The 66,703-nt window shown below is 35.7% G+C and overlaps 15 protein-coding genes across 22 annotated transcripts; 4 read left to right on the forward strand and 11 right to left on the reverse strand.

The window, feature by feature from the left end:
- On the forward strand, window positions 1,150–1,810 carry LOC109131285. The gene is made up of 2 exons (XM_019242021.1): window positions 1,150–1,343; window positions 1,465–1,810. Exons 1-2 carry the CDS (start codon window positions 1,167–1,169, stop codon window positions 1,630–1,632), a joined length of 345 nt encoding a protein of 114 aa, XP_019097566.1. The 5' UTR covers window positions 1,150–1,166; the 3' UTR covers window positions 1,633–1,810.
- Window positions 8,081–13,065, forward strand: LOC104778139 (protein NRT1/ PTR FAMILY 1.2). Of its 2 annotated transcripts, XM_019243943.1 has the most exons (5): window positions 8,081–8,363; window positions 8,466–8,683; window positions 10,190–10,335; window positions 10,996–11,409; window positions 11,833–13,054. In XM_019243943.1, exons 1-5 carry the CDS (start codon window positions 8,264–8,266, stop codon window positions 12,779–12,781), a joined length of 1,827 nt encoding a protein of 608 aa, XP_019099488.1. In that variant the 5' UTR covers window positions 8,081–8,263; the 3' UTR covers window positions 12,782–13,054. The 2 variants fall into 2 exon arrangements, with proteins under 2 accessions (XP_019099488.1, XP_010500813.1); XM_010502511.2 differs by lacking the exon at window positions 10,190–10,335 and having other exon boundaries at window positions 10,850–11,409; window positions 11,833–13,065.
- LOC104778140 lies at window positions 13,918–15,710 on the reverse strand. Its single transcript, XM_010502512.1, has 3 exons — window positions 15,521–15,710; window positions 15,121–15,258; window positions 13,918–14,274 (listed from the first exon to the last, which is right to left on the reverse strand). The coding sequence occupies exons 1-3, from the start codon at window positions 15,680–15,682 to the stop codon at window positions 14,089–14,091; spliced, it is 486 nt and encodes a 161-aa protein (XP_010500814.1). The 5' UTR covers window positions 15,683–15,710; the 3' UTR covers window positions 13,918–14,088.
- On the reverse strand, window positions 22,537–25,468 carry LOC104779321. The gene is made up of 4 exons (XM_010503677.1): window positions 24,803–25,468; window positions 24,554–24,673; window positions 23,747–24,472; window positions 22,537–23,649 (listed from the first exon to the last, which is right to left on the reverse strand). Exons 1-4 carry the CDS (start codon window positions 25,466–25,468, stop codon window positions 22,537–22,539), a joined length of 2,625 nt encoding a protein of 874 aa, XP_010501979.1.
- On the reverse strand, window positions 25,767–28,544 carry LOC104778142. The gene is made up of 2 exons (XM_010502514.2): window positions 28,482–28,544; window positions 25,767–28,206 (listed from the first exon to the last, which is right to left on the reverse strand). Exon 2 carries the CDS (start codon window positions 27,074–27,076, stop codon window positions 25,979–25,981), a length of 1,098 nt encoding a protein of 365 aa, XP_010500816.1. The 5' UTR covers window positions 27,077–28,206; window positions 28,482–28,544; the 3' UTR covers window positions 25,767–25,978.
- On the reverse strand, window positions 28,390–30,816 carry LOC104778141 (tobamovirus multiplication protein 3-like). Its single transcript, XM_010502513.2, has 11 exons — window positions 30,532–30,816; window positions 30,359–30,449; window positions 30,206–30,258; window positions 29,902–29,994; window positions 29,757–29,828; window positions 29,599–29,671; window positions 29,443–29,488; window positions 29,130–29,193; window positions 28,968–29,021; window positions 28,763–28,840; window positions 28,390–28,658 (listed from the first exon to the last, which is right to left on the reverse strand). The coding sequence occupies exons 1-11, from the start codon at window positions 30,643–30,645 to the stop codon at window positions 28,590–28,592; spliced, it is 807 nt and encodes a 268-aa protein (XP_010500815.1). The 5' UTR covers window positions 30,646–30,816; the 3' UTR covers window positions 28,390–28,589.
- Window positions 31,726–32,715, reverse strand: LOC104778143 (protein PLANT CADMIUM RESISTANCE 8). Its single transcript, XM_010502515.2, has 4 exons — window positions 32,485–32,715; window positions 32,308–32,379; window positions 32,003–32,215; window positions 31,726–31,919 (listed from the first exon to the last, which is right to left on the reverse strand). Exons 1-4 carry the CDS (start codon window positions 32,681–32,683, stop codon window positions 31,837–31,839), a joined length of 567 nt encoding a protein of 188 aa, XP_010500817.1. The 5' UTR covers window positions 32,684–32,715; the 3' UTR covers window positions 31,726–31,836.
- Window positions 37,166–38,260, reverse strand: LOC104778144 (protein CURVATURE THYLAKOID 1C, chloroplastic-like). Its single transcript, XM_010502517.1, has 5 exons — window positions 37,954–38,260; window positions 37,762–37,848; window positions 37,608–37,670; window positions 37,472–37,509; window positions 37,166–37,389 (listed from the first exon to the last, which is right to left on the reverse strand). Exons 1-5 carry the CDS (start codon window positions 38,179–38,181, stop codon window positions 37,335–37,337), a joined length of 471 nt encoding a protein of 156 aa, XP_010500819.1. The 5' UTR covers window positions 38,182–38,260; the 3' UTR covers window positions 37,166–37,334.
- Window positions 38,439–39,276, forward strand: LOC104778146 (photosystem I reaction center subunit VI-2, chloroplastic-like). Its single transcript, XM_010502519.2, has 3 exons — window positions 38,439–38,614; window positions 38,709–38,835; window positions 38,933–39,276. Exons 1-3 carry the CDS (start codon window positions 38,484–38,486, stop codon window positions 39,110–39,112), a joined length of 438 nt encoding a protein of 145 aa, XP_010500821.1. The 5' UTR covers window positions 38,439–38,483; the 3' UTR covers window positions 39,113–39,276.
- Window positions 39,374–41,637, reverse strand: LOC104778145 (rop guanine nucleotide exchange factor 11). The gene is made up of 6 exons (XM_019243944.1): window positions 41,179–41,637; window positions 40,956–41,072; window positions 40,634–40,863; window positions 40,287–40,550; window positions 39,869–40,189; window positions 39,374–39,774 (listed from the first exon to the last, which is right to left on the reverse strand). Exons 1-6 carry the CDS (start codon window positions 41,480–41,482, stop codon window positions 39,382–39,384), a joined length of 1,629 nt encoding a protein of 542 aa, XP_019099489.1. The 5' UTR covers window positions 41,483–41,637; the 3' UTR covers window positions 39,374–39,381.
- On the reverse strand, window positions 42,196–43,243 carry LOC109131287 (dynein light chain LC6, flagellar outer arm-like). 3 transcript variants are annotated; one of them, XM_019242024.1, is made up of 3 exons: window positions 42,985–43,243; window positions 42,637–42,866; window positions 42,196–42,538 (listed from the first exon to the last, which is right to left on the reverse strand). In XM_019242024.1, exons 2-3 carry the CDS (start codon window positions 42,772–42,774, stop codon window positions 42,392–42,394), a joined length of 285 nt encoding a protein of 94 aa, XP_019097569.1. In that variant the 5' UTR covers window positions 42,775–42,866; window positions 42,985–43,243; the 3' UTR covers window positions 42,196–42,391. The 3 variants fall into 3 exon arrangements, with proteins under 3 accessions (XP_019097569.1, XP_019097571.1, XP_019097570.1); XM_019242026.1 differs by having other exon boundaries at window positions 42,637–42,904; XM_019242025.1 differs by having other exon boundaries at window positions 42,637–42,909.
- LOC104778150 (protein disulfide isomerase-like 1-5) lies at window positions 44,877–47,848 on the forward strand. The gene is made up of 12 exons (XM_010502525.1): window positions 44,877–45,532; window positions 45,631–45,760; window positions 45,849–46,014; window positions 46,115–46,233; window positions 46,343–46,423; window positions 46,510–46,599; window positions 46,703–46,774; window positions 46,871–46,939; window positions 47,042–47,122; window positions 47,219–47,353; window positions 47,423–47,479; window positions 47,597–47,848. The coding sequence occupies exons 1-12, from the start codon at window positions 45,003–45,005 to the stop codon at window positions 47,693–47,695; spliced, it is 1,629 nt and encodes a 542-aa protein (XP_010500827.1). The 5' UTR covers window positions 44,877–45,002; the 3' UTR covers window positions 47,696–47,848.
- LOC104778149 (ras-related protein RABG3d) lies at window positions 47,723–49,354 on the reverse strand. The gene is made up of 7 exons (XM_010502523.2): window positions 49,195–49,354; window positions 49,064–49,090; window positions 48,856–48,955; window positions 48,500–48,646; window positions 48,329–48,409; window positions 48,089–48,234; window positions 47,723–47,992 (listed from the first exon to the last, which is right to left on the reverse strand). The coding sequence occupies exons 1-7, from the start codon at window positions 49,245–49,247 to the stop codon at window positions 47,926–47,928; spliced, it is 621 nt and encodes a 206-aa protein (XP_010500825.1). The 5' UTR covers window positions 49,248–49,354; the 3' UTR covers window positions 47,723–47,925.
- LOC104778147 (proline-rich receptor-like protein kinase PERK15) lies at window positions 49,788–56,192 on the reverse strand. Of its 5 annotated transcripts, XR_002037574.1 has the most exons (9): window positions 55,769–56,192; window positions 55,320–55,667; window positions 55,159–55,245; window positions 55,004–55,074; window positions 54,843–54,919; window positions 54,593–54,743; window positions 54,360–54,521; window positions 53,836–54,259; window positions 53,586–53,603 (listed from the first exon to the last, which is right to left on the reverse strand). XR_002037574.1 is itself a non-coding variant. In XM_019243946.1 (8 exons), exons 1-8 carry the CDS (start codon window positions 55,944–55,946, stop codon window positions 50,062–50,064), a joined length of 1,371 nt encoding a protein of 456 aa, XP_019099491.1. In that variant the 5' UTR covers window positions 55,947–56,192; the 3' UTR covers window positions 49,788–50,061. The 5 variants fall into 5 exon arrangements, 4 of the variants coding, with proteins under 4 accessions (XP_019099491.1, XP_010500823.1, XP_010500824.1 ...); XM_019243946.1 differs by lacking the exons at window positions 53,586–53,603; window positions 53,836–54,259 and adding an exon at window positions 49,788–50,358; XM_010502521.2 differs by lacking the exons at window positions 53,586–53,603; window positions 53,836–54,259; window positions 54,360–54,521; ... (4 more) ...; window positions 55,320–55,667; window positions 55,769–56,192 and adding exons at window positions 49,895–50,358; window positions 50,428–50,589; window positions 50,670–50,820; ... (3 more) ...; window positions 51,392–51,748; window positions 51,838–52,332.
- Window positions 57,919–58,967, reverse strand: LOC104778151 (60S ribosomal protein L37-3; the record flags this gene model as incomplete). Its single annotated transcript, XM_010502526.2, is given in 4 exon segments — window positions 57,919–58,170; window positions 58,285–58,386; window positions 58,690–58,825; window positions 58,935–58,967. Coding segments are annotated over 4 exon segments (282 nt in total). The 3' UTR covers window positions 57,919–58,129.

Raw genomic sequence — 66,703 nt, forward strand, 5'->3', positions numbered from 1 at the left:
TGAATTTTGTAGATACTCTCTTCCTGATTCTCTAGATCTCTTGGTTTTGTTAGAAAGTGTTTGATTTCTTCTAAATTGATTGGATTTGTTATATATTGTTCGATTTCAAGGTTTCAATTGTATAGATATTGATTCTCTAGATTAATTTTCATATATTATTTCTCTTTGCTAATTACAGATGCGCCCACCAATCAACATTGGTGGCCGTTCGTATGGACAATCATCGAGTTCTCAAGCTGCTGGTTTTCAAAGAACTTTGCCTCCTAGAATTTTGAATCCCCAAGCTCCAATCGTTGAACCAGTTGAGCAGATGGAAGAAAATTTACCGGTGCAACGTGATGTTCGAGTGCTTGATCCGGCTCGAAGAAATGGAGCTAAATGGTATTGTTCTTCCTTTTTTTTTTTTTTTCAGACACCGTTTAATGTTACAAAGTAAGGTGTGAATTAATTAATACACATGCAACAGGTTCAAAAACAACACCGAAGTATCAACTCGTGTTAGGAAAATCATTGAAGGGAATTTCAAAGGAGCGTGGTATAGCTGGAGAAAAGTGCCGCAATACTATAGAGATGCTTGGTTTTCAACATTTAATGTTTGATTTAGTTATGTATAAACTATTTTCAGAAATAAGTTTATATTCAATACATGTCTAATAATATATATATACATAGACAAGGTTTCAGTGGGATCCCACGATTGAGCATCTAGTTAAAGCCAACTTTGATGCACTTGCTGCTACTCGTCTCAAAGGAATGGTTAGTCTTGCAAAGCCCAAAGGAAAACAACCTGAGTGGATTCTGTCTGACGATTGGAAAAATATGGTAGATTACTGGAAGACTCCAAAAGCCAAAGAAAAAAGCGAGAAAGNAAGCTCCAATCGTTGAACCAGTTGAGCAGATGGAAGAAAATTTACCGGTGCAACGTGATGTTCGAGTGCTTGATCCGGCTCGAAGAAATGGAGCTAAATGGTATTGTTCTTCCTTTTTTTTTTTTTTTCAGACACCGTTTAATGTTACAAAGTAAGGTGTGAATTAATTAATACACATGCAACAGGTTCAAAAACAACACCGAAGNTCTTTTGTTTAAATTTTTGATAATTTTTTAACTTTCGTTTGTGTTTTGTTCACAGGAAGCAAATAATGAAGACTCTTCCTTCATTGCTGTGATGAGAAAGACACACCAAAAATCCGATGGGTTATATGTTGATGAGAGAGAGCGACTAATTGCTGAAGCGTATGATGAACATCTTCTAGAACGCTTGGCACAAATGGAGTCCTCTAATGGAGAGGTTTTGACAATGGATTCTCTGACCATCGAGGAGAAAAATGACATCTATGTTAAGGTATCTTATTTACAGAATGTATATTTTTCTTTCACTTGAATCTTTTTTTGTTTTCTTGGAGCTTTGAGAAAGTTGTGTGTGAATGATTTCTTATTAGCATACTTTGTGTTTTCTTTTGTAGATTGCTGGTATATCGAAACAAGGTCGTGTATTTGGACTTGGATCACTCCAAAGTGGGGTTTCTATGTCTTTAGATGGTTCGGCTGTGCCCCCTCAAGCTACTGAAGAAGTAGGAACACTAACGCTACTGAGTTCAAGAGCTGGAAATGGAATTGCAAAAGAGTCGTGAAGATAGTGTGGTTATTCAAAAACGACTCGATTCTGTGGAGCAAATGATTCAATCTTTTGCAGGTCCCAGTGGATCAAATGCAGCAGCTCCATCTACTCCACAAACTTCCATGGGTGTTGGTTCGTTTGCTCATGCTACGTAGTTTGGTTTTACTTTGTTTGCTAATGCTATTTGCTTATTTGCTTCCGTTTATGTTGTTAAGTTTATTAGCTTTTGTTTGCTGAAGTTTAGACCATCACATTTGTTTCTTTTTTATAACAATTTCGTTTTGGATGTTGATTTGGTAATTTAATCATTTTTATTATTTATCAAATTATTTTAGTCATTATTATATATATTAAATATTCATGCCAATTTTAGTGGATAAATATATGATGAAAATATAATAAGAATAGAGACAAATTTTAGATACAAAATATGACGTAATAGCTTACAAACTTCAAGCAATATAATAGTCACACAATATTTCGTTTTGGAGACGATGTTTAGTCAATAATTGTGACGATTAAGTAACAGTTTTTTAGTCATTGTTTATGGCGTTTTAATGACTATAGTTATGTTGTAAAAAGTGACATATTTGAGAGATTATGATAGTTACAAAACATGACAGTGTTGAGACTATATTTTTAGTCCGTAAGTATGACGATTAACCAACGATTTTGTAGTAATCACTTGCGACTATTTAGTGACAATAATGTTGTCGTACTGTGTGACATAATTGAGACGTTATGATAGTCAATAAATATAACGATTTTGAGACAATTTTTTAGTCGATAATTATAACGTTTTTGTTACTCTTAATTTTTGTCACTTACTGTTACAATATAGTTACTAGAGATATTCCTCACAATATTGTGACGTATCTGTTACAAAAAAAATTTTGTGACGACTTTATTGCAACCGTTTAAAATTTGTCACAAATTCGTCACAATTCTTTTATTGTTACGAATTTATTATTATTGAGACGAAATATTTGGTATCAATAAGACTATTTTTTTGTAGTGTTTATTCTGTAAGAACTTTATTTTTTTAATTAGTCAATATTTTCTATGTTATGCATTTGGTAATGTCACTACAAGTATTTAAGACTGAACTTTGTATTAATATTTTTACATGATAAAATTCAAGTTACATATCAGTTTAACTTTTAGTTTGATAAGGTATAAACAATGTACGTGTGGTGTGGGCTAATGTGTAGAAGACTAACGCTTATCCTTAACCTACCCTCTCTTGTTGTCATCCACTGTGTTCGCCTCACTTTGTACCGTCTGAATTTTAAGGGTCCCTTTATTATTAATTAGGTTTGAGTCGTTTGACTAACATTCCAGTTTGATCTTATTATTGAAAATCCATTTTACCAAACCCGTTATAGTGACAACACTCACGATATTTCAAAGCCCCATCAAGCAAGAGAATCTTCTTATCTTTTTGTCGTCCTTTTTATTAACCTAATCAACCACAAAGAATGTCTAAACTTCATTGGAAACGATATTTTACTACATTTATGTGGAAGCAACCCTACACGTCGTCCTTGCAAAATGAGTTTGAACTCTATATTATAGTATAGTATAATATTAATACAGATGCAAAAACATGGACTCTAGAAATTTCTTACAACATATATATATGTACAATCATATGACTTTCTGAAGATTCTACGGGGGATGAAAAAGGAACAAAAAAATGAACTACTAGAAATAGCAAATCGTTAGAATATGTATTAACACACAGTAATATGTATCATTATTTAAATTAAAAAATGTATCATTATAACTCATAGGTTAAGAAACATGATCGTCAAGGACTCCAAGTGTAAGGCTAGAACCGATCAAGATATTTTGAAATTTTAAAGTATATATTTCGATTCATGTTGTAACTTGTAATTACATTTTTTTATCAAAAGAAAATGTTTACCTATATCCAAGTGTTGTTTACTACACAATTACACATTTATAGTAATCTCTATTTTAAAGCTGAAAATAGAGGTGGTTTGGAACAAATTTACCTCTAAAATTGATATATTTTCTATATTTATAGGGGAAAAAATAGAGATAGATTGAAGATGCTAATATTTTTTTTTTAAAGTCATTTTCACCAAAATACATTGTTACATCAGATAATATAGTAATAATAATAAATAGGAAAATTTTGGTTTATAGAGATGTCGACAGTATAAGTACGTCCAGAAAATAGAAAAATTTTAAGATTTAATAAATAGACCGTAGATATGACCTATGCGAGAACAGAGGACAAGAGGGTTGAAAGTCAAAAGACATGGGTGCGTGCACTTGGACGAAGGACACAAAACAATTGCACGTTATTTATTTATTTTTTTCTTCCTTTCCAATCCAATTATTTTATTTTATTTTCATTTGTTTTCATATCAAATGAAATCACAAATTTCCAGCGTTTTCAGCTTTTGCAATCGAAAAAGGAACATCTTACTTCAATTTTTAAAGAACGTTCTAACATTTTCTTTGTATTATTTGTATAAATTAAAGAAGAGGAACCAAAGCAATGAAGAAGAAATAAATGGGATAGACGTACGTACTGAAGAAAACAAACAATAATGCTTCTTCGAATTTAACCAATAATTGAATTTATATAATTGATATTTTAGAAAAAATTGTTTTAATTTATCTAACTCAATCGAAATTTTTAATATATATTTATATATATGCAGTTTATTTTTCTATTTGTTGAATTATTATTTAAAAAAAAATATTAATTGACAACGTTGCCAACCTTAAGCAACAATTAAAATGAAATATAATGAATGTTTCTATTGAATTTGTCCTCGTATTTTATCTTTTAACCCAAAAATTATTGAAAACTATAAAATAAAGAAAACTATAAGTAAGTAGAGTATATTGACAAATAAATAAATAAATATATATATATATATGTAACAGCATCGTAAACATTTTAAACAAAAAAGTTAATTGAATTATATTTTTTCTATACACAAATCATGCTGTTTTGATATGAAAAATATATCAAGTATCGATCATTATTCAGAATTCTGCAGGATTATATAGTTAATGAAAATTGAAAAAAGGCTATCAATATCCTAGTTTGAATATTACCTATTACGGTCATAATGTTAGAATGTATCACCACCACACAAACACGCATGAGCACAAAAGAGGAAGAATACATAAGCTCATTATTGTGTGTAAAAGGAGAAAGTGTCAAGTGTCAAGTGATTGAACATAAAAGAAAAAAGAAGAGAAAAAAAAAGGAGAATCGTTCTTAAAAAAAAAAAAAAAATTGCTTGCAGAAGAGTGGGTGAAAATTTGAGTCAGAACTTAGAAGAAATGAGACAGACAAATTTTTTTTTATTTTTTGAGTAAACCAATGAAGAAAAGGGAGAAAATATGAATCCTATGAACTCTGACACCACTTTAGTTTATTATTTTGTTTATTGAAACAAGCAATGAAATCAATTGAGGTTAACGTGCAATTCAAGCAATCTCTCAGTGATAATGTATTCAAACTATTCATATTCTACAGTCTTCTCCGCTACTCCACGAACTATCCACAAACATTACAATATACACATATGTGCACACACACGCATATGGACTTGTGATCCCAATAAAAAAGTGTCCAATGGAGTTTCAATTTTATATACTTTTGGTGTAAGTAAAAAATCTATCAAACCCAAATTGAAAATACGTTTTCCCAACCTTGGAAGTGGTTAAATGACTAGAACTACTACTATAGTATTACTATTTTATTACTAGGACCATAACAAAATACAGAAATACTAGTAGTATATCACTAAAATTGATATATATATATATGTATATATATATATAAGTTATATGCTATGAATGGTCGCAGTGGTTGGGGCAGACAAATCTGTCTGCGGACTGAACCGCTTTTTATTTACCATTTAGAAAATGTAGTTCGCAGTAGTGCGGTCCAAATAAAGCAGAGACAAGACCGCAGCGGACCAACTGCAGACCGCTTTTACATACAAATAGAGTTGGTCCGCAACGGTCTGTAATCCGCTTTAAAAATGAAGTGGTCTAGAACGCAAATGGATTTGGCCGCCCTGACCACAATTATCATTCAAATCGATAGTATATCCAGTAAAAAAAGTTATAGTATATCCAAAAGAAAAAGAGCTTTCAGAGTATCCGACACCCACGTGCAAGGGGAATGAATAAAGTCATAATAAATATTCTCTTTGAAGACTCTCACATTCATTCGCATCATTGTCACTTTTTTTTTCTCTAATTTTTTTCCATTGAATTGCATTATTGTAATATAGTATTGAAATACTTCCCCCACACCTTATTATTACTAGGTTATGTTATAAAATAATGTAACAAACACATGCAGTTACTCGACAATGGGTTATGTTATAAAATAATGTAACAAACACATGCAGTTACTCGACAATGGGTAAGGATAAAGTATTGTAAAAAACTTACAAACTTATTCAACAATCTATGAGCCTATTATTGATTTTATGTCAGACTGTATAATAAGATTGACTTGTGAGTAAATGACTGATGGGTCGAAACAGAAACAAAAGCTTTTTTTTTTTAATATGATTGCACTAACTTTAATAAGGCCTTTATTTGTTTAAGGGAATTTTTTTTTTTTTTTAAACAAAAAGAAGAAGAAGTGAGAGACAGCGAATAAAAGAAAAGCTGGTAACCTCATGGGATGTTTTGGTTTTGCTCAATTATTTCGATACTTTTGATATGATTTTGTTCCATTCCTTTTCATTAATCAGATGTGAAAGCTATCTACTTGGTTTAATTGCATAAAGCGATGAATGAATTTGAAAAATGTTTTACACAATCTAAACCTAAAAAATGTAAACAGTTCTTTGGCTATCAATATTTGGAGCAGCGTTTAATGCGGCACGTATCCCTGATCGAATTTTTTTGCTATTAACTCTTTGTAAATGGTAAAGTAAATTTCTCATTAGAGTAAAATATAATTATACAAAGGTATTTATAGTAGAGTGTTGAGACTAAGTAAAATGAAGCTTAATCAACTTAACCAATTATATAATCTTATATGCTAATATACCCTCACTTAAGCTGAATTCGTAGCAGGCAAGAAGATGTTTGAAATATATAGTCTCTGCAGAATCGAGTGAAATGGTGCTGGTTGCAGAGATTTTGTTAAGATGTCGGCCAATTGATTCTCAGTGGCAACATGTAGAACTTTGAAAAAGCCATTCTTAATCTGATCTCGAGTGGTATGACAGTCAATCTCTACATGTTTGGTTCGTTCATGAAACATCGGGTTATTCGCAATATGCATCGCCGACTTGTTGTCGTAGAAAAGTTTGGCATGCAGTTTCAGATTTTGATGCAAATCCTTCAGCACTTGATGGAGCCAGAGTAACTCCTTTGTAGCTTGTGCAATACTCCTGTATTCGGCTTTGGTACTACTCGAACTCACAACGTACTGCATCTTGGATTTCCAAGAGATTAAAGAATTCCCTAAAAAAATACATATGCCAGTAACAGACCTCTTAGAATCCTTGCAATAATGTCAGAAGGATGTCGAGCATGACTAGAATGGAAAGGAAACTCATTTTCATGGAACACAACATTACAAGACACAGAAACGATGTTAGTAACCAAATTGAGCACCTTATAGCCCTTATATCCTGGAGAATTTCCTAAGAAAACACATTGTTATGCTCGATGACTAGACTTTGTTCTATCCTTTAACAGGGTTGAAGCATAACAAAGACAACCGAAAGTACGAAGCATATCATAAGAAAATTTCTTTTTATTCAACAATTCATAATGAGATAAGTTTTTTAACAACTTGGATGGTGTTCTATTGATCAAAAAGACAGCATTCAAGACACAATCACTCCAGTAAGCAATAGGAATATTAGATTGAAACAATAAAGCTCTAGCAACATTGAGAAGTGTTTATGCTTTCTTTCGACTACAGAGTTTTGTTGTGGGGTGTATGCACAAGAGAATTGATGAATCATGCCATGTTGTCTGACAATATCAAAAAAAGCTAATTCAGGGGAATTATCTGTTCTAATTGCTTTGGTTGGTACTACGCTTAAGCACATGAAGCTAATTGTTATCAATGTAAAATTTTCGGGAAAAATAATATAAGCGGTCGCAGGTCCACAGTGGCTTCCTGTTAGCAATTATTTTGTAAAATTTTCGGGAAAAATAATATAAGCAACTAAGCAACCACAAATAAACAGAAAATTGGATCAAAATAGCAAAAAATAAAATAAAATAAAATTCTAAATATAGAAGTCGACGTCACTAATGTTTAAAATCTCAGAACTCAATCTATATGGATTATGGAGTATTAAAGTATCTATTCTCTACTAATTATCATTTCTTTTTTGAATAGACTAATTAATTACAATGATCTTGCACTTACTGTTTTTTTCCTTTTGTCCCCTATAGGCGTTAGTTACTAGTATTAATTGTCCACTCGTTGCGGAGATGTAACACACATTCCTCGCTCTGTCTCTCTCTCTCTCTCTCTCTCAAATCACTTGCAAAGACATAGATCTTCCACTTTCTCCTTCTTCCTTCTTCTTCCTTTATACCTTTCTCTGTCTCTCCCCTATATAAACTCACTAGGTTGAGTGTTTGTTTAGCCAAAAGATTCAACAATGGAGAACCCTCCGAATGAAACAGAAGCAGCTAAGCAAATCCAACCCAATGGAGGGAAAAAAACAAAAGGTGGAATCATCACTATGCCTTTCATCATAGGTACAACAACATTTCCATAAAATCTTTAACTCTACTTGTCTTTTCTGATTCCTCATAAAAACCTATAATTGAATTATTTGTTAATTTATTATCATGGTGAAGCAAACGAGGCGTTCGAGAAAGTGGCGAGCTATGGATTATTACCAAACATGATTATGTACTTGATCAGAGATTACAGATTTGGGGTAGCAAAAGGAACAAATGTTCTATATATGTGGTCTGCTGCATCAAGCTTCACACCTCTCTTGGGTGCTTTCCTCTCTGATTCTTATCTTGGTCGCTTCCTCACCATCTCCATTGCTTCTCTCTCCAGTTTTTTGGTAATAATCTTTATCACTCCTTCCTCCTCTCTAATCTCCCATCTTACTTGCCGGTTTAACTTAACCGGAACTGAATTTGCTTGTTTAGCTTTCCACTACTTGTCATGAAGACTGATAAGAATCCGTAACTGATTTTGGAAAACTGACAAGTCTTTTCAAAAATGTTTTTACCATATACTTTTTCCGTTTATATGATATTTTATTATCGATATCAAAAATATATTTAATATTATCTAGTAAGTTTAAAATTATATATTTTTACACATCTACATAATGAATTAATTGAAGTATAGTGGTACGAGGTTTTTTCTTCCATATTTTTATAGCAAATATATATATATATATATGAATATTTGAACATAAAGTAAATTGGACCAGATTAATTTAATTTCCAACAGATTCATCGCTGATGCAACATTGAATAGGTTGTTTTCTTATAGCATCGTGATATTATATAATATTTGTTAGTAATCTAGTAGACACTAAACAGTAACAATAATAGTATGGTACAGTTTTAGTAATTTCAGGCGTTGCATGTGACTTGTGAGGGACTCGTTCCTAGGGGAAACATTTGCTCCATTATTGTCTTCTTGTGTTTATGTTACACTAAAAAGTCATTTTCGAATTTATTTCTTAGCGTGGCAGTTCCATGTGTTCTGAATACTCTATTTTCATCTAAAACATTATTGCTAATTTAAAATGTCCTTGGCAAGTTGTGTGAGTGACCACATATCAAAACTATAATTTCTGATATTGGACAATATTCTACTTAAAAAAAAGTGTCATTGCTTTTCTTCATAAATAAAGAAAACAATAAAAAAAACTTCAAATACGTACTGTACTATGTTTCTTACTATGTTTTAATATCGGTTCACTTTGGTTCTGTTTTAAAAAAATTGTTTAAATAAAAGTAAACAAAACCAAAACACGAACCAATTTTTTGCTCGAAATAAGTCTATTTAAACCGGATTGGACACAGTTCACACTGCATGACGAATTTGAATTATTTTCGCTATGGAGCCAAGTTTGATTGTTTTTGGTAGGCTATATAGCATAGAGCTGTGCGTGGTAGGCTTAAGCAAATTTTGAACCTTGTACTCTTTATAACTTGTCCGGTTCTAATCGACACTAATATTTCATATGATTTTATTCACTCACTTAACGATCAAATGTTTAAACTCCGATACATCGATTGATTTGACATGCTGGTACAATTATTCATCGCAATCAACTTCGTTATTATAATTTTTGGTAGGGTTAAGGACGTATGACTTTACATTCGACCTACCAACGTGTGCTCATCATGGCCACGATTTTGTTGCCGATATGAATATTGGATTTTTCTTCTTGGATTTTTTTCTTCTCATAATTATATAAACGTAGCGACATGTAATGTTTGTTAGCTTAACGACATGTAATGTTTTGTTATTACATTCAGCTCAAACTAAACCGGGTTTTCTAGACCAAATTCAATTAATTGATGATCATTGTTGAATCATACCACAGGGAATGGTGCTTTTATGGCTTACTGCAATGTTACCACAAGTGAAGCCATCGCCTTGCGATCCCACAGCAGCAGGAAGCCACTGTGGACCTGCGACCGCTTCTCATCTGGCTCTTTTGTATTCTGCATTTGCTCTTATATCGATCGGGTNATTTGAATTATTTTCGCTATGGAGCCAAGTTTGATTGTTTTTGGTAGGCTATATAGCATAGAGCTGTGCGTGGTAGGCTTAAGCAAATTTTGAACCTTGTACTCTTTATAACTTGTCCGGTTCTAATCGACACTAATATTTCATATGATTTTATTCACTCACTTAACGATCAAATGTTTAAACTCCGATACATCGATTGATTTGACATGCTGGTACAATTATTCATCGCAATCAACTTCGTTCTTATAATTTTTGGTAGGGTTAATGACGTATGACTTTACATTCGACCTACCAACGGTGTGCTCATCATGGCCACGATTTTGTTGCCGATATGAATATTGGATTTTTCTTCTTGGATTTTTTTCTTCTCATAATTATATAAACGTAGCGACATGTAATGTTTGTTAGCTTAACGACATGTAATGTTTTGTTATTACATTCAGCTCAAACTAAACCGGGTTTTCTAGACCAAATTCAATTAATTGATGATCATTGTTGAATCATACCACAGGGAATGGTGCTTTTATGGCTTACTGCAATGTTACCACAAGTGAAGCCATCGCCTTGCGATCCCACAGCAGCAGGAAGCCACTGTGGACCTGCGACCGCTTCTCATCTGGCTCTTTTGTATTCTGCATTTGCTCTTATATCGATCGGGTCAGGCGGCATTAGACCATGTTCCTTAGCCTTTGGAGCTGATCAATTAGACAACAAAGAGAACCCAAAGAACGAAAGAGCTCTCGAGAGTTTCTTTGGTTGGTACTACGCTTCCTCAGCTGTGGCTGTACTCATCGCGTTCACTGGTATTGTATACATTCAGGAGCATCTCGGATGGAAAATTGGGTTTGGAGTGCCTGCGGTCCTCATGTTGATCGCTGCTTTGCTATTCGTTCTTGCGTCTCCTCTCTATGTTACACGCGGTGTGAGCAAGAGTCTCTTCACAAGTTTAGCTCAAGTGGGTGTTGCAGCTTACAAGAAGAGGAAGCTAAGTCTACCAGTTCATCATGACTCCGTTGACTGTTATTATCACACGAAAGATTCTGATTTAAAAGCTCCAAGTCACAAGTTGAGGTAAAACAACTATATGTATTTCTTTAAGTATCCTGGGTTCTTGATTACTTTACAAGTAATATATACCATACTGTCTTGATTAGGGTCTTAAATAAAACTACTATACTTTAAATATGATGTCCGATCTTTTCACTTTTGAGAATCTCATGATTAGGTTTGCAATCAAAGCATGTTAGACAAGACACATGATCAATGCACACACTTTACTTTGATACTCTCTCTTAAAAAAGCTTGTAGAACAAGAAAGAGAAGGCTCTCTGTTTACTTTGATACTACTACTCTAATTAGGTTTTTGAACAAACCTTGCGCTATTAGAAACATGATGCACTGTTACTTTGAGACTTCCTTGATTAAGTTTTCAAATCATACTTGGAAACATGATGTTCCGTTTTTTTTATTTTCTTTTGATTTTCGTTTGGTTAGGTTTTTGAATAAAGCTTGTTTAATAAGTAAACGCGAGGAGGAAATTGGGTCAGATGGGTTTGCTTTGAATTCATGGAGGCTATGCACAACAGACAAAGTCGAGGAACTTAAAGCATTGATCAAAGTCATACCAATATGGTCCACAGGTATAATGATGTCCATAAATACTAGCCAAAGCACGTTTCAGGTGCTGCAAGCGACTTCTATGGACAGACGTCTGAGTCGTCATGGTTCAAGCTTTCAAGTTCCAGCTGGATCATTCGGTATGTTCACAATCATAGCTCTTGCCACGTGGGTCGTTCTATATGATCGTGCTGTTATCCCGTTAGCTTCAAAGATCCGAGGCAGACCTTTTCGACTCAGCGTTAAGCTAAGAATGGGATTAGGGTTATTCATGTCATTCTTAGCTATGGCGGTTTCTGCAACGGTTGAAAGCTTCAGAAGGAATAAAGCTATAAGCCAAGGGTATGCAAACAGTCCCAATGCTGTGGTAGACTTCTCAGCGATGTGGCTGGTGCCACAATATGTGCTACATGGATTAGCAGAGGCTCTTACCGCAATAGGACAGACTGAGTTTTTCTATACCGAGTTTCCTAAAAGCATGTCTAGTATCGCGGCTTCTCTCTTCGGTCTAGGAATGGGTGTGGCTAGTCTATTGGCGAGCGTGGTTCTCAATGCGGTCAATGAACTAACCTCAAGAAATGATAAAGAGAGCTGGGTTTCAGACAACATTAACAAGGGTCATTACAACTATTACTATTGGGTACTCGCGATAATGAGCTTCATCAATGTGATCTACTACGTGATATGTAGCTGGTCGTATGGTCCTTTGGTTGACCAGGTGAGGAATGGTAGGGTTAACGGTGTGAGAGAGGAAGAAGAGTTGCTTGACATTGCTGGCAAAGGCTTCGGGAAGGAAGATCTAAGTGCAGTTATTAAAGCCAATTAAGCAATTATAGGTCATGCAAGCTTTTTTACTTTGTCTATAAAGGGGGCAAGAAACTGTAGGAAATTATGTTTAATTGCATCTGGTGTGTCGTGTTATTAGTAAGTGTTGATTAAGGTTTATATAGATTTGTAATTAGATTGGATTCTGTGTTCGGGTTTATAATTAGGGGTTTTTGGTGAAAAGGTCAATGGTTTTTGGCTGTGTATACAAGCCAAGTCTTTGATGTATTTTTTTTTTGTTATTGAAATTCATGAAGTCTTTTGTATATATTAACTGTTGGTTTGTCTTATATCCAAAATGATTATATTGTCGAAACTATATAGACCCAGAAAACTAATTAATAAACAGCTAATGAACCCGTAATTTTAATAATTACTAATATATTTTTAATTTTTTTTTGTACGCTAGACATAATTTAGATGCACTGTCATATATGTGTATGTGTGAATATATAAAGGCTAGATTTGCTGAGTAGGAGGCAAGTCTCTGAGGCTGAGGCTGAGGCCGGGTGGAGCCATCCATAAGCTTCCTCTGGCAAATGACTTCTCTGTTTCCCTCTCTTCTAATTTCAATCATCACTGCTAGTCTGCTACCCTCGTAGTTAAGTTATTACATTTGTTATGTTACTTTTTAATGATACCACACTATTTTTTAAAAAATATGTTATTTAGTAAATAAGTCCATGCATCATTGTAAAAAACTAGGTAAAAGCTAACTAAAATCTTGGTCGTCGAATTCAAAGAACCAAGAGTTTAAACTAAGGACAATGCCATCGAGCGAGTTACACGGTGGCATAGCTGATAACATCCATCACATCCTCACCATAATTTCCTTGGTGTCTCAAACTTCAGAACCACTGAGTTGAAGGCATCCACTGTGCACATAAGACTTAAAACATTCGCAAGATTTTCTGTTTCTTGTTGAATTGGGGTTTGAGACCAATATAAAGGTATCTAAGATTTTGTATGGTATTACTCTCAAGATTCAAAGAATAAGAAAATCTAGAAGTAGAAGGATATTCACCTCGAACTCTCTCGTAGATACCATAATGCTTTGCCACATATCTAGCATCATTAACGACGTAACATAAATATCCATCAAAACATCGATACAAATATCTAGCATCATTAACGACATAACATAAATAACATAAATATTAATCAAAACATCGATACTGTATTGTTTTTGAGGGTAGGAAACCATATGATAAGACTAATTAATGTCCAAACACACATTATTTTACATACCACTTGCATGCATAGCATATGACATGGTTCATGGGTAAATATTGGATTTGATTGGAGCCATTAAAGCTTGCTAACTTGATCGACGCCATTTTGTTTGATATTTAGGTTAAATGGTGTCATCAACAGCCTCATCCGTAGTCTACCTGTGGCTATGAGTTCTTCATCGTGTTCTCTTCGAATCTCAATTATTGCTGATTTTAGATCTTCCATCTTCCCTACTAATCTTGCTTCTATCTTTACGTCTTCCTAGAATTTTCATCACATTAAATACGTTATATGACATGTGATTTGACCAGCAAATAAAAGATACCAAAAACGGTGTTCATGTTTCTCTCAAATTAGTAATTAGATATATGTCCATTAATCGATCGACATAAACCAAATATATTAAAATAATTTGTTTTTTTAAAAATGTGGCAACCCATGCCGCGGACCCCACTAACTCACCGCTAGTCGTTCCAACAGACTCCAAGCTGGCTCTGCAGAGCATTGATCCTAACCCCTCACCGTGGAAATGAAACTAATCATCCAAATCCACCAGTAGATTATTGGTGCGCCAAACATTATTCGAACCCTAGTCCCCACCCTTTATCAACCTTTCTACAGGACAAACTGTCACCAATTGACCTGCAGGAATGTTGTTAAAGGGTGGGACCAGGGTTCGAGAAACGTCAGACGCACCAATAACCTACTGGTGGATTTGGATATCCATAATGAAGAGTTAAGACCGATGCCCTGCAGTACCAGCTTGGAACATATGGAGTCAAACTAGCAGAGGCTAGTGGAATCCACGAAACGGGTTGTTATATGAATATAAAATAAGAAAAATTGGCACGTTGAATTAATTAATTAACCGAATTAAACCTCAAGAAATTAATTAATTATAAATGTTTTAAATTTTTAAAATATAGTGTTTTAGTAAACGAAATCCGAAACCATGCCAGGAATCAAACCGAATCAACTAAATTTTTAAATTTATATTTTATCAACACAACCTTGATCATAAATTATAACAATAATAATACTTAAAAAAATTGTGCATGCGTTTCCTTCTATATCATGAAAATGTTTATGTTCATAGAGAAGTCGAACTTGAATTTTGGCCGTGGAGTAGAACGAATAGTTGAGATCAACTGAGGCATGGGATCCTCCAACTGAGTACACTGCGGCGGCTCCCATCAACTCTATTAGCACACCAATCGCTGCAGTGTGAAAATTCCCGTCTTCATTCTGAATATGATCATGTAAATAATACAATTAATGTAGCACTCGTCAAAACTCAAAACCAAAATCAATTTTTTTTTTTGTCATCAAAAATCCTTTATTACGTAGAAATATGAAACAAAATCCATAGTCCATACCATGTGAATCATAAATCAAACGTACATGTAAAAGAAAAAGAATTTCTTTTAAATAAAAAATATATAAATATACCACGAAGTAATGTAATCATTCACCAAAAAAAAGAAAAAAAATGTAAATATTCATTCACCAAAACGTGATGCGTAACGGTCAATTTACACCGTACGATCCCCTTTCCAACATGGAGGACTTGAAGGCCTTCGAGAATGAAACTGGGAAAGTGGGAATGTCTTTTATCTTTGGCCAGCTCTTCCAAATACGTTCTTATTTTGAGGATAGACGAATCTTCCATATCTTCTATTTTGAGATGAGCTTTTACTACTTAGGTTTTTTTTCTTTTCGAACTAGGTGCATGTACTACGCCTATTTATTAGTCACGTCGACGAATCAGGAACTAAAAATATCTAAAAACTAGATTAGGATCCGCGGTACACTGCGGTGTAAATTATTTATAACTAAAACATTTAACTTATAAATTTTATTTCTTGGTTAAATATGTTATAATTATATAATAGTTTTTAATTTTATGATTTAAAGTTTAAACCATATAATACCGCCATAGAATTTGTTTTTTACATAATATTTATTTAATCAATTTAATTAGATATGTATATTCTCTGATACTGATAGTGTTAACAAAATAATGAAATGATGTTTTACCCGTGTAACACCAAATTAATGATATTTTAAATTTATATAAATATCGATAAACCCGTCCCACTATATAACTTTGTCCCGAGATATTTTAACTCGTACTATATCAACTTAATTTTTTATATTTATTTTTTTGTATTATATATATTAGCTTGAGTTGGTATGTTATTTATTAAGATTGTAATCATTTACATTTTATAAGATTGGCACTTCTTATAAAGTTTAAATATTTATAATACTTAGAATTCTTAAAACGGTTGAGTATTTCTCATATTTGAAGTTTCATAAAATTTTAAATATATTATTAATATTTTAAAGGTCTTTTAAATTTTTAACAAGTTGAAATATTTATAATATTTAAACTTTATAAATTTGAAATTTCATGAACGTTTAAATATTATTAATATTTTTAACATTTTATAAAGTTTAACTTTCTAAAAAAAACAATTATTTATAATAACTCTACTTTTTATAAAATATAAAATATAAATATTTATGATATTTAACTTTTTCAAAATCTTTAATAAAGAACCGGAAAAACCAAATAAAAGTTTTTTTAAAACGTTGAATGTCTGGTAAATCAAGCTTTTTGTATTATGAATCATTTTGGTCTCTTTTATAATATGACTCTGAACCATTGCTCTACTTTTTTAGGCGAGGTGGGATATATTGTATCTGTAAATTGAGTAATATATGTCTGTTTTAAAATTTTTGTATTACATCATATGCAGGAAAAAAATCACAATTTTTATTAACTAAATGTATTATAGAATAATTCAAAATAATTTAAATATAAATTCAAATAAAAATGAAAAAGAATCATATATTTATGTTTGAATAAGCTAGAAAGATTTCCTTATTTTTTAAAATCTTACTTATAATTATTTTAAAAATTTTGGTAAGCAATATTAAAGTTAATGCATTAAATGCAAAAACTTTCCAATAAGTATTTTTGAGCAAAAACTACTGCAAAAATACTAGTATAGATATGATCTGGTGTGTTAACTTATACCATAACACTAAATTTTAACCGCGAATTTTTTAAAAAATAATATTTTTTAATTAGATTTAGTTTGTTTTTTTTAATTAATTTTGTTTGGGTTGTTAATTATTAGAACAATAATAAGTGAATTAAATACATAAATATGTAATTTATAAGTTATTGTCTCATTAAGTCACAATATTACCAATGATTTAATTGTTTTACAAAATTTTAGTGAAATTACCTTATTTAATATTTCTCATATTCTAATATTAGTAGTATTGGCCAAATAATTAAATGAGGATTTAACCCTTGGTTTTCAAATTTAGTAACTCACCAGATTGTGACATGTGTTAGTTTTAACGATTAGAAATCAAAGTTAAAAACTCACCAGATCATGACACGTATCAATTTTAATGATTAAATATCAAATTTAATAACTCATCAGATCGTGACACGTGTCAATTTTAACGATCAAAAATCACAGTTTTCAAACTTAGTAAAACAAAACATAAAATAATTGTAATCTTATTATATTAAAAAAAAATCAACTAAGATAAATATACTATATGTCATCCATATCAATGTTTCATTGTTACAAAGATTCTCAATCACTACATGGTAAAATAAATATACTATGTGCCATCCATATTTGGTCATATAATTATACTATATAACTTAACACATTAAATTTTATGTCTTCGTTTGCACAAATAAATAAATAAATAAATTTTCTGTCTCTATGGTTAGCCAATTTCGGACACTGAGTACTTTAACAAGATTTGTGAAGGCACATGCGAAGAAAACGAAGATCATGATTAACCAATTGACAGCTAGATTTGAAGTCTGAACTAATATTTTTATTATATTAAAAATCTTATTATTTAAAGTTGGGTTTTCAATTAACCATTAACATGATCATGACATGTGTCAAATACACTGATGAGATGTTGACACATATCAAAAAATTATTATTTTTAAAAACAACTAATTAAAAAAAATAACAACAGATCTAAATAAAATTTACATGTTTATATCTAAAAAAAGTTTCTAAATAAAAAAAGAAAATTAACAGAACTAATATATTTTTCATTGTACGTTACTTATGTTATGCATGTTTTCTCAATAAGTTTTTGACATGTATAAACAAAAAAGTAATTCACTGAGCATGTATATTATTATTAATAAATAAATACTGAATAACAAATTTAAAAAGAATAACATAAGTTATGTCAAAAGAATTATTTGTTTTTGAAACATTATAGGACAGCTAATTAAGAAAATAACATTATATCTACATAACATTACATGTTTATATCGAAGCTTTGATCTTTGATTTTTTTCTGATATAATTTTGTCGATCTATTGTGTGGGTCTTTGATTCGTGCGGGTTTTTCATTGGAAGCTATCAGATGCAATGAAATGAAATCGAAGTATATAAGCCCGCTAATTTAATCGAGGATAGAGACACTAATGGAAGTTCCAAAAGTGATTATAGAGTTAGTAGCATTATATGCTTGGAAGATAAGTCGGTCGTTGATGTTTTTGGTCAAAATATAGAGTTGTCTTTTCTGAATAATGTTGATGATTTCGGTACTGAAACAAGAGATGTTTGATCGAATAATTGAGAAGTAGTTTCAAATTTGGGAAGTTGGAACGGTATACCATTTTAAAATTGATTTCAAACCGGATTTATGTGGTTTTCTATCGGATTAGGTTCGTAAACCGTTTAAACAAGGTATATAGAGAAATATATGAGAACTTTTGATTCGAGTAAAAACCAGTTGAGAATTTATAATTCGAGAATATTTGAGACGAGGTCATCGCTTTAAGTTGTTTTGGTACAATTGGATATTTCTGAAGAGTAAATAGGTCGTTGATCATTAACGTGATTATGACATATGTCATGTTTTGGATTGTATATAAAGTTTATATTTTGTATATATGAATTATCTAAGACTTATATATACCATCCTGATTATAATTTTCAATTTTTTTTATTATATTAACTTTCTTTCAGTTTCTCAACTTTTATTGGGTTAGTCATNAATGGAAGTTCCAAAAGTGATTATAGAGTTAGTAGCATTATATGCTTGGAAGATAAGTCGGTCGTTGATGTTTTTGGTCAAAATATAGAGTTGTCTTTTCTGAATAATGTTGATGATTTCGGTACTGAAACAAGAGATGTTTGATCGAATAATTGAGAAGTAGTTTCAAATTTGGGAAGTTGGAACGGTATACCATTTTAAAATTGATTTCAAACCGGATTTATGTGGTTTTCTATCGGATTAGGTTCGTAAACCGTTTAAACAAGGTATATAGAGAAATATATGAGAACTTTTGATTCGAGTAAAAACCAGTTGAGAATTTATAATTCGAGAATATTTGAGACGAGGTCATCGCTTTAAGTTGTTTTGGTACAATTGGATATTTCTGAAGAGTAAATAGGTCGTTGATCATTAACGTGATTATGACATATGTCATGTTTTGGATTGTATATAAAGTTTATATTTTGTATATATGAATTATCTAAGACTTATATATACCATCCTGATTATAATTTTCAATTTTTTTTATTATATTAACTTTCTTTCAGTTTCTCAACTTTTATTGGGTTAGTCATAAAATCATTGTAATCGAGTAGATAATTTTCACTAGTTGTTCATCCAAAATATCTTTGGAGTAAAAAAAACTTCATGATTAAAGAAATTATGTCACAAAACAATTTTAGTAATTATAAGAACTATAATTATGCTAAAACAAAAGTAAAGCAACATAAAATTTGTTTAAGTTGTTTAGAAGACATTTTATAGGTGGTGTTAAAGAACATTGTAACGCCCGCGAACCAAAACTCTGCGTTTTTTTTGGGGTGGGTGTCTTTTTTTGGGGTGGGTGTCGGTCGACACCAAGGTTTTCTGNCCAGTTGAGAATTTATAATTCGAGAATATTTGAGACGAGGTCATCGCTTTAAGTTGTTTTGGTACAATTGGATATTTCTGAAGAGTAAATAGGTCGTTGATCATTAACGTGATTATGACATATGTCATGTTTTGGATTGTATATAAAGTTTATATTTTGTATATATGAATTATCTAAGACTTATATATACCATCCTGATTATAATTTTCAATTTTTTTTATTATATTAACTTTCTTTCAGTTTCTCAACTTTTATTGGGTTAGTCATAAAATCATTGTAATCGAGTAGATAATTTTCACTAGTTGTTCATCCAAAATATCTTTGGAGTAAAAAAAACTTCATGATTAAAGAAATTATGTCACAAAACAATTTTAGTAATTATAAGAACTATAATTATGCTAAAACAAAAGTAAAGCAACATAAAATTTGTTTAAGTTGTTTAGAAGACATTTTATAGGTGGTGTTAAAGAACATTGTAACGCCCGCGAACCAAAACTCTGCGTTTTTTTTGGGGTGGGTGTCTTTTTTTGGGGTGGGTGTCGGTCGACACCAAGGTTTTCTGGGTTGACCAGTTCGATTTAATTATCGATTTGGACCGGTTTGGTTTAAGGAAACCATTTGAACCAAGGTTTCAAAAGGAGAAAACGACCTAGGGTCGTGTTTTGTTTTGTCTCATGCCGCTTTGAGAGAAAACTGTTTTTGAGGTTCTAGAGAGAGATTGTGAGATTTGAAGGCGTTTTTGGAGAGATCTTGCTGTGAGAGTGAAGATCCAAGGCTAGGAACGTGGTGGAAAGGTTTTTGTGGTGATAACTTCGTCTTTTGGGCTTAGATCTCATTGTTGGCTAAGGTGAGTGCATGACCATAGTTTATCTAAGCTAAGATTTCTGTTTCTGTGATATTGTGTGTTGTTTGGTTGTTTGTTTTGGTTGTTTGTGAGTTTTTTGTAGCTCATGAGGCTTGGATTCGTTCATGGGATTGTGTGGGACGAAGAGGAGAAGTTTGGAGGTGAGATTCGGAGGTTCTGTTCGAAGGAAATCACTGCTCGACAGTGGTGTCGGTCGACACCAACGCGAGGACGGCTCGGGAACTTGGCGAGTGCCGGTCAACACTATGTGGAGGTGTCGGTCGACACTGTTAGGGTTTCGGGGGTGTCGATCAGGTGTCGGTCGACACCCAAGTGGTGTTGGTCGACACCAGATGTCCAGTGTCGGTCGACACCTTCTGGTATCGGTCGACAGCATTCTAACAGTAACCGGATCGTGTCGGGTCACTTGTTCATGTTCCTGGTCTGTTTTATTGTTGTTGTTTGTGGCATGAGAGATCTTATTGCTTGTGTGTATAGCCCAGTAGATGGGAGGATTGCCTCACTGAGTATTTATCAAATACTCATGCATCTCAATTTGTGTTTGTGGTGCAGGTAAAGGCAAAGTGTGATCGTGGAATCAAGGCAATGAAGAGGAAGATGTTCTAGAGACTCGATTGTATGTTGTCTGGCATTGCTAGGTTGCTAGAGTTGGGTCATTAGAAACATTTCTAGGTTGTTGGTTCTATGTTTCCTGTTGGTTGAATTATTGAAGATTGGTTATGTTATATTAATGGTTTATTACTGGATATCTAATTGTTATTGGTATTGGTTATTTCCGCTGTTGGTTGTGATTATGGTTAGGTGGCTAGTGGGTATGTGAACATATCAAACATACTTTAATAATAAAATAATTTTGGGTATAAGAACATATATTTAATGGTAAAACATTATATGTGGTTACTTATTAGATGTTGCTTTGGTGAATTTGTTGCATGTCAAATATTTTGTGAATTAGTTGTGAAACGTTTTTGAAATTTGACAATAATAATATTTGTAATGATGAGTATTTGGCAAAAGTTTTAGTGGGATATAATTAGGCTTTAGATTATTGTAATTATTGTTATAATATATTAAAAATATATAAATATAAATAAATATACGAAGGTAAATACAAATATTTTCTAACTTAAATTATTAATATATTACTTCAGGAAATATATATTTTTTTAATATATTTTCAAAAAATAGTTTAAGGTTTATGATTTATTTTCTTCAACAATTTTTAAACCCGTACATTGTGCGAGCCATTATCTAGTATATATATATATATATATATATATATATATATTACAAAAAACACAAAATATAAGTTAAATTTTGAATAAAATAATTTTAAAAATATAGGCCAACGGTATACCGCGGGTTAAAATCTAGTATCAAATGATTACTTAGACATATATTGATTGGTAGGAGCAAAGGTTGGTGCTTCACTCTCATATTGTCCTTGAGCAAGTATTCCATTCCAACCTAGCTACAATTATAACACTTAATTATATTTGACTTGAATCTGAGTTTTTTTAGTTAGTACCTAGAGAAGGATCAAGATTTCTAAAGCGGTATCCCGTTTGCTGGGTCGTAACACAAATTCTTTACTCCGGTTTGCTGGTTGCGTGTACCGGTTTGCTGAAGCGGTATCCCGTTGTTGACACGACCCATTGGTTGATATGAAAAGTGTAGCAAGCTAGTTTTGACTTTTTTTTTTTTGCCAACAGTTTAGAAGAACCGCTCATATGAGCCAATTAGAAGGAAAAACATTCACATAAGTAATATGATGTGACTCTACTCTAGCACGACGCGCCAGCTTGTCAGCAATACCATTCTGTGAACGGGGAACTAAGATTAAGGAAAAGTACAAGAACTCCTTCTTGTCACCTTCAATCTCATCCAGATATGTCTTGAATGCGGGCCACTCGCAACCCATACCACATCGCCGCAGATTAGTTGTTGTTGCTACACAACCCGTAAGTGCTTGCCACAAAAAATGTCGAATTTTTGGTGGACACCTAATTTGCCAAACAAAGGCCTGCAGGGGTATAATACTTGGGCCAGAAACAAGTGGAGAAGTCACCTGATTCTGACGCAGAGCTTTGTACCATGACTTAACTGTATATAGACCAGTTTTTGTTAAATGCCATCCCAATCTATCCGGTGAATTTAGATTCCCAAGAGGTAATGCGGAAATAAGGGTAACATCCTTCGGCTCAAAAGAGGCCGAAAGCAACGCCAAGTTCCAGGATTGAGAACTCCTGTCAATGAAAGTTTCAACTCGAAGCGTAGGATCGATGGACGATCCCGAACACAATGCTGGTCTCGGGGATTGAGCAGAAATCCAGGGATCAGACCATACTAAAATGGAATCGCCGGATCCTACCCTTTTAATAAGTCCTTTATTTACCAGAGAGCGAACAGATATCATACTCCGCCATCCATATGACGGAGAATAAGATTTTGTAGGATCCAAAGGATTGGAATGCCTATAGTATCGACCTTTAAAAACCTTAGCAAATAACGATTCTGGAGCTGTAATCAAACGCCAGAGTTGTTTAGCCAACAACGCAGTATTAAAATCGTCCAAACAACGAAAACCCAACCCTCCATCTATCTTATCTACACATAACTTATCCCAAGCAATCCAATGTAAACCTCGAGTCTCCCCTGAAGAACTCCACCAGAAATTAGAAATCACTCTAGTAAGCTTTCTTGTAACCGTTTTTGGAAGGCGAAAGCAAGACATGACAAAGGTCGGAACCGCGGTCGCTACCGATTTGATCATCACCTCCTTCCCCCCTCTAGAAAGTAACCTGGCAGGCCAGCCACCTGTCCGTTTTTGCAATCGATCCTGAACGAAGGAAAAAATCTTCGTCTTTGAGCCCCCAAGACTTTCAGGAATTCCCAAATAAGAGCTCATACCCCCCCAGGGTGGTAATTCCCAATACCCCTTTTAGCTCATCCCGTAGATCCGCATCCACCGTATGACCAAATTGGACAGAAGATTTTTGAAAATTAATCTGCTGTCCAGAGACCCGTTCATACTGTCTTAGAATCCCTAAAACAATCTCACATTGCTCCTTCGTAGCTCGGCAGAAAAAAAGACTATCATCCGCAAATAGTAAGTGAGATACCGCTGGACAAGCAATCGATACCTTAATCCCTATGATAAGCTTAGACCGTTCCGCCTTGCGGAAATTGGCAATTAAAACCTCTGTGCAAAGAATAAAAAGATATGGTGATAAGGGATCCCCCTGTCGAAGCCCTCTAGAAGGAAGAATAGAACCATGTGGTTGCCCATTTAATAAAACTTTATACTGAACCGACGTCACATACCACATGACCCAAGAGATCCATTTTTCACAGAATCCAAACTTCCGCAACAGATTTTCAATGAAAGACCACTCCACCCGATCATAGGCCTTGCTCATGTCTGTTTTAATGGCCATAAACTTGCCCTTACAAGAGCTAGTACGAAGGCCATGAAACATCTCCTGAGCAATCAAGATATTATCCATGATTAAACGCCCCTCTACAAAAGCCGATTGTGTTTCAGTAATCAATGCCGGTAAAAAAATACGCAATCGCTGACATAAGATTTTGGAGATGATCTTATATCCAACATTAAAGAGATTGATGGGCCTCCATTCCGTCATTCGGGTCAGCTTATCCACCTGAGGGATAAGACAAATATTTGTCATGTTTAGACGTTTGTCAAAAACACCTTCCTGAAAAAAGGAGTTCGTCAAAAGTACCAAATCCGCCTTCACCGTATCCCATGCACGCTGATAAAAAAGGGCCGTCATACCATCCGGTCCAGGAGCTTTATCAGGATGCATCATAAATAAAGCCTCTTTGATTTCTTGTTCCGATACCTATCGTGTCAAGGATTCATTAATATCATATGTGATTGATGTGCAAACCTCACTCAATGGTTCCTCAAAATCCGTAGGATCTGAGGATGTGAATAGATCCTGAAAATAAGAGGCAGCGAGCCCCTGAACCTTGGAATCCTCCGTAACCCAGTGACCAACTTCGTCATGAAGACCCACAATGCAGTTTTTAGCCCGTCTTTGTTTGGTCTGTGCATGAAAATAGCTAGTGTTTTGATCCCCAAATCGCATCCACCGGCTCCTACTTTTTTGATACCAGTAAATCTCTTCGTCCCGGTATGCCTCGCACAGTTTCCAAGTTAGTTCCGAAATGACTTCAACAGAAGTAGAATCATGTGCTTGGGCGGTTGCCAAACAGGATTTTAAATCCTCAATCGTTTCTCGACCGTACGGAGCTTGCGCTTTCCGCCATTGGGAAATTGCCTGACGGCATGTAACAATCTTATCCATAATATTACCAGATGGTGCTGAAGCCCCAGAATTCCAACCGTCTGATATAGCAGTAAAAATACCCTCTTTATCAAGCCAACATCGATCAAAGCGAAAACTGTTCCTCCCTCGCCGGACTTTATCCCCAAGATATACTGAAACCGGTTTGTGATCCGAAGCGATCATGGTTAGATATTCCGTAAAAGAGTTGCTAAACATATCATGTAGCTGCTCATTGGCTAAAGCCCGATCAAGGCGGCACCGAATAGGTTTTTTATCCCGCCAACCGCGCCAAGAAAGGCTATCACCAATCGCAGGAAACTCTAATAAACCACAATGTCTAATCATTGTATTAAAGCCCACAAAAGAAGACGCATGTCGGAGTTTCCCTCCCCGCTTATCATGATTACCTTTTAATTCATTAAAATCTCCAATGAGAAACCAAGGAGAATCTCTAGAGATACCAATTCGCGTTAAACATTCCCAAACTAAATCTCGATTCGATGGAACCGGATCACCATAGATAAAAGTAAAATAAAGTATTTGTCCTTTGTAAGTAACTTCCACATCAATCAATCTTTTAGACTCAAATAAAATAGAAACATCATAATTATTATTATAAAATAAGGCTAAACCGCCGCTACAACCGATAAGATCAACCATTTTTTAATTTGAATAACCAAAATGACTAACAAAAGGTTCCAAAAAAGATAAAGACTGTCTAGTTTCAGATAAAAATAGAAAGTCAGGTCTATGCTTTTCCCATAAATCCATGAGATACCCAATAGTAGCTTTATTCCCCAATCCTTGACAATTCCAGCTTAAAATCTTCATTTATCCAGTGGTGGTTTGGGTGGCTTAGAGCCACCGGTTGGTCCCTTCTCCTGTTCCTGGTTTTTCGGGTTTGCTCCATCTCCAGCCTGAGTGTTTAGGAGCAGGGCGTTTCCTTGGTGTTGTGCGCAGGTACACATTCAATTTCTTAGAAGCATTTCCTTTGAAAGCCAGCGAAGGTTTTGCCTTACGAACCTTATCAACCTGAGGAACAGCAGCAGGTTCAGAAGCATCATCAACACACATGTTCGTGGTATCGTCCCCTGAAATAGCGTCCTCTTCTCCGAGAACGAAAATATCTGGAACGATCCCGTCCAAGACAGAGTCATCCCGTGAAGCATCCATACCGTCATCATCCTTCTGATCAGTAGCGAGTTCCTGGTGGTTTACTTCCACGGTCCCATCCTGAATCCCCAATTGAGCAACGGGTTTCACAAGCGCTTCCTCTGCTACAATCTGGTTTTCATGTCCCAATGACAAACCTGATGCATTTGTAACCGCCAGGGGATCACCAACATTTCCTTCTGCTGAGACAACCTGTGATACCCCGAGAGAAGCTGACCGTGTATCTGTCAAGTCATAACTCGGAATAGATGAGCCTGAAGCAGTCGTATTTGGCACCATACCGGGTACAGACCCCTCTCCCTGGTCAGATTGAGTGGCCAAGTCTGGATCATGGAATAGAGGTCTCCTAACCCGCTTTAATGGTGGGATACCAGTAGTCAAGGACTGTGACTCCCCTTGCTCATCTGGGACCATAATCTGACCTTGTTCCACCTCTTCAACCCGTGTTGTTCCCAAAGACGAAACTACAGCCGCAGCAGCTCGAACCAAGTGGCGGTGATCATTGAACTGCGCGTAGTTGGTGAACCGACAAGGCTTAGCTGAATGATCCCCAACTTCCCCCTCAGACCGGATCTTAATCCCTGAGTCTTGCTTTCCCTTGAGTGACCGCTGACTGTTACATGTGTGAGTCGTCCCTTTGTCCTCCACCACCGCCTTACCTTTACCTTTGTTCCTATCATTTGTAGCAGCCCCTTTGTAGCTCTGCACCACACGACCCGTGTCCTCCTCCATAGGGATGTGAAGGCCCGGAGTGATCCGGGATGAGGTCCACAAAGGCATTGGTCAACATCGTGACAGAGACTGAAGCATTTCTTACAGAAACCTTGAAGCCTCTCATACCGTAGAGTAACAATGGTCTCTTCTCCATTGTAGAACTCGATCACCGTTTCAAAACATAAGGGTTTAAAGCCATTAATTGTGACTTTAATCCTTCCACCGTCGATGTCAACCGCCACCACTTGGCCAAGTTCTGAACCTATGCTGCGGAAGGTTGGTTCAGCCCAGAATTGGAAAGGAACACCCCAAACTTTAATCCAGAAGGTTAACTCCGAAGGATAAGTCGGATCAACCGTTGGACTCCAACGTACCATAGACACCATCCAACGATCGAAATGAAATGGAGCCATTTGGAGAATCTTCGTGATGTCATATTCATTGTCGAAGTCGAACTGGAACTTCCCAAGACCTAAATCCGCACCTACAACCTTTCTTTCCAAATGACAGATCCTGGGGAGCATGAACAGAAGGGATTTCATGTCCTGCATCCGAGGATTCATACAGCGACCCACAACAGTTTTTGAGTACCCCGGTATCAGAGCAGAGCTATCAAAATAAGGAATTTTGATTCTCCGTTTTGGTACCATTCCTACATCACTCTTACCCGACCCAGATTTTCCCAAAAGATCACTCTGAGGCATGATCGAACTCACCAGAAAAACAAAAACACTCCAAAAAGATAAGTAGAAAGGACAAACAAGAGCTGAGAACTTGAAAACAAATGTGTTGTACTGAGGAGAGGAGACTGCACAAAACCATCGGCTTGAGAATCTCTGCGATTTGGCAGAGTAATTGCAAATGATATCTCCGTGATACGTATAAACCCAAAAACTCACGATTAATGCTTCCAAAAAAGAACCCTGAATCTCAGTCAGTCTCCATTGTTAATCAAAACGAATCTGAATCGAAATAATATCACTTCCCAAAAACATCGAGTCATGAACATCCCGTGAAAGCAGCCGTGAAGATCCCCCGATTCTTCGACACCAAGCAGAGAATCACAATGACTACCAACTTTCTAATTTCCTTAGCCGTGATATTAATCAAACAATAATCAATGCAAACTTTCTTATTTTCCTTAGCCGTAAAATTGAGTTTTTCTTATCTACAAATATTTTTTTTGGGGTGATTTCCTGCATCAACATATGATTATAAGATATCACACATCACTTACATGATGACTCTACAAGTCTATAAGATAATCAAAGATTAGACAGCGTTTTAATAGTCTAGTTGTCTTGGATCCTAGACCACAAAATCACAAACAAAGGAAATTGGATAGCTATATTTAAAAAAACCTAAACGACTTGCAGAAATTGTATCAATTTATCAAACACATTTATTCAAAAGCACGTAAATGGAGAAGGCCATCAAGACCAAATTAAAAGCTTATATTATTGAAGCTTACATAGAAATGAGATAAATAAATAAAAAGCTTGAGATTCTTTAGAGAATTTTGGGATTAAAATTGGTATGATCATTAGCTTTCGTATACACGACGGTATGGCGTGATATCTCAGTCTTGTTTTGGTGGTAGGGCTCTCAAGATGAAAAGAACCAAAGAAGCCGGTAATATCTCTACCAACTGTAATTAAATAACAAGGATTAGGTTTCAAACAGAAACAATGGTTCGATATGTATCAGACCATTCATGATCAGATTCTATGATTAGTTTAAGAGAGAGCTTACCAGGTAATATATGAGATTAAGGATTGGATGATCCATCACATCAAGGTTTGCTCCCTCATAGAAAGCAGCAACACACATCTAAACCATATTAAATGACAAAACCTTTGCTTAGTTGTTCATTCTAAAATTAAACAAGAAGGTCAGGAGTAATAGATATCAATACATAAACATGTGTTGGTGTGTGTGTGTGTGTGTGTGTCTTTACCATGATACATCGGATGAGGAAACACGTAAAGCATATGGTTGTCACAAAACCAACCTACCATACATAAGATAAAAAAGAGCTGAAAGAGTCAAGAAGCGTCATATAGTAAAATTTGATTGGTTACACTGTGATTTTGTACAATTTAAATTTTTAATGTTGCACCTCTTTCATCTTTCTTCTACGTCCTTTAGATTCTACTGGAAACCGATGCAACATTAGGAAAAGCCTGAGAGAAGATAGACATACAAGTACAAAAAAATCAAGCTCCAATATAATGCATGATCATATTAAATGGTACACAAATGTACTCGGCTATAGCGCCAAGAGAATCAAGTCTACAGGCATCAGAGGGGAACAAAAATACAAGCAAAATGACTCGTTACACAATGGTGACTCTTGGCGACACAATTTCATATGTGATCTGTCAAATGTCATATGTCAAATGTAGTACATATTCAAGTGGCGACAGATTTACCTTCCACCATAAAGTAAAAATCCAAGGGCGACGAACAATGAAGCACCTACAATTATATTCACAAGAGAGTTGAGACAAGTAAAGAACTAATGTACTATATAGCAAGAAAAATATAGTGTAACCATTCCTGAGTGAAATTGGATGGAAGCAGATTACCTGCTAAGAACATCTTAGATATGATTACCATAACTCCAACAGGCTTCCACCACAAAACCAACCAAAGAGATATCTGAAAGTTATACAACAAAATTACATTTTGAATTTCACAAAATTCTTTTAGATTGCACAAACAAAATTGTATATATTAAATATACCTGAACTACATATACAATTGCATTAATCGTCAAGAAGCTTGACTTTAGTCCATCAGTAGGTAACGAACGTGCCTATCCAGTCAAAGAGTATGGAGTAAATATGGGAACTAAAGAAGGAAAAAGAATAATAAGATTCAGAACTTACGTTATGGTAAATTGTAGCCCAGAATAAAATCAGAGCAGCATAGGTTGTTAAGAAACCAAGACTTGGAATATCAAGCAACATATATTGCATAATCTACAAGATAAAAATCAAAGTTATACAAATTTAGAAAGGCTGACATAAAAAGTTTGTAGTGTTTAAATTGGTTTTTTGGATCTTATCTTTTTTTGAAGTTTATACCAATTTTTAGATGAAAAATAGAAAGCTAAAATCAAATATTAATTAAAAAAAATACAAGCATTCAAGACAGCCGTAAACTACAATGATGATGAAGAAGACCCTTCACCTGTGAATGCATGTTCCACACATTCCGCCTGAAGACAAACACCACAGCCCTAACTGCGAGATAGAACACGATGATCAAAATCAATTAACACATAACAATAAAAATCTATGAATACACTCAGAAGTTAAATCACAATTCACAGCTAGCACCAACCTCCACCCACCACGAAATGGAGAAAGTGAAAGACCTTTTGTGTCGTCCAGACGTATTTTGGAACTCGTAATTGTAATCTCACAAGTTGAATCTAACAAGCCAAAACATTAGTTCATAGTTTCAAAGATGTTCAAGAACAATAAATAAAAGCTCAAGAAAGCACGTAGTAGTACCACAGAGCGGATGGAAACGAGTCCGTAGAGAATAGCGAGGACATAGAAGATCCGATCCTGCCAAATCGGCGACTCATTCACATCCGACCACCAATTCGAAGAATACGATATCATATCTCTGACACGTGTTGCGTAATCTCTACGTCGTCTATGGAGACAAACGTTTCAGTTTAATTTCTTCTGAATTAATTGAGCCCTCGATGATCTTTTTCTTTTTTGAATCACCTCTTCTTTGTAATATTATTTTGTTATTTTCCTGATCGGCAATAACAAACACAAATATTAAGAAAGGTCGATGTCGGAGACGTGAGAGATTAAGGAAAATAATATCTTATTATTATGTATAGTTTTGACTTGGTTTCAAAGCTAATGACACGTGTTTATCAATCATATTTCAAAAAATGCAAAATGCCAAAATCTATCAACTCTTTATAATCTTGCTATTTTCAAATACGTTCTCATTGCAAGTGTTATGTATAGTGGTAATCGTAATTAATTTTGAAAACTTATTTTTAAATAGAATGCTATCAAAACTCGATCAGTGATGAAAATTTTACACCGTAAAATCTCTTTACTGATATGGACGTTGAATCTTGCTTGAGACCTTCGAGCATTAAAGCCTCGAAAGGGCTATGGCCTCTTCCTTTACTCACGTCTTGGATATTACGTAGTGATGTTTGATAATTGAATCTACCATTTTTTACTCTTTTAATCACAATTTTAGAGCTTTTAGCCTCTGCTATCCATGTTCATTGTCTATATGTATAGTGTATACAGATATAAACATAATTATATAGTTGATTGGCATGTTTCATGGACTCCATAAGTTTATAGTTTATTGCTTTTTTTTTTTCTCGGAAGATACCTTTTCATTACCGTTGAATATTGCAATAGAGTTGACCTTGACCTTGTTAGATTGGTAGAGATTGCATACATGTTTACATAGCCTTTTTTGTACATAGTCCTCCAAACTCGCAACTTAAACAACAAATTGAGCTAGACTAACAAAAACAAAGATATATATGTAGTTTTACTGTTTTAGATATACGGATGTAGTAATTTTTAAACGATGTAATTATCAAATTCATTTCGCTAACACATATCGAAGAAACTCTTAATTGCTATTCAGAAAACACAGATGTAATTATTTTATATGATAGCTACCACAAAACAAACAGAAAAAAAAAAAAAAAAAACATAATCAATCTCACACTTGCATTGCAAATTTTAATATAACACACTTGCATTGTACAACGGCCCGCAAATAATGTGTAACAAATATGGAGGTCAACTAATATCAAATGATTACTTAGACATATATTGATTGGTAGGAGCAAAGGTTGGTGCTTCACTCTGGTATTGTCCTTGAGCAAGTATCCCATTCCAACCTACAATTATAAACACTTATACTTAAATAAAACTCTTGGACTATATACATATTTGACTTGAATCTGAATTTTTGAGTTAGTACCTAGAGAAGGATCAAGATTCCTAATCTTGAGCTCTCTGTATTCTTGACAAAGAGCGCAACAAGAGCATAGGACATGACTGGCACAATCTGAATATGGAGCTTCCACAAGATTAAATTTTCTCCTCATCTTTTCCCTATACTTTGATCCCATCACCCACTGTGAGCACAAAACCGGCATCATCAACAGGTACATGAAACTTCCAAGAGGACAAGCTGCATAAACAACTCAATATGAGCTATATAAAAAAATCGAATTAATGAAGATTTCTGGATCCGGTTTCAAAATTTTGTAAACCAGAACATACTCATCTCTCCTTCATCCACGACTTCTGCTATTTGTCCGAATGTCACACAAGGTGAGATTAATGTCATAGCGGCTGCACAAAGTTTCAAAGATTAGTGTGAGTCCATTAAATTTTGTATCTTTTGAAAGAAATATAAATATCTAAAAACTTGTATAAGAGTGTATATGAATACAATACCGTTGGTTTGGTCTTCATGACAATCAAACAAACCAGTGCTCCATGGCCTCCCAACAGATAAGTTAACATTAGCTTGATGATACTTTGGCGGCGCGAATTGACTCACGGGAACTCCGGTTTGCTGGTTGGGTGTACCGGTTTGCTGAAGCGGTATACCGTTGTTTGGATTCTCCTCTGATGGAGTAGTGACACGACCCATTGGTTGATATACAATATGTAAAGTGTAGCAAGCTAGTTTTGACGTGAAGGGTTTTATAAAGAGGAATTGATGAGAAGGAGAAAGCTTTGTACATGAAATTAATTAATCAAATAATATTCAATAGAAAATTTGAGTTTATCTTATTTGATAAAACGACGAAGAAATTTTCTATGTATGTCGAAAAGAAAGAAGAAATTTTAAGTTTTGACTTTTCAACGGTCGATATATTAAAAGTCAATGGATTATACTGTGTAAAGGTCCCAATCAAAGTCAACGCCCCGAACCTATCCTTTTGAATCATATTCATTTACTTAAAAACAAGTTGCGAGCAACACCAAATTAATTAGATTCGTTTAGTTTACTCGATATATAGAAAAATATATTTTGGTACAAGTAAAATTTTCGGGGAAGTATTGGTTTGGAATTTAAAAAAGATTTTAATGATTTTAAATAGAATTATAAAAAGTATATAATGAAGGATTGTATGAGATTGTTTAGAAAGTGTTTCAATTCCTGCTGATTTGTTTTTCTTAATCTTGTAAAATCTTTTATAAAATCTTGCAAACTTTCTTAAAAAATATTGCACAATATTATACTTTTTATTTAACGCTTTTGTCAAAAAAAAAGATTAAAAAAAAATATAAAGAGAAGGAGAGAAAGAGACTAAGACTAATAAAACTTTTAATCTAATAACACTATATTTATGAAGAGTTTAGATAATATTTTACAAATCCACAATTAATAACACCAAATTTTAAGAAAATTTTAAAAAGTTTTGACTGAATAACAACATATTTTACATAACTTTTAAAGTTATGAAAATTATCGTTATATCTCAAACCAATATCCCCACTTAAATTGATACCAAATTATATATATTTTTGTTTTACTTGTAGAAGAAATAATTATTTTTGTCTATACCCTAAATTTATTCGGCACGTATAAATTCAATTTTGGTAAATTCTTTAGATATATAAAAAAAAAAACATGAACAATAATTTAATAAATCATTAAAAGAGATTGACTATTCCTTTCTCTTGTCAACTTCTTTCCTTGTAATTTCAGCAATGACGTTTAATCAATAATTATAGAGTACATCCAAATTGTATATAGAAAACTTTCAGTACCTAATTTATGCATCTTCACAAATAAATAGACTAAACTAAGATATAAGATACTAGGATAGTACCCGCGCTACGCCGCAGCATTGTTTTTGTATTTTATTTTTATTTTAATTATTTTTAAGATTATTTTTGTATGTTGTTTATAATAATAACAAAAAAAAGAAGTCAAGTTGATTGATTATCATTTCTCAATTTTTTTTTACCTTAAAAAAAATAATTTGTCAACATTAAACGAAAAAGATAATATTTATATATTAAAAAACTCTAGTTCCCAAAAAGCTAAAACCATACTGAAATTTCATAATGAAATTTCCTCAAACAAAATCCGCCTCAAACCAAACCAAAANGGATCCAAGGAGTAGCAAAAAAGGAATTCAATCTCATAAAAATGCATTGACCTNCCAAACCAAAAAATATTTTAATATCCACTTCTATCGCATATTCGTAATCACATCAAAGTTATACTTAATCAAAATTACGAGTAAATAAAAATGTTCATGATGTAACATCAAAACTACGAGTAAATAAAAATGAAGAAAATAGTTTGACCTATGGGTTCCTAGTTTCAATCTCTTCATCAAAGAAACATCTTTATTATTCTTGCTGCATCGCGAAGCTTTTTGAACAAAGATAAAAGTGTTCTTTACTCTTGTAGTCTTTTAGTCTGCATTTTTAGTATATGTAAAACTATAACATCTCTTCTTCCAAACGATAAGTCTTGCCTACAATCACAAGTTAACCTCTTCCTCTTTATCTTCCGTCACAGCTTTTTCATTCTCAGCATTGTCTCCACTTGTCTTAACCTCTGACTATGTATCTTCTGTCACAGCTTTTTGATCATCTTTTTTGATCTCAGTATCTATCTCCATTTTCTTTGGTACAGACATATCCTCATCTTTTATAACTTCTTGTGTTTCCTTACCTCCATTATTCTCCTTCTCTTTTTTTCCAGCCATAGCCTCAGTTGGCTTTTCAAGAAAACAAGTGTTGTCTGATGTTGGATATACGGTTGCTTTTGTATCTTCCCCCATATGTAAAGACAGTTCAGTAGATCCTTTCACTAAATACACTTCTTGTTGTAATCAAAGCCTGTGGATGAAAAATAAGTTCAGAAGATTATATTGCTGCAACAAGTAGAAATTAATGTTCCGTATAAAGAAACTCAACATCTGCCGAACCAAATCCGGATCCAAGGAGTAGCAAAAAAGGAATTCAATCTCATAAAAATGCATTGACCTCACACTGGCATATATGCAACAACAAAAAACTAACTCCACAAAAACAAAATCCAGAAGTTGGCTAGTCAACAATAAAAGAAAATTAATTTAGATTTCATTTGTGATCCATAATTATCTCTTATTCCCACTTGAGATCTGAAAAATGAACAACTAAATGGAATTTTGATTTGAGAATTCGAGATTACACAAAGAGTTTGAAAATCAAGCAAGTCATTTAAAAAAACAAATCTCAAATCTCAAAGGTTCATCATTTATCCTCACTTCAAATACATTCTGGAGAAACAAAAATTATTTAGGTAAGCTGCTTCGTTAGCATTACCTCTTTGAGAACACAAAGCACATGAATTAAATTCAAAATTTTACACTAATCAATTAAAGTCGATCTGAATCTGGAGAAAAATGATTGAAGATTCACTTACCCATAATCAAAGAGGAGATATATACATTGACGCATGCACCTCTACAGTTCTTCTTCTCCTTCCTCCTCACCCTCGTTATTGTTGTTTCTTCTATGAATTTAACTTGCAATACTACAATATTGTAACTTGCAATATTCGACAACAACATCATATGAGAGCTGCAAATTACAAAACAATTAAAATCTAAATTACAAATCCAATTAGAAAAGAAGAAGAAATCGCAAACGACACATAAAAGAAGCTCATCGGAATCGAGGTTCATTCTCATGTAAGCCCTCCTAGAAGCACCACAACCGATTAATTCTCCATTCCTACACCGAATCTACGATGGTTCTTCCTTTCTAGGAGCAGGAAGTCCAGGAGGCGGCTTTGTCGAGAGGCCGATATGAGAGCTACGGATACTTGAGTTAATCTTCTCAACGAATCGACTAAGATCTTCGCCGCTACTACCATCGCTTTTGGCTAAAAAAAAATACAATACTATAATTGGATGATAGAAAGAAGAAGAAATCAATGTGTTCTTGTCAAAAGAAAGATGAGTTGTATTAAATGTTATAATTTGATTGGTTACAGATTTTTTCTGATGTGTCAAAAAAAGATGAGTTATATTAATTGTTATAATTTGATTGGTTACAAATTTTTTCTGATGTGTCAGTCTCTGCTTCATTACAACAGCTGAGCTGTCAGCACCTCGTGAAAAACTAAGAAGTTTTATTGTATTGATACATATTTTATGAAAACTTTTACTTGAATAATATTACAATGATGCCATGATTATTATCTCATTTTTATTTTAGTAGGTTAAATTTGATTCTCAGAATTTAATACTATAACTAACATATAAGATATTGTCTACATATCATTGTGCGGGTGATTTCCTCCTACATGATTATAAGAAATCAACGTCACCTACATGACTCTACAAGTCTATAACATGATCAAATTTGGACAGGGTTTTAATAGTCTAGTTATCTTGGATCCTAGACCCGGCCTTGAACACAAAGTCACAAACAAGGAAAAACTCAATACACAAACAAAAAGACACATAAGACACGACAAAACTGAATACTAAAGGAAAGACAAAATACACTAAAAGCATCATATATCTATATTGTTTTGTTAGAATAATTAATGTCATGTCGACTTTGCCTTAGTCAAGAAAATTTATTGTCTAAAAAATCTGATTTAGTAAAAATTGATGTTTTAAATGACCTACCACAAAGTTCATGGATGACCTAAATTTAAAAATTTATGGTTTAAATGACTTCAATTTAAAAGTTCATGGTTTAAATGACACTTTTCTCGAATGAAAATCTCCATCGAAATGATGTCATCTTGTCAGTAACGGAGAGTGGTCAACGGTAAGGTAGTGTCTGTTAGTTGCTCAGTTATCGGATTTAATGTCATGTATTTTGTGGGTTGGTCAATGAAACTTAATGTTTAAAATAGCTAAGTCAACAAAAGTTGATGTCTAAAATGGCCTACAACAAAATTCATTGTTTAAATAACCACAATTTGAAAAGTTCATGGTTTAAATTACATTTTTCCTTTTTATAAACCAATCTTTTATCCTTTGTTTTTTTTTTCAAGTAAAAATAGTTAAATATCCTTTTTTATTATTCTATGAAGAACTGAAATTTTTTCACTATTTGATCATTAAATCTTCCATTCATGCTAAACCCATATTTTTAGTGTCCGATCTTGAAATCTTATATATGAAATGATTGATTTCTCACAACCAAAAACCACAATACAGTATTTACAGGTTCAAACACATGAAATTATTGGACTAGAAACAACAACCCTGTCATGTTTACAAACTTGCAAACAAAATCATCTTCCAAAGATGAAGATCACACAGCGCGCGTTTTTACTTGCCAAGTACATCCGCTACTGATTTCTTGACAATTTTGGAGAGCTCCTCTCTGAAACATGAGCAGAGAAAAAAGGTTTAAAGAACAAAACTTACATTCAATTTCATAACCGCATTTCAAAACAAATACTTACCTATCCGGTTTGAACAAGAGATATCGATATGTGAACCACTGCAAATAACGCAAAAAACAAAAAAACGCATCAAAAGCTAGAAGTATCATATAATCCATTAATACTTCTTGATGAAATCAAGACTTATATTACTTACCGTAGAGAACAAGATACCAACTAGTTCGAATCCGGTCGAGATAACAGGCAATTTGTCGATTGCCTAATGAACAAGACAGAACAAGTTTGTGTGAAAAATCTCACAACTTTAACAACATAACAAAAACAAAGTTTAAGTCTTGTTAAAACTATACCGTGATGAGATTTAGCGACGCCCAGAGAGCTACAATAGCAGAAAAACTCAAACCAATAAGACCTAATCGATCTTCAGAGTTATCCCACTGAAACAATTCACAATTCCCAAATCAAAACTAAAGGCATATATATATATATATATATATATACGTAACTGAGAACAGAGTAACTTAGGTATTTTAGGGACTCACAACATTCTGAATTGAACTAACGACGTCAAGATCAGTAGATGATTTTGAGCTTTCTCCACTAGCTTTCACCATAAGAGCGATGCTACTATGGTTTCGAGTTAGAGGAGATGGAGAAAGATCAATCGTACCTCGACTTAGACAAAACGGGAGTTTCTGATTCGATGTGTGATTGGATTTTCTCTGTGTGAGTAACAATGGCGAAGGCAAAGTTGCAGAAATCGAAGCCATTCTTGTAACCTGTAAACAATAAGTCAAAAACAGAGCAATAAAAATTGAAACTTTAGAGATTTGGAGACAGTGACGATGAAATTTTTTTTTGTTATGGATTAAGAGATAGCCTTATCTCTGTATAATCCACGTGGCATGTCCTAAGTGGCATACCAAATCTCAGAGATGAAAACCCAGTTCGCCACGTGTCTCAACGAGATCCATCAAATGAGTGAAGTTAGATTCTCCAACTATACAAATTACATCAGATCCACTCACTCACTTTGGTAACAAACGATCAACAAAGAGAGAGAGAGAGAGACATGGCGTCTTTTGCAACCATCGCCGCCGTACAACCCTCCGCCGCCGTGAAAGGACTCGGAGGCAGCTCTCTCGCCGGAGCTAAGCTCTTCATCAAGCCTTGTCGTCAAAGCTTCAAACCCAAATCCACCAGGTAAAAAGTCTAAAGCATTGAAATTTGGAATCTTGGATTGAGATTGATGAGGATTGGTATTAAAAGGATGTTACTTTGTGGGTTTTTTGTATAGAGCTGGTGCTGTGGTGGCTAAGTATGGAGACAAAAGTGTTTACTTTGATTTAGAAGATTTGGGTAACACAACAGGAGAATGGGATGTCTATGGATCTGATGCTCCTTCTCCTTACAACCCACTTCAGGTTTTTTAAAACTCTCAATATCCTTATAAATCTATATTGCTTCTTCAAGTTATGAGACTTTTGATTGTGATTCTCTTCTTTGCTTGCTTGCTTGCAGAGCAAGTTCTTTGAGACATTTGCTGCTCCTTTCACAAAGAGAGGTTTGCTTCTCAAGTTTTTGATTCTTGGAGGAGGCTCTTTGCTTACTTATGTCAGTGCCAACTCGACCGGAGATGTTCTTCCGATTAAGAGAGGTCCTCAAGAGAAGCCTAAGCTCGGTCCTCGCGGCAAGCTTTAAATTAGCTTTCTATGCATATCCTTAAGAGAAAATGTCAGAAACTTTCATCCCAATTCTGTGAACACTTCTAATGATTTATGTACATTGTGTTGTTGTTAATGCTTTGTAAGCTATTGATTCTGAGAATCAGTTATGATGAATCAATGAATTTGCATTTCAAGTCTGCTGCAGTACAATGGTGCTTTGGAATCATTTCAGATTGAAAATGCAAGAAACAAAACCTACTTTTACAAGAAAAGAAAAAGAAAAAAGAAATAAACCGATATGTTTCAGGAGTATCGCGCGGTAGGACTCCTCATAGTTCCAAGAGTTTCAAGATAAGAACTCTTCTTGTTGTTGTTTGTCATGATACCTGTGACTTTGGAAAACAACGGTTTCTCTCCTCCGAAATAGCTTTCTTTCTTAGTTTCATTGTTTTTGTTATTACCCCATTGCATAACATCAGAAAGTGTTCCTGAAGCTATATCCTCTGAGAAACTTAGTCTTTCATCCTTAGGTTTCTCGTTCTCTTTCACAATATATCTGTTCTTAGAAGGTGCATTATTTGTAGGTTCTTGAGTTAGCTGATCAGCGTAAAGCACGTCTTCTATTCTCGACATCACGGTGTGAGCCAAACTCTCAAGCACTCTCGAGTAACTCTCCAATATGGCAAGTCCTACGTCCTGCAACAAACCAAAAACCTAATTTTCTTGAGACCAAAAAGAAAACACAAGAAACCAAAAAATGTTTATGTGGAAGTTTGGAGCTTTTATTTACTCTGTTGAATTGAATCTTGCTGATATCAAGCGAGGATTGTGAGATTCCTGGAAACCCTTGTTTCAATAGGAGCAAGATTGTTTCAGCTCTCTCTTCAAACTGTTCTCTTTTCTCAATACTCACTGTTGATCCCCAAGGAGACTTTGTGTCCTTCTGCACCATTTTCCTCTTCCATATCACAATCGATGCTTCGATTCTGTTCTTTAGATCAAGAATCTTGTGCTCAGATGATAAATCCATTTCAATAAGGAACTGATCTGCATCAAACATCTCTAATGTTATCATTCTGTATATCACATCTCCCAAGCTAGCTCTCCCATTCTGTTCTCATCAGCAATACACAAAAACATCATATATAAGGACCAGAATCATAACATATTCTTGATGAATGTTTATGTTTTTTTTTATATTAAATAACCTTAGGAAGTGACTCAAGGTAGCTTTCAGGAATCTCCATTTCAGACAAAACTTGAGCGTTTATGGCCATTGCTGCTTTAAGGACTTGATTCACACATTCCTTCTGGCTCTGTAGAAACCTTCTCGATATCTCAGAGAGGCCGTTGGGTGGGACTTTAACCGCCGGTAACCACCATTTCTCATCATTCCTTGAATCAGAAGAATCAGGAGAATCTTTTTTGACATAATAAAACTCATCCTGATCCTTGAATTTATCAAGACAATCCTGCAAGAGTATTAATATAAATGTGAGATTAATATATTTACAGCCTTTGATTAGTATCTTTTTGCTGTTGTTGTTGTTCTTACGAGAAGCATTGCGTCGAGTTTCTTAAGTGCAGGAATGTTACAGAGAAGATCTGTTCTTTGTCTTGTTGACATGACTTCCATTGAAGTTCCATCTTTGTTGGTTTGTTGTGTTGGAGCGAATTCAACTATATGATCAGCCACAGAGATAAGCCATCCAATTTCTCTTTTCCAACGTACTTTTCTGTCCGCCGCCATTGGCTCTAAACGCCGTTGTTCTCCAAACGCAGACGCTGCAACAACAAAAATTACAAAACTTTACATCAAACTCATGAAAACAAAACAACATCCATGAAACTAAAAGATTTTAGGAACAAGAACTAACCTGCGAGATTGGTAATGGCGTTAGATAAAGCCAACGCCGACGAAACACCTTTTCCTCCTCCTGACATATCTTCACCAAGAAGCAATTTCGAAAATTTCTCTTTCATTTGCTCCAAGGCTGTAATAACAAACAAGATAATCTTTGATTTTTGCCCTAACTTATAGTCCAAAAAAACAGGGTTTAACTTGCAACACAAGAAACCTAGAAGATATAATGATTTTACCAGCTTGTATTTGTGCCTCCATGGATTCCGATGAAGGGACCCTCAGAAGCTTGTCGCTGCGGTTAGGGGTTACACCGCCTAGAGGCAAAGACGGTCGGTCAACGCTACTATTCATCCCAGGTTGACTCCTAAACATCATCTTGTCATAATCACCATCTTCCAAATTATCCGAACCATCCATCCTCATTGCACAATCTGAGCTCAAACTTTTAACATGTCTTGAAGCTGAGTTTTCGTTCATGTTCTTGAAATGATACAATCTTGATTTGTAGCTCTCATGTTCTTGGTCCATTGCTTTTACCATTTACTAATCAAAAACAATTTAAAAATGAAAAGATTTATGTGTGTTTTGAAATGTCTTTTTAATATCTTTTGTCTTTCTCTTCCTGTAATAAAGAGGAGTTTTAGGAGATTTTGGAGAAGAAAACAAAACAAACTTAATTAACCAAAAAACCGGTGTTTGATTATTCAGACTTAGCAAATACAGAACACCATTATTTGACTTCTGTTAATAATGGTTTTTAGTTTAACCTTGATTATTTTAGTATCTATTTATGATTCGTTGTCCATAACCATAAACAAGTGAAAATGTGGTCAGATTGTTTAGGGAGAAAAAGAGAATATTTTTTTTTAATTTTCTTGGAATGTTTTTACTATTTATAAATGGATACTCGGTGGAATGTGGGCTGCACGTTGCTAGAAATTTGTATTTCTCCATACACACACACATATTAAAACAAATCATTAAGGAGGACATGTTACGGCGTACCCTTATCTGTAGTCATTGTTCTTTATTTCTTGTTGTATTTTTTTCTTAAAGAACTCTGTTTCTCTACTAAAATTAGGGATTATGTCTAAGTATTTTCCTCAAATTTGACCCTTCTCTGAATTTCTATCAAAGGAATTTTTAAAAAAAAAAAATCAAATTATGCTAATGATGGATTAGTGTATTAACTTCTCTATTGAGGGTGGATTATTTTGTTCTTTTTTACTTTGTTGCATTCCAAAAATAGAATATATAGAAAAAATCTTGTGCATTACACTTTTATTGATCACAAAAGCAAACACATGTAACAAATAAAAGATCTCACATCATTGAATCAATTTCTACAGACTTAGAATTCAAACAAAGCTAGGAGCTTACAAATTTGATTTTCATAGAAACAAAAGGAGGAAAAAAATAAACATCCCCATGAATATTAGGGTTGTGTAATTAAGGAGTAGAAGCGCCTTTAAAGATGAGGAACTTAAGTTTCTCCAATTGAAAATAGATAAAAGTCCCTTGAGAATGTGTGAAGAAACACCCAAAATTTGATCCCACCACACACTGCCATCCACTCCCATATATCTCATCAAACTCCTGAATTCATCATCACACAACAAACAAAAATTAACCAATATGATTATGAGTTATGACTTAGAATTGGAGTTAAAGAAAAATGGTATACGTATACCAACCTTCTTGATGTGACCAGCAATGGCTTTACAGTCAAAGACATCATAAAGATCAAGAGCTTGAGACGCAAAAGCCATAGCTTGCATCTGCATCTTCACTGGCATATCTGAATCTTCCACCATTGCTTTGCCTTCCAACATCTTCTCAATCTCTATCTCTCTCTCTCTCTCAATAACTCAAAACGTTTTTCAGATTCTCTTGTGAGACAAGAAGACAAGGGAAAGCTCTGGATCTTTATAGACACAAAATGGGAAAAGATTCCTTCAAGATCTAATCTAATCAAGAAAACCCATACGAAGATAAATAATGTCTCCTCTTTTAGAAAAATTGTGTGGGAAAATGTGCCTAACCTTTTTCTTTGTCGTCTTCTCTTCACTCGGTTTAGATGTCAATTACTTCCTCACGGGTTCTTGGAATCAAAGTTCTTTCTCTCTTTTTTTGGATTCGAAGTTCTTTCAAGAACGATAAATATTAGTATAACTATCCAAAAAAGAAATGCACGAACGAGCGAGCAACAACTGTTCTTTAAATTTAGTCAAAAAAAGTTGATAATTTCTAAGATGACGGAACTGATTAAAGCCAAAATTTGATAATTGCAAGATTTTAAAAAGGAAATGGACAGTAAGGAAAATAGTATAATAAAAAAGGTGTAATGACATTTGAGTAAAAATATATGTGCCTCTCTCTTACGTGTATCCAAGTATTTTTGTCTTAGACCATTTAAATGGATAACGATGAAGAGGTGCCTACTTAAATTAGTTAAACAGATAACATGTGAAAATCTGTGATTAGCTAACGCTTCCACAAAATTCGGAGAAATTGTCGATGTGGCATTTGGGTTCCACAAAATCTGTCATCTAACCCATTAAGAAAGTTGTTTCTTCATCTTAAAATTCTAAAAAAAAAAATTAATGCAAATGATGTGTTTGATTTTCTTATGACTTGTTAGATTATTGAATTAGGAAAAAAATGTAATTACCATGCTTAAGTTTTAGGGGCAAAAATAGATCTCTAAATTGAAGTTATTTTATAGCGGTCAAAACAAAAAAAAATTGAAGTGATTTTATAGTTTGGTTTATAAAGACAGTAATTTTTAGTTTAGTACAATACACTACCATCTCTATATACTTATTTAACCAATGTTGTTAAAAATTTAACCCTACATTTTTATATAGCTTTTAGGGCATCTCCAAGAGAAACTTCAAAAATGAAGTATGCAAACTTCAAAAATGAAGTATGAGACTTTTTTTTCTCCAAAAGTATACTTCATATATGAAGTTTTTAAAATAAGTATTTTGCACTATAGTCCTTATATTATTCATAGTTACTTTAAAATCACAAAACTTTTATAAATAACTCTAAAACATACATTAAAATATTACACACAATATTAATTTATAAAACATTACATTTTTATTTAAAATTACATTAAGCCACAAATTATAAACTATTCAACTAAATTCTTTCCGTAATGTTCCCATATATGATCAATCAATGTATTGCGAAGGGATAAACGAGCTACATAATTTATAAGATACATAAATCTAGGGATTGAAAAGCAAAAAAAAAAAAGATGAAACTCCAAATTATGAAGTATTGAAGTATCTCATAGAGGACATAAAACTTCAAATTTGAAGAGATAGAGTATCTCTTGGAGATGCTCTTAGGAAAAAGGAAACAAAATCACTACCTCTAAAAGTATGTTTTAATCTTCATTCATCAATTTGTAATACCAAATCAAAAGTCAATTCACGTTTTGTTGGGTTGTTTTTTTTTTAATAGATTTTACTGAATTTATAATTAATGAATTTGATATTGCATTCAAACCAAAATATTAGTACCGATTATGGGTCAAAATCGGAATATAATACAACTAAATTAAATATATAATTTTATAAAATATATATGATAAATAAAATATTTATTATTATTTTGTAACAAACAAATCCAAATTTACGTAAATATTTGTCCGTACCGCGTGTGTCATTATCTACTCATAATGTATTGCCACAACTTTTTGAATAGATTAAAATGTTTTTTACTAAAATAAAATAAAATTCTTATATTTTAATTATTTATTATTATTTCAAACTTTCCATAACTAAAGTCTGAAATGTTTTATATATTATTCTTAGTAAAAAAATTTCACTATCTTCTTTTATCAATTTCTTTGTAAAAAATTTTACAAAATATTTTATTTTCTTTATTTTTGACTAACAACACATGTGGAGTCTTCCCGGCTCCCGCCGTTAAACCTGGTGAGATTTTAAAGCTTCTTTTTTTTTTTTCATTTGACGACGATCTCTTCTCTTCTCCGATCAAACCCTCTTCAAATTCCGACGAAGAAAAAGAAAAACCCAAAATCGCAATGTCGTTAATTTCAAAACCCACTTCAAAAGTCTCCACCTTTACCTTCATCCTCCTCTTACTCCTCAGTTTCGTAATCATCGTCGCGTATTCATCACCGGACTCCAATGTCGAAGCGAAAGAACCCGGATCCGGATCCGGATCCGACGACGATCTTGAGCAGCTTCTAGCAGTAGACGAGCAATTACAAGAAGACCATAGACCTGAGCAACAATCTGAAGCCAAAACAGTGAGCAAAGCTCAGAGAATCGTACTCGAACTCAATGGTGACAACGCCAAACGAGTGATCGATGGGAACGAGTTCGTGATGGTTCTAGGTTACGCGCCTTGGTGTGCGAGAAGCGCGGAGCTTATGCCGAGATTCGCCGAGGCTGCGACGGCTTTGAAAGAGATTGGTAGTTCGATTTTGATGGCTAAGATCGATGGCGATAGGTATTCCAAGATCGCGTCTGAGTTTGAGATTAGGGGCTTCCCTACGCTTCTTCTCTTCGTTAATGGCTCTTCTCATACTTACAATGGTGGATCTTCTGCGTAAGTTATCCCCAATTTTGACTTCTTTGTTGTCAATTTCAATGTCTGAGGTTTGGATGAGAAAGTTCTGATTTTGAGGTTTATGAGATATGTTTCAGAGAGGATATAGTCATCTGGGTGCAAAAGAAGACTGGTGCACCAATCATTACGGTTAATACAGTTGATGAAGCTCAGAGCTTTCTGAAAAAGTATCATACTTTTGTACTTGGTCTGTTTGAGAAGCTTGAGGTATTTGGATACTGAAACTGTACATTTGAAATTGTGTAGACTTGTTTTGGAATGTAAGTGTTGATATCTGTGTTGTTCGTTTGCGTAGGGTTCTGAACATAACGAATTCGTTAAAGCTGCAAAATCAGACGACGAAATCCAGTTTGTAGAAACAAGCAATAGCGATGCTGCGAGACTTCTCTTTCCTGACCTTAAAACCAAAAATGGCTTCATTGGTCTGGTTAAAACTGAGGCTGAAAAGTATACTGTATATGGTAAGCTTGCTGCTGATTTGGAAGACCTCTCTTGTTATTATCATATCTTTTTTCTTCCTATATATATCTTGAGAAGCGGTAACACGAGTCTGCAATGCAGATGGATCTTACAAGATGGAGAAGATATTGGAGTTTCTAGGCAGCAACAAGTTTCCTTTGATTACAAAATTGACTGATACCAATACTGTTTGGGTTTACTCTAGTCCTGTTAAGCTTCAGGTTAGAAGCTTTTGTGATTTCATTTTGTATCTGCTACCAGTTTTAGTTGTACCGTTGTTTGCTTTTGGTTATGTTTTAATAATTCTGCTTTTTTTGCGTCTTTTGTTAGGTTATGCTCTTCTCCAAGGCTGATGATTTTCAGAAACTTGCTCAGCCTCTTGAAGATATTGCAAGAAAATTTAAATCGAAGGTAATTCTCTGATACTGAATTTTGAAAGACCAGACAGATTTAGTCTTTAGAATCTTATCTTTAACTGCTTATTCTTATTCTTGCAGCTGATGTTTATATATGTCGATATAACAAATGAGAACCTTGCAATGCCATTCTTGACCTTATTCGGAATAGAAGATGCAAATAAAACTGTTGTAAGTTTCAGATACTTGTTTCAGTCTGCGTGATTGACACTTTGTGATCTACTGATAATAAAGCTACAAACAGATGTGATTAATCTATTGTTTTCTTCGACAGGTTGCTGCTTTTGATAACAACCTGAACTCCAAGTATTTGCTTGAATCAGATCCAACACCAAACAATATAGAAGTACGAATTCGTTTCGCCTTTTCGACTTGTTCCTTTCAAATATTTATATACTGTGGTAACTGATTCATGTGATCCTCTTCTCGGTCTGCAATTTAGGAGTTTTGTTCAGGACTTGGTCATGGAGCTGTTTCACGTTACTATAGGTCAGAGCCAGTTCCAGATAATGTGAGTGTGACTTTTCATGTTCTTTTTGGGTTATATTATTGAGTTTGAAGAGACTTGGAACATATACAAGCTAAAGATTAAATAACCTGGTAAAATCTGCAGGAAGATGCAAGTGTAGTGACTGTGGTAGGAAAGACTTTTGATGAGTTGGTGTTGAACAGCCACGAGAATGTTCTTCTTGAGGTTAGTAATCCTGATTAGCCTCTCTACTAAACCAAACACTTTATACATTGACATCAACATTAAGAACATGGATCTTGTGGGGAAAACCGAAAACAGGTACATACACCGTGGTGTGTGAAGTGTGAGGCACTAAGCAAACAAGTCGAGAAATTGGCTAAGCATTTTAAAGGCTTTGAGAATCTTGTATTTGCAAGAATTGATGCATCTGCAAATGAGCATACTAAACTACAGGTGAATCAAAATCTTTCCCTGCAACAAAACTGGCAAGCCCGAGCTAATCTTATTGATTGTTGATGACAGGTCGATGATGAATATCCGATGATCTTGCTATACAAATCTGGTGAAAAGGAGAAACCAGTAAGAACCATTTTGAAAAAGCTCACTTTCTCTCAATCACTGTTCGACTTCATTACTTTTGTTTATGCTCAGTTATAGGCTCTCTACAAAGTGTAACTTACCCGTTTTGATCTGCAGTTAAAGCTATCAACGAAATTGAGCGCCAAGGACATGGCTGTTTTTATCAATGAAGAGTTGAAACCAAAGGATGGGTCTGCTGCTAAAGATGAATTGTAGTCAAGTTTGAGGAAATACAGACATAAGAGACAGAAAGATTATAGATGATAATTTTTGTAACACATTACATGATTTTGATTTTGATATCGTGTGGAACCCAGTTCGTTACAGTGTGTAACTCAATGAATATTGAAATTACATTTCCAGAAGTTATATTGTATGGTACAAAATCAAATGTGCCAAAGAAAAACGAAATGTAGGTATACTCTGCAACAAACTTATGCTGGATTTTAGCATTCACACCCTGTTGATCTTTGTTGCTGACCTCCAGCAACATCAATGGTGTCAGGAAGGTACCTGACGAGACATCAGAAAAGAAAGTTACAAGATAAGACTTTAACGAATGAAGAAGTGATGCAAATTTGGCAGAAAGAAGTTAGTGTGTGTTCTTACGGTTCTTCTTCAGGTTCATTCTTGAAAGCATTTTTGGTTATGCATTCGAAAGCCGCATCCACGTTGAACCCTTCTTTGGCAGAAGTCTCAAAGTAAGGAATGTTTCCTTTAGACGCACACCATGCCTTTGCCTTCTTCTCAGAAACCTGACAATATGGGATAACTTCAGCATAACCAAACTCTATAGATACTCAAGAGTATTTCATGAAATGTGGATGAACAAGATAACGTCTCACTCACCACTCGGCTCTTGCCACCGTCAACATCAGTCTTGTTCCCCAACACGACAAAGGGGAAGTTTTCAGGATCTGAAGGACTAGCCTATACAATGAAACAATGAAGAGGATGAAACATCTTAGATACTCCCAACTTCTATATCAATGAACATGGTTAGAAGAAGGTTTATTATACCTGAATCAAGAACTCTTCCCTCCAGTTATTAAGATTATCAAAAGACTTCATAACATTGACATCATACACAAGAACACAACAATCCGCTCCTCTGTAAAACGCAACTCCCAAACTTTGGAATCTTTCTTGCCCAGCAGTATCCCAAATCTGTATACATCAAAACATTTTTAAACAGAAATATTTGTATCATTCTCCTAAGAAAACACCCACAAAGCAAGATTTTAACTTTTGCCTGCTTTAGAAACCCAAAAAGTTAGGAAACTAAAAAAGATCCAATCAGAATATTCCAAGAATCATAAAGAAATGTTTGAATCATTCAAACAAACAATAAAGAGACATAAGAACACAGATTGTACCTGTAAAGTGAAGATTCTGTCATCAATCTGAACCTCTTTAGTCAAAAAATCTGCTCCAATCGTTGCTTTGTACTGATTACTAAATTTGCGATTCACAAACCTAAACACAAAACCAAATCAATATTTTTTTATAAAAAAAAAGATTATTTTATCAAGACATTATAAGTAAAAGAGACAGACATATAGATCTAGATTTCAGAAAACATACTGATTCATCAACGAAGTCTTCCCAACTCTGTCCACGAAAACAGAACAAAGGGATCAAAATCTCAACCAATGAACAAATAAAATAATGTCAAATCTATGAAAAAGAAATCCAAGAGATGAGAAAATGTTTACCCGCTATCACCAAGAATGATAACCTTAAGAAGAACTCTACGGCGAGAAGACATTGATTGAAACTTTTAGGGATTTTTATTTTCCTTATCACCGAAGAAACTGTCTCTCTGTTTTTGTGTTTCAGGTTGAGAGAAAGCGAAATTGCAGAAGAAAATTAAAAAAAAATGGTTAATAAATAATATTCGCTAAATAACAGCAAGGTACACTATTTTAAATCTTTTTGTTTCCTACACTACCCTTCCTTTATTTAGTCATCTTCACTAATCTTATTCTATAACAAAAATAAAAATAAAAAGTAATTAGGTTTTACACTAAACAAATCTTGAAATGGTCTAATGGGTCTAATTATGTTTACTTTTTCACATATTCTTTAAGTACCATTTGACTAATGTAGTAATAATGTTCCTTTACACACCATGTTTTTAAATATAAATATATATATTGATGGGATTTCATTTACAAATTAACAAAGTCGTTAGTGTGTTCTTTTCTTCAAATTGCTATAGATAACCCAAAAAAAAAAAAACCATGCTTTTTAAAAAAAATTGGTGTCATAGAGTACTCAAATTAATATCAAGGCCAAAAATAATAAAGAATCATAAATAATATCTTCACACCATATACTTAACAAAAAATCTCCAAAAAATAAATATTCACGTGCAAAAAAACAGGCAGTTTTGATTAGAGCCACACACATGAATTAAAAGTGAAAGCGCGTGTTTATGAATAATAAATGTGTTTACACTTTACACCTAAATAAAGTAAAATAAACCTACCCGCAGAATGCTCACTTAACTATTGGGACCTTTACTATTTGGCTAGTCTAAAATTGTCTAATACCAAAAGAAGAATCCTCTGTTTTTTAAGTTATATAGTATCGTTCGTTTTCTTCTCTGGTTCGATCTCTTGCGTTGTACGGTTGCCTTCGGTGATGCTAGAGGACCCTGACGGGTTCTGACCGTTGTCGCTAGTCAAACCGCTGCATTCGCTACTACCAAACGTCTGGCTTTCATATGCCATTTTCTTGAATTTCTTCAAGTCTTCTTTGTATTGTGTTGAGCTATAATCTGAGCTCCCATCTAAGCTGTAAATAGTGCTGTGTCCTGGAGCAGATCCTTCCGTTAGGTCATCTAAAGATATGTTTCCTTCAAATGCTCGAACTATCTGCAAGTGTGTCCAAAGGAGCAATCACCACAAGTTTTTTAACTAGTTTTTCAGTTTGATATATAGTACCTGGCTCATTTTTGGGCGGCGTTTTGCTGAATGACGGACACTAGCAGCAGCGCAAGCAACCATTCTCGTCATTTCGCTGATATCAAACTCATGCTCTAATCTCGGGTCAACAAGACCGTCAAAGCTACCACCATTTAGAGCTTGTATCATCAAAGGTTTTGCCTATAACATGGACGTTAAATTTAGAAGCTAATTAAAAATTTGAGGTATGGTCCTAGTAAAGGTAAAACAAGATTACCAACCCAATCAACAATGCTATCATCATCTGCAAAAGGCTGCGAGTTATCAACAGGTCGACGCCCGGTTATCAATTCGAGAAGCACCACTCCAAACGAGAAAACATCTGATTTATCAGTGAGTTTCCCTGAAGAAGCATATTCAGGAGCCAAGTAACTGCATCACACAGTAAAACCATAAGAAATGAAGAAGTTCAAGAGACCGTTATAAGTTATTTATAATAAGATGATTGCGTAGAGAAAAGAGCGTTTCATACCCGAATGTACCCATAATCCGAGTGGAAACATGAGTATCAGTGTCTAAAGAAGACCTGGCGAGTCCAAAATCTGCTAACTGATGAAGAATCAAGTTCAACATTATTACTAGTTCTCTTGAAGAAATGTATAATCTTTACAAGTTCTTAAAAGTACCTTTGCCTCATAGCTATGGTCAATTAAAATATTTGCAGCCTTCACATCCCGGTGTATTGTTTTAGGTTTACCTGATACAAAACGAATCTATTTGACACCAAAAGATAAATAAAAACACTTCAGAAACAAGTTCGAACATTACTTACAGTCTTCATGTAAGTACGACAATCCTTTAGCTGCACCCAAAGCAATCTTCATCCTCTTTGTCCACTCCATTACAGGTCTCCCTTTCTCTACAAACATCACCATTGTTTTAAAACAAAACCCACACAAACCATACAATCATAACCATTAAACCAAGTTAAAGAGCTCATCACCGTGCAAATGAAACTCGAGAGTCTTGTTAGGCACAAACTCATAAACAAGCAATCTTCGAGAACCAGTAATACAATAACCAAGAAGAGAAACAAGATGCCTGTGATTAACTCTGCTAATAGTCTGTATCTCAGCTTGAAACTCGCGTTCGCCTTGTCCACTCCCAGCTTTAAGCTGCTTAATAGCAACCTCAGTTCCATCAGCAAGAACTCCTCTATGAACATAACCAAACCCACCTTGTCCAATAAGGTTACTGTCGGAGAAATCACTAGTTGCTTTAGACAAATCTTCATATGTAAACAAGTTCTGTCCAACCTCTGATGAACTACTTTGTTGGTTCCATTGTTGAAGATTACTACCTGAATAAGAAACAGAGGAATCGAATATTTAATATAAAAAGATTGGATTTTTAAGAGAATTAAAGAAACCCTAAAGTTAAAAAAGATACCTTTGGGATCTAGTGAGTCTCCTCCATTAATGGCAGCTTCAGCATCTCTTCTCATCTTCTTCTTCTTCTTCTTTATTTTATAGAAACAAACGAAGATACAAACTCCGATTAGAACAAGCGTAGCTCCAAAAACTGCTCCAGTGATTAGTATAGCTAATGCTGTTTTCCCCAATCTTCCATCGTCTGATGACTCAATCGTTAAAGGAGGCGGCGAAAAAGGTCCGATGATGGATGGCTGAGACGGAGTTGTGGTTGTTGTGTTTGGATTGGTGGAAGGAAACACTGGGTCCGGTGGGAATTGGACGGAAGGGATAGTGTTGTTTGACGGAGACGATGACATTATTAGATAGGAAGAAGAAGAAGATGATGATTATGGTTTTGGTTTCAGGGTTTTTTTTTCACATGGAGGAAGAAGAAGAAGGAAGAAAGGGACATGTGGTAGGTTCCCACTTCTTCTTCTTCTTCTTGCAGTGTTTAATTCTCTCTGTCACTCTGTTTCTTAACTTTACCAAACCATTAAAATAAAAAACAACTCTTTCTTACATCTTTTGTTTTTCATTTTCAGAACTATCACTAAAATCAAAAATAAATTTTAAATTTGACACAAAAGAAATCTATTGAAATGTTAATTTTTTACGGTAGATTTTTTTATTTTGTTATATAAAAAATACAATATAATTAAAACTCTGCATAGTATATATTATCTTAATTTTGGATTATTTGGAATATGGTGTTAAACATCAAATTAGTAGATATGAGGGTTTAATTTATTTTCTATTAACTAAATAAATTTTAAATTTCAGCTTGGTATATATTTATTTAATACAATCCAAAAATAAGCTTCGATTTTTCCAATGCAGAGGAAAATTTGCCAATATTTTTTTATGGTTATTCTTTACTTTTCTTATATGTAATATTATGTTAGTTTTAGAAAATCGAGACATGGTTTATGCCATTATGATTTAAGAGTGTTTTTCTACATTAAATTTAACTTTTTAACTTAATAATATAATGATCTAATTTTCTATTTTTTTTTTTTTTTGTCAACCAAACATTAAACTAAAAATGAATACCAAAATTGGTTGTCCAAACTCCAAACTGGTGGAAAAAAGTTTACAAAAAGAATTTCTGAATATATAGTATGCAAAGAACGGACAAAGCAGTCCACACTCAATTTTGACTCACACGGGATCCTGGTCAGGGAGAATGATGGGTACAAAGATCTGAACAAGCTGGAGTCTTATAATAGATTGGAGAAAGTTGGTCACTCATCATAATTTTGCACCATCACAATTAACTCTGCGCGATCCATCTCTGGCAGACAGTTCCCCGAGCAAGAATCAAGTCCATGGCCAAATCAAGGCTTGAAGCTCGGAATGAAGGAGGGATGGTGCAAAATCCTAACTTTCTTTTTTGACAGCTTATTATGACATATTTGTTGTAAAATATAGTTAAAACGATTTAAATCAATTTCAACTATTTGTCCAACGCTTTTTTTATACCTACACTTCAATACTCTGTAAATAGCAACGTTAATCGTGTTAAAGTATAAATTTGCTACCTAAATTATATAAAATGTTATCAATTTCAACATATGTCCGAACGGTGTTAGGTTGGAGTTTAACAATACTGAATCAGACAACTCGTGGCGTCTACGCGACAATGAAATTGACTAAAACGATATCGTTTTAGTTCACAACAATCCGCTCCTCTATAAAAAGCGACTCCAAACTCTGGAATCTTTCTTACCCAGCAGTATCCCAAATCTGTATAATGAATGTATTTAAGAGATTCAAAAGAGAGTATCTTGTTCATAATAAATAACACACATAACCTAGTATGCACAATTCACAAAGCAAGATTTTAACTTTGACTGAATTATAGATAGACTCAAAAAGTTAGGAACCTGAAAGATCCAATCACAATATTCCGAGAATCATATAAAATGTTTGTATCATTCAAGCAAACAATAAAGAGACACAAACACATAGATTGCACCTGTAAAGTGAAGATTCTGTCATCAATTTGAACCTCTTTAGTTAAAAAATCTGCTCCAATCGTTGCTTTATACTGATTACTAAATTTGCGATTCACAAACCTAAAACACGAAACCTCTAATCAATACTAATTACTAATTACTAGTTTATAGGTTTATAGACACTAAAGAAATCTTCAAATGGGTCTAATTATGTAACGGTCTAATGGGTCTACTAATTATGTTTACTTTTTCAAATATTTTTTAAGTGCTACTACCAAACGTCTGGCTTTCATATACCATTTTCTTGAATATCTCCAAGTGTTCTTTGTATTGTGTTGAGCTGTAATCTAAGCTCTCATCTAAGCTGTAAATAGTGCTGTGTCCTGGAGCAGATCCTTCGGTTAGTCCATCTACAGGTGTATTTCCTTCAAATGCTCGAACTATCTGCAAGTGTCCAAAGAGCAATAACCACATGTTTCTGTTTATTTTTATCCTAGTTTGAGGTGAAAAATGTTGCCAAAAAGTTTTCAGTTTGAAATAGTACCTGGCTCATTTTTGGGCGGCGTTTTGCTGAATGACGGACACAAGCAGCAGCGCAAGCAACCATTCTCTTCATTTCGCTGATATCAAAGTCATGCTCTAATCTCGGGTCAACAAGACCGTCAAAGCTACCATCATTTAGAGCTTGTATCATCAAAGGTTTTGCCTATAGCATGGAGGTTAAACTTAGAAGATTATTAAAAAAGTTGAGGGTTTGATGCTAATAAAAGTACTAACCCAATCAACAATGCTTTCACCATCTGCAAAAGGCTGCGAATTATGAATAGGTCGGCGCCCGGTTATCAGTTCGAGAAGCACCACTCCAAACGAGAAAACATCTGATTTGTCAGTGAGTTTTCCTGAAGAAGCATATTCAGGAGCCAAGTAACTGCATCACACAATAAAACCATAGGAAAAAAAAAGGTCAAGATAGCGTTATAATTTGTTTATAATTTGATGATAACGTAGAGAAAAGAGCGTTTCATACCCGAATGTTCCCATAATCCGAGTGGTAACATGAGTTTCAGTGTCTAAAGAAGTCCTGGCGAGTCCAAAATCTGCTAACTGATGAAGCATCAAGTTCAACATTATTAGTAGAAATCTTGAAGAAATTAATGTATAATCGTTAAAAGTTTTTATAGAGAGTACCATTGCCTCGTAGCTATGGTCAATTAGAATATTTGCAGCCTTCACATCCCGGTGTATTGTTTTAGGTTTACCTGATACGAAACGAATCTCTTTGTCAAATTGACACCAAAGGACCCAAAAGAAAAACATCAGAAACAAATGTGAATATTACTTACAATCTTCATGTAAGTATGACAATCCTTTAGCTGCACCCAAAGCAATCTTCATCCTCTTTGTCCACTCCAGTACAGGTCTCCCTTTCTCTACAAACATCAAAACATAAGCCACACAAACCATATATATCATCATAACCATGAGCCAAAGTCAAAGAGGTCACCGTGCAAATGAAACTCGAGAGTCTTGTTAGGCACAAACTCATAAGCAAGCAGTCTTAGAGAACCAGTTATACAATAACCAAGAAGAGAAACAAGATGCCTGTGATGAACTCTACTAATAGTCTGTATCTCGGCTTGAAACTCGCGTTCGCCTTGTCCACTCCCAACTTTAAGCTGCTTAATAGCAACCTCAGTTCCATCAACAAGAACTCCTCTGTGAACATAACCAAACCCACCTTGTCCAATAAGGTTACTGTCGGAGAAATCACTAGTTGCTCTAGACAAATCTTCATACGTAAACAAGTTGTGTCCGATCACTGATGAACTACTCCTTTGCTGAAGATTATTAACTGAATAAGAAACAGAGGAATTGAATATTAAGTTTTTAAAATTTAAAAGATTGTTTTTTTTTAATGAGAATTAAAGAAACCCTAAAGTTAAAAAAAGATACCTGTGGGATCTAGTGAGTCTCCTCCATTAATGGCAGCTTCAGCATCTCTTCTCATGGCAGCTTCAGCATCTCTTCTCATCTTCCTCTTCTTTCTTTTACAGCAACATACGATACAAAGTACGATTATAAAAAGCGTGGCTCCAGTGATTAGAGTGATTAGAATAGGTACTACATCCATTTGTTTCCTTCTAATGACAAAAAATGAGACACCAATGATTAGAACAAGCGTAGCTCCAATGATTAGAATAGACCCTTTCACTAACGGAGGAGGCTAAGAAGGTCCGGTGATGGAGGGCTGAGACGGAGTTGTTGTTGTGTTTGGATTGGTGAAAGGAAACACGGGCTCCGGTGGGAATTAGACGGAAGAGATAGTGCTGTTGTTGTTCGACTGAGATGATGACATTAAATGATTTTGGTTTCAGGGTTTTTTCTTTTTTTTTTTTTTCACATGGGGGAAGTGAGAAAGGACGAGGAAGAAGACGAAGAAGAAAGAGACATGTAGTAGGTTCCACCAGTGGTAGTGACTAGTGAGATTCTTCTTCTTCCAGTGTGTCTAATTCTCTTTGTCACTCTGTTTCCTTAAGTTACCAACCATTATTTAATTTAAAATAAACAACTAAATAGCAAATTCTTTTTTCTGTTACTTTTGTTTTATTCATTTTCATAAAAATCAAATAAATGTTAAATTACTATATAATCAAAACTCCTAATAGAAAAATGTTTCTTAAAACTGTTCATAATATATAGTTTATGGATTATCCAAACAGTAATTAAATTAAAAGATATGATTTTTTTTTTACTGACTAAATCAATTAACCAGCTAAAAACTCACAAGTTCAACTAGTTTCAAATGTGAATCAATCTGATGGAACAAAAAATAATCCCATTCTAATTTTAATACGACATGTTCAAATTTTCTAGCGTAGAGGAAAATTGTTGTCATGCGACTCAAATTCGGAACCTAATTTTGAACATAATTTAGATGGTTATTCTTATAACTAAAATATTTGTGGTTGTCTTATGTAAATGTAAGTATATGGTAATTTTATACTATTGTAAACACGACTACACATTATTCAGAGAAAAAAAGAAAACACGACTACACAAGTATGTTCACATTGTCTGTCTTTTTTTTTTTTTTGACAATTTCTGTCTTTTCTTTTTCTATAAAGGTAAAAGGGATGAAAGCGCCAAAGAAAGATATGAACGCGCACATACCTACCTTATCTCTCCCTTAATCACCAACTGTTCTATCTAATTGTCATTCTCCTTCTATTTTATTAACCAAAGATATGACCGCACATACCCCATTTATTAACCAAAGATATGAACGCACATACTCCCAAATTTGTTTATGTTAATTTGTTAGTGATTTTACAATTTAACTTGGTAGGGTACGGACGACTAATCTTGAATGCAACAATAGTCGATAGAAGCAATTATCATGAACCATCTACAATATTTGTTCTTTATTTTACGGATGAAAAATAAAGAACAAATCAAATTCTTTCATCCAACAAAATATTTTTGTTTTCAAGACAAAATAGGTGAAATATGGAAAACAAAACAAAACCAAAATAATAAATAGTAATTTATTTATAAGAAAACAAAACAAAAACAAAAATGAAGACGTGAAGGTCTTTTCTCTTGACTCCTTGTGCTACTGAGTAAGAGTAGATCGACCGCAAATAGCTCTGGGTGACAGAGATGAGTCGCTGGTGCCTACAACTCTACAAGTCGCTGGTGCCTACAAGACAGAGAAGATGATGGAGTATGCTACTCTAAAAAAATTCTAGATTTTGCATGCAACCTCGAGATATTGTAATGATAATTTTCAGCTGTGAGTTCTAGTGTCGGATTATACATTTTACAAACAACCTAACTAGACAGATATTGCAAGTAACTCTGATTAATTATGAATGTGAGCGAGCCTAAGAATACGGAACTGAAAGAAGCGCCATATGACTTTCTCAAACAGAGGAACTCTGCAATTATTTTTCAATACATAAAAAAAGAAAAGAAATTACTCAAAATATAATTTATGGGACATGAGTAAACACCTAAATCTTGGTCAGTTTTTTACAAGCAAATTACGTTGGCCAGATGGACACAATTGGTGAAGAACCATAACGATTAGTGAAAACATGAACTACAATAACAACAGAATTAAAAGACTTGCAAATCGAAATCTCATCCAAGTCCAAAACTTGATAAAAAACGCAAAGAGCACACAAAAAGATAGTCATAATCAGGTACTTGATAATAATAATAATAATAATCTTTCGAATAAACAAACTCAGAGCAAGCCAAAATCTAAGTTTAACAACAAACAAACTCTCCACTTGATGCTCAAAAACCAGTTTAAGCTGCTGCTGCCTTGACTCTTGGCTTGGCTTCGGTACCTAATCCAAGACAAAAATGCACAACAAATTCAAGATAGTAGTAAAGACCAGCTTCTTAAGTGTGAATTAAAAAGAAACAGTCGAATATATATATATAAAAAAAAGGATGAGTACCTTCTCTGAAACCGGTCTTGAACCTGCGAGGAACATTGCGAAGATACCTCATCCTTCCAGTTCCAGTAGTCTTTCTACGGATTGCCTTCACACTCCAGTTGTCTAACAACATAACACACAAACACATCAATCAGTACTATCCCACAAAAATGGCACATTACAAAACCTAAATATAATTGAGAAGCTTCACAAGATGTGTCCAAACACAAAGTGATTCATAGTGTTTTCAATCATACTCAACAAATCACAATTCCAAAGGAAACTACTACAAATTCAGTAGAATGATTTCAATCCATAACAAAAACCTAATGACTAAACCCTAATTCTGATTAGATCCATATCTCAATACAAAGCAAATGATAGCGAGAGAGAGAGAGAGAGAGAGAGAAGAGAAGAGAAACGTACAGGTCCTCTTGCGAGCGGCGGGGTAAGCACAAGCAGAGCAACGACTCTTCTGGATGTGGAAACTACGACGGCCACATCTTACACAGAGTGTATGACTCTTATTCCTTCTCTTTCCGAAACTTCCCGTTCCCTTTCCCTGAGAATCTCAAAAACAAAAACAACATCGCATCAGTGAAATGAAGAGATCAAGGAAGCAACAAAGATATGAAATAGAGATAGAGAGAGAGGATCGTAGATCAATCTACCATTGGAGCTAAATGCGAGTTTCCAGATGAATCAAAAAAAAAAACCTTGAGGGTTCCGGCTTCAGAGAAGGAAGTGACGACGCTAGGTCAAACAAAACTTTATATAAAGCTAGGGTTTCTTCTTTTTATATATTAGGGTTGTGAATTTTGTGTTACTGGATTGGTTTTGGCCCATGGGCCTTTAAGTTTTATTAAGCCTCTTTGTGTTTGGCCCTTTTGCGAAAGATTAAAACCGGAAACGATTTGTTTTTTTTTTATTCGTTTGGAATAATAATTCTATTTAGGAAATTGTGGTTTTTGATTCTCAAATTTCAAGACTGAAAATGTTAAAAGTGAATACTTGGGGAGCAATTTATTCCATAAATGTGATTTTGTTCTCCAAGTATCAATAAATGCCTTTTTTTGGTCTCCAAGTATCGTCAACAGAAGGTTTGATTTTGGATGCGATAGAGAGAGTCATAAACCTAGCTAGCTTCTTCTTCTCAACTTCAAGAAACAAGAGAAAGTTTTAATCAATCGTTCCTCGTTCATGGTACGTTTTTCTCTCTTTTTTTGCCTCCATTACTTTTACAAAAACAGTTTGTGTAATAATAATACACCGTGAATAAAGAACAATGGCAAGTCGATGTTATATATATAAGAATTTGATCAACCTTGTTTATGATGGCTTTTAATTTCTTGTCTTGTTTAATTAGGTGATTGTCCCATTACTTGATTCATCGGTGAAACTAGTGGCTGCGGTGACGGCTCAACCGGTAGCCTCTGTCTCCAACTTACTCTTCTACAGTGGTCTTCTTCCCCGGAATCTTCAATTAGAAAGACTAACCGGCCGTGAATTTGTAATCGATGGCGATGATTATCTTGTCCAATTTATCGTATCTTTCCTAAAATGTTTCTGTTAGTTTTCTATTTTTATAATGTTAAAGAAATTACATCAATTGCACTTTAAAAATATTCTTTTAGAAATTTAAAAAAAAAAACATTTGAACCAACATAAAAACAAAATAATCACCATTGAAAACAATGGGAAACACCTAAGTTCAGGTTGTAAAATCAAGTAATATAAGATTTTCGACCTCCTTTGGACCTTTGAGTCAGGACTCAGGACATCAACAGAGTGTTTTCCTGCAAAACCAGGAACAAACATTTGTTTGTTTGGTGTGACCCTACAGAGAAACAGCAGAGAGACTCAACAAAGTTTGACATTAAAGCATGGATCGTTGCTAGTGATGAGGAGATACACACTCAAAGGTGCCAAAGCGTGCAAAGGCAGAGGGCACTCGTATCAACCTCACCTTAAGGCTTGTTTTGTAATCCTAGGCACCATAGACAAGAAGGTTGGCTTGATTTTGATCTCCATTCACATTGACTAGGCGTATCTTCTTATTAAGTCTGTATAAACACTAATCGCTGTATACATTTCAAGAAGCTGTACTAAATTGCAGGGTGAAATTGTCGAGGAAGAGTGGCAGACGCCTCTTTGTTAAGCAACATGACGCTTCATTAAGTAAGCCATGTCTCAGCCTTCATCTCTTTGTTATCTTCTTCAAGGGGGAAATATTATGACAACCAAAAAAAAAAAAAAATCGGTGTTGAATTAACATATACTTAATTAAGCTTACCTAGGATTAAGAAGACATCAAAATATTGTAAACCACTTCATCACTGAAGAGTGAAGAAGTAACTTAGCAATAAGGAATCCACAGTGAGAAGTGAGAACAATGCACTTTAAATCCATCTAATTAATTCATAAAGTATTATTGTTGCGCATCACATAAACCTGATAGATCTATCAGACCTAAGCTTCTCTAAGAATCAGATGTAAACAAACAAGACGGAAAAAAAACTCAATTGTATCAATCATTCTAAACAAGTCAGAGAAGACATTACTCAATCAATAGTGTGTGAACACCATATATAGTAAAAGCACACACAACTATACGACCTTCCAGAACAAAATTCAGCTGCCATATAGTTTACCTACACAGCTAAACGGCTACACTGAAACGAAACACGTAAAAATTATTATACCACTCACACTTGAATGGTTTTCCAATCAAAAACACTTGCAAAATTTCATATTAGTTTAAAGGAATAAAGATCCTACCAAGTACAGAAATTAGATATAAACAAACACAGAAAACCTCATTGTATCAATCATTCTACACTAGTCAGAGAACTTCAATCATTGCAGAGGGAGAAGTCTCAATCATTCTCGTTCAAGATCTCTATTGCAGAGGGAGAAGTCTCAATCTCATTCATTAACTCCGTTTCAAAAACTGATACTTCATTCATAATATCTTCATTAACTTCGGTTTGATCGTTGTTGATCATCTCGTATAGAGCACTCTCAGCCAGACCCATCTTATTCATCATTGTTGGACATGGGCTGCGCCCCAATATGCCACACGGCCCAACAAAACGAATTCTGTGATTCCGGGCCGACCAAAGTGGATGCAAGTCATTAATAATCCGTAAAGGGCAATCTCGGGAATTCACAATGGAAACCCTAGAAAACCCTCGGTCTACAGTCCACTATATAAAGAAACAGTACTCACTCGAGAAAGGGGGGAGACTCGCGTACAATATCCCGAGAGCAATACTTTGCGTCTAAAAACTCTTGTTATTCTCTGTATAATTTTCGGTTAGCTTCCGAGCTCGTCGTGACTCACTTGTCAGTTCTCCTGTGAACTGACGAGCACGATCTTGACTCGTTTTAGTGACGACCTCACATTCCTATCGTTAATAAAGAACAAACTTCACTCTTTCCCCCTAAAATCGATATTTATTTAGTGTTGTGCAATTCCCAGTACAAACAATTGGCGCCCACCGTGGGGCAAGAGTAGAACACTTCTTTTTGACGAATCAATACCGACGGTCCTCACTTCCTCGAAATTTCAAGATTCATGACGAACCCTAGCGACGATCTCAACGAAGCAACGGAGCAACTAATGGAGCAGCGATGGGGGCGAACGAGAACACGAACCGTACCGCCTCTACCCTCTTCAACCGTCTCAACCGAAGGCCCCTTGCCGAGCACGACACCTCCGCCAGCGCCCGACGCGCCCTTCGAGCCTCTTACAACTGCTGCAGCCGGACCCGGACCTGTCACCGACCAGCTGGTAACCGACGCCACCGCTCTCCTCAGCGCCGCCCTCACATGCGCTGCCGCTCTCCCCAGCGCCACTCTCACCAACGCTGCCGCTCACCCCAATGCCGCCCTCCCCAATGCTTTGCCCGTCCAAAGGAGCGGGCTCGACGACCTGATGCAAGTCATACTCGATCGACTCGACGGTCAGGAAGCGCGAACAAACGAACGGCTCGAAGCAATCGTGGTGGCACAAGAAGCATCACAAAATCAAATAAGCAGGCTCCAGCAACGATGGAGCGAGCGCCGGAGCGAGAACGACCATGGCGAGCAGCATGCGAATCCACCGCCCCCTGCGCCGCTGTCCGTCGAAGAACGCTACGAAGGCCACAGACGCCGCCCAGCGTCTATAGTCGTAGGATCCATCGATCGACGTAGCAGGCGGGAACCAGCTGACGAACACCAGGACCGTCAAGGCCAGCGGAGCCGAAGCCCACGGACTCCGACATTACCGGCCCGACAGTCTGAGGGAGACCTCAAGGATGAAACAATACGGCGCCTCGAGACGATGCTCCACGAGCTCTCCTCGAGAGTACATCGGGCGACGAGCTCCGCTCCCAATCTCGATCGAGTACTGGAGGAAGTCCAGCGCTCGCCATTTACAGCACGGATCTCCCGCGTTCGCATTCATTACGTGAACAAATTCAAGTTCGCCCCGTATAATGGATTGGATGATCCAAAACCGTTCTTAACTTCAATGAGTGTTGCGATTGGCCGAGCTCATTTCAGCGAGGAGGAGTACGAAGCTGGCTGCTGCCAGCTATTTGTTGAAAACTTGGCCCACGAGGCCTTAGGATGGTTCTCCCGACTCCCGCCGAACTCGATCGGAAGCTATCACGAGCTAACAACCGCTTTCCTACAACACCATTCCACGTTCATGATTCGAGGTGCCTCGAATGCCGACCTCTGGAACATGTTTCAACAAAACAACGAGTCACTCCGGGAATTCATGGAGAGATTCAAAAGAATAGTCTTGAAACTCTCGATCGCCGACGACACAACAATCTCATCATCATCCATGAGCCCCTATCCCTGGACGACGCGTTACACCGCGCCAACAAGTACATCGAGCTGGACGAAGAAAGCGCATCGAGAGCGAACCGACCATTGCCAGAACCGCCAACCTCAAAGTCGGCCAAAGGAAAGGAAAAGGCACAGGACGAGCATCATGAGCCTCGTCAGCACTTCGACAAGGAATACGCTGATAAGCTGGAAAAAGCAAAGAAAGCTCAAGCGTTCGCTGTTAGCGATCAGGACCCCCAGGCGTCATCATCGAAACCCTGGAATAACAAATGGGTCCGGGACCCATCGGGTAAGGGTGGAAAGAAGTACTGCAACTACCATAAACGAGCAGGGCATACCACTGAAGAATGCCGCACCCTCCAGCAAATACTGCTGGATAAATTCAAGGGAGGCCACATTGACGTCGAACACGAGCGACGACTAACAACGGCCCACAGAGATAGTCAATTTTTTAACCCTGAGGACGAAAACCCCAGTAGGCAGTACAGCACAGCTCCCGCGCCACAGCACATCACAAGGGCCCTACCCCTGCCCCCGCCCCCAGCACCAACCCTTAAAAGGAACCCCGAGCCGGTCGACGACCCAAATGCTCCAGCTCCGCGCCGAAGAATTAATATGATTATGGGCGGCCTAACGACTTGCCGAGACTCGGTGCGTTCCATCAAAGCTTATCGGCGAGGACTAGAAGTGAAGCGGGACTGGATGGCTCAAAGTACACCGCCGACCACANACTTCGACAAAGAATACGCTGATAAGCTGGAAAAAGCAAAGAAAGCTCAAGCGTTCGCTGTTAGTGATCAGGACCCCCAAGCGTCATCATCGAAACCCTGGAATAACAAATGGGTCCGGGACCCATCGGGTAAGGGTGGAAAGAATTACTGCAACTACCATAAACGAGCAGGGCATACCACTGAAGAATGCCGCACCCTCCAGCAAATACTGCTGGATAAATTCAAGGGAGGCCACATTGACGTCGAACACGAGCGACGACTAACAACGGCCCACAGGGATAATCAATTTTTTAACCCTGAGAACGAGAACCCCAGTAGGCAGTACAGCACAGCTCCCGCGCCACAGCACAACACAGGGGTCCTACCCCTGCCCCCGCCCCCAGCACCAACCCTTAAAAGGAACCCCGAGCCGACCGACGACCCAAATGCTCCAGCTCCGCGCCGAAGAATTAATATGATTATGGGCGGCCTAACGACTTGCTGAGACTCGGTGCGTTCCATCAAAGCTTATCGGCGAGGACTAGAAGTGAAGCGGGACTGGATGGCTCAAAGTACACCGCCGACCACAACCTATGAGCCGATCACATTCACGGAAGACGATGCGTCAGGCCTAGCCGGGCCGCACAACGACCCCCTCGTAGTCGAGATGACAATTGGTGAAAGCATAGTCACCAAAATCTTGATTGATACTGGCAGCTCGGTAAACGTCATTTTCAAAGACGTACTCATTCAGATGGAGGTAGACCTGCGAACGGCCGATCATGACGTCCAACCCCTCACAGGCTTTGACGGGGACACGGTTATGACAGTTGGTACAATCATGCTACCAGTCTACGTAGGCGAAACGATGCACTGCATCAATTTTGCCATCATCGATAAACCAATCGTCTACAACGTCATCCTGGGGACTCCATGGTTGCATAAGATGAAAGCTGTGGCGTCGACGTACCATCAGTGCGTAAAGTTTCCAACCTCAAGAGGAATATTCACGCTACGAGGAGACCCGTTGATCGCCAGAACTTGCTTCATCATCGAACGACAACAGCGTAGTGCCCGCACCTTCGCAATCTCAGACCCCACCGAGCAGCCAGATGGTCGTGTCCGTCCCAACACCGAGCTAATCATCCAGGTAAACATCGACCCTTCCGACACGACTCGTTGCGTGGGGATCGGTGCCGACCTGCCGCAGACTATCAAGGACGAGCTCGTAAAGTTTCTGTCCCAAAACGTCGAAACCTTTGCATGGAGCATGAGCAGTATGACCGGAATCGATCCCACCATAACATGTCACGAACTCAATGTGGATCCAACGTTTAAACCGGTCAAGCAAAAGCGAAGAAAACTCGGACTAGAGCGTACGGCCGCCGTTAACGAAGAGATCAAAAAACTACTCACGGCTGGGTCCATCAGAGAAGTCAAGTACCCCGACTGGTTAAGTAACCCAGTAGTTGTGAAGAAAAAGAACGGCAAGTGGCGGGTGTGCGTCGATTTTACCGATCTTAACAAGTCGTGCCCAAAGGACAGCTTTCCTCTACCAAGAATCGACCAACTGGTCGAAGCGACCGCGGGGAACGAGCTTCTATCGTTCATGGACGCATACTCCGGGTACAACCAGATAATGATGCATAAAAACGATCAAGAAAAGACGGCCTTTATCACCGATCAAGGCACTTACTGCTACAAGGTTATGCCGTTTGGCCTGAAGAATGCTGGTGCGACCTACCAACGCCTTGTCAACCGGATGTTTGCCGACCAGCTCGGCCGAACAATGGAAGTGTACATCGATGATATGCTGGTGAAATCAACTCACGCTGCCGACCACGTTTCACATCTCGCTAAGTGCTTTGAAGTTCTCAACCGATATAACATGAAGCTGAATCCAGCTAAGTGCTCGTTCGGCGTAACTTCTGGAGAGTTCCTAGGATACCTCGTCACCAAGAGGGGTATCGAAGCTAACCCGAAACAGATTTCGGCGCTTACCAACCTACCATCTCCAAGAAATACTCGAGAAGTTCAACGACTTACTGGGCGAATCGCCGCCCTCAATCGATTTATCTCACGATCTACCGACAAGTGTCTACCGTTTTACCAGCTGCTTCGCAGCAACAAAAAGTTTGAGTGGGATGATAAGTGTGAGTCTGCCTTCCAGGAGCTCAAAAACTATCTCGCTACTCCTCCAGTCCTAGCTAAACCTGATCTGGGGGAAACACTTTACCTGTACATCGCTGTCTCCAGCTCGGCGGTCAGTGGTGTACTCATTAAAGAGGACAGGGGAGATCAGCATCCCATTTTCTATGTGAGTAAAAGTCTAGATGGAGCTGAGCTCCGATATCCAACCTTGGAGAAGCTCGCCTACGCCGTAGTTATCTTGGCTAGGAAGCTACGTCCATACTTCCAATCTAAAACTGTTGAAGTCTTAACTAACCAGCCGTTGAGGACCATCCTGCACAGTCCGAGTCAATCAGGTCGCCTGGCCAAATGGGCAGTGGAATTAAGTGAATATGATATCGAATACAAGAATCGCACTTGTGCGAATCTCAAGTACTCGCAGATTTTTTGGTTGAGCTCTCCTCTGAACTAGAATCAGGGGCTCCGCGCGCAGAGTAGTGGTCGTTACACGTCGACGGTGCTTCCTCCCGAAACGGCTCTGATCGCAGGAATGAGATTGGCAGGTGGAATCGGGGTTAAGAAGTTACAAGTTTTTTGCGACTCGCAACTAGTAACTCACCAGTTCAGCGGCGATTACGAATGCAGGAACGACCGAATGGACGCTTACCTTAAGGTTGTCCAGGAACTGTCCGGCTCATTTGAGTCGTTTGAATTGANATCTACAGGACGGACCCCGTTCTCCTTTGCGTACGGAATGG

The sequence above is a fragment of the Camelina sativa genome, chromosome 3 (assembly GCF_000633955.1).
Source record: "Camelina sativa cultivar DH55 chromosome 3, Cs, whole genome shotgun sequence".
In the NCBI taxonomy this organism is placed as follows: Eukaryota; Viridiplantae; Streptophyta; class Magnoliopsida; order Brassicales; family Brassicaceae; genus Camelina; species Camelina sativa.

Bases quoted from the DNA above. Each gene is read 5' to 3' on its own strand.
- LOC109131285 (XM_019242021.1), top strand. From the start codon at position 1,167: ATGAGAAAGACACACCAAAAATCCGATGGGTTATATGTTGATGAGAGA. The intron at 1,344-1,464 runs GTATCTTATTTA...TTTCTTTTGTAG, and splicing joins AAAATGACATCTATGTTAAG to ATTGCTGGTATATCGAAACA.
- LOC104778139 (XM_010502511.2), top strand. From the start codon at position 8,264: ATGGAGAACCCTCCGAATGAAACAGAAGCAGCTAAGCAAATCCAACCC. The intron at 8,364-8,465 runs GTACAACAACAT...ATCATGGTGAAG, and splicing joins CACTATGCCTTTCATCATAG to CAAACGAGGCGTTCGAGAAA. The intron at 11,410-11,832 runs GTAAAACAACTA...TCGTTTGGTTAG, and splicing joins GCTCCAAGTCACAAGTTGAG to GTTTTTGAATAAAGCTTGTT.
- LOC104778140 (XM_010502512.1), bottom strand. From the start codon at position 15,682: ATGGAAGATTCGTCTATCCTCAAAATAAGAACGTATTTGGAAGAGCTG. The intron at 15,259-15,520 runs GTGAATGAATAT...GATCATATTCAG, and splicing joins CCGTTACGCATCACGTTTTG to AATGAAGACGGGAATTTTCA. The intron at 14,275-15,120 runs GTTCGACTTCTC...TGAAAATTCTAG, and splicing joins ACTCCACGGCCAAAATTCAA to GAAGACGTAAAGATAGAAGC.
- LOC104779321 (XM_010503677.1), bottom strand. From the start codon at position 25,468: ATGATTAGACATTGTGGTTTATTAGAGTTTCCTGCGATTGGTGATAGC. The intron at 24,674-24,802 runs GTTCAGGGGCTC...TTGACACGATAG, and splicing joins GGGTTACGGAGGATTCCAAG to GTATCGGAACAAGAAATCAA. The intron at 24,473-24,553 runs GTACTTTTGACG...CTTATCCCTCAG, and splicing joins ATACGGTGAAGGCGGATTTG to GTGGATAAGCTGACCCGAAT.
- LOC104778142 (XM_010502514.2), bottom strand. From the start codon at position 27,076: ATGCCTTTGTGGACCTCATCCCGGATCACTCCGGGCCTTCACATCCCT.
- LOC104778141 (XM_010502513.2), bottom strand. From the start codon at position 30,645: ATGATATCGTATTCTTCGAATTGGTGGTCGGATGTGAATGAGTCGCCG. The intron at 29,489-29,598 runs GTAATCTGCTTC...ATATAATTGTAG, and splicing joins ATCTAAGATGTTCTTAGCAG to GTGCTTCATTGTTCGTCGCC. The intron at 28,841-28,967 runs GTAAAGACACAC...AATATGGTTTAG, and splicing joins TCCTCATCCGATGTATCATG to ATGTGTGTTGCTGCTTTCTA.
- LOC104778143 (XM_010502515.2), bottom strand. From the start codon at position 32,683: ATGGGTCGTGTCACTACTCCATCAGAGGAGAATCCAAACAACGGTATA. The intron at 32,216-32,307 runs GTATGTTCTGGT...TTGTTTATGCAG, and splicing joins CGTGGATGAAGGAGAGATGA to CTTGTCCTCTTGGAAGTTTC. The intron at 31,920-32,002 runs GTACTAACTCAA...TTATAATTGTAG, and splicing joins GAATCTTGATCCTTCTCTAG to GTTGGAATGGGATACTTGCT.
- LOC104778144 (XM_010502517.1), bottom strand. From the start codon at position 38,181: ATGGCTTCGATTTCTGCAACTTTGCCTTCGCCATTGTTACTCACACAG. The intron at 37,510-37,607 runs GTAAGTAATATA...CGTTATTTGCAG, and splicing joins TTGGTATCTTGTTCTCTACG to TGGTTCACATATCGATATCT. The intron at 37,390-37,471 runs GTAAGTATTTGT...CTCATGTTTCAG, and splicing joins CTCTTGTTCAAACCGGATAG to AGAGGAGCTCTCCAAAATTG.
- LOC104778146 (XM_010502519.2), top strand. From the start codon at position 38,484: ATGGCGTCTTTTGCAACCATCGCCGCCGTACAACCCTCCGCCGCCGTG. The intron at 38,615-38,708 runs GTAAAAAGTCTA...TTTTTTGTATAG, and splicing joins TTCAAACCCAAATCCACCAG to AGCTGGTGCTGTGGTGGCTA. The intron at 38,836-38,932 runs GTTTTTTAAAAC...GCTTGCTTGCAG, and splicing joins CTCCTTACAACCCACTTCAG to AGCAAGTTCTTTGAGACATT.
- LOC104778145 (XM_019243944.1), bottom strand. From the start codon at position 41,482: ATGGTAAAAGCAATGGACCAAGAACATGAGAGCTACAAATCAAGATTG. The intron at 41,073-41,178 runs GTAAAATCATTA...TTGTTATTACAG, and splicing joins GGAGGCACAAATACAAGCTG to CCTTGGAGCAAATGAAAGAG. The intron at 39,775-39,868 runs GTAAATAAAAGC...GGTTTGTTGCAG, and splicing joins GCAAGATTCAATTCAACAGA to GACGTAGGACTTGCCATATT.
- LOC109131287 (XM_019242024.1), bottom strand. From the start codon at position 42,774: ATGTTGGAAGGCAAAGCAATGGTGGAAGATTCAGATATGCCAGTGAAG. The intron at 42,539-42,636 runs GTTGGTATACGT...TGATGAATTCAG, and splicing joins TTGCTGGTCACATCAAGAAG to GAGTTTGATGAGATATATGG.
- LOC104778150 (XM_010502525.1), top strand. From the start codon at position 45,003: ATGTCGTTAATTTCAAAACCCACTTCAAAAGTCTCCACCTTTACCTTC. The intron at 46,234-46,342 runs GTTAGAAGCTTT...GTCTTTTGTTAG, and splicing joins CTAGTCCTGTTAAGCTTCAG to GTTATGCTCTTCTCCAAGGC. The intron at 46,600-46,702 runs GTAAGTTTCAGA...TTTCTTCGACAG, and splicing joins AAGATGCAAATAAAACTGTT to GTTGCTGCTTTTGATAACAA.
- LOC104778149 (XM_010502523.2), bottom strand. From the start codon at position 49,247: ATGTCTTCTCGCCGTAGAGTTCTTCTTAAGGTTATCATTCTTGGTGAT. The intron at 49,091-49,194 runs GTAAACATTTTC...TTTCGTGGACAG, and splicing joins ATCATTCTTGGTGATAGCGG to AGTTGGGAAGACTTCGTTGA. The intron at 48,956-49,063 runs GTATGTTTTCTG...TTTTGTGTTTAG, and splicing joins AAGACTTCGTTGATGAATCA to GTTTGTGAATCGCAAATTTA.
- LOC104778147 (XM_010502521.2), bottom strand. From the start codon at position 52,177: ATGTCATCGTCTCCGTCAAACAACACTATCCCTTCCGTCCAATTCCCA. The intron at 51,146-51,220 runs GTAAGTAATGTT...GTTTTGTATCAG, and splicing joins GTCGTACTTACATGAAGACT to GTAAACCTAAAACAATACAC. The intron at 50,821-50,920 runs GTATGAAACGCT...TGTGTGATGCAG, and splicing joins CGGATTATGGGTACATTCGG to TTACTTGGCTCCTGAATATG.